Source organism: Aphelocoma coerulescens, chromosome 2, assembly GCF_041296385.1.
Source record: "Aphelocoma coerulescens isolate FSJ_1873_10779 chromosome 2, UR_Acoe_1.0, whole genome shotgun sequence".
Classification (NCBI taxonomy): Eukaryota; Metazoa; Chordata; class Aves; order Passeriformes; family Corvidae; genus Aphelocoma; species Aphelocoma coerulescens.
In genome coordinates, this window is record NC_091015.1 from 77,243,812 (window position 1) to 77,315,900 (window position 72,089).

General features: G+C 38.5%; 1 protein-coding gene across 2 annotated transcripts; it reads left to right on the top strand.

The window, feature by feature from the left end:
- The first annotated feature begins 756 nt into the window (after positions 1-756).
- On the top strand, positions 757-17,964 carry LOC138105783 (UPF0500 protein C1orf216 homolog). 2 transcript variants are annotated; one of them, XM_069005876.1, is made up of 3 exons: positions 757-818; positions 13,402-13,482; positions 14,068-17,964. In XM_069005876.1, exon 3 carries the CDS (start codon positions 14,093-14,095, stop codon positions 14,879-14,881), a length of 789 nt encoding a protein of 262 aa, XP_068861977.1. In that variant the 5' UTR covers positions 757-818; positions 13,402-13,482; positions 14,068-14,092; the 3' UTR covers positions 14,882-17,964. The 2 variants fall into 2 exon arrangements, with proteins under 2 accessions (XP_068861977.1, XP_068861976.1); XM_069005875.1 differs by lacking the exon at positions 757-818 and adding an exon at positions 10,888-10,972.
- Positions 17,965-72,089: the final 54,125 nt, after the last annotated feature.

The following is a 72,089-nucleotide window of genomic DNA, read 5'->3' on the forward strand; positions in this document are numbered from 1 at the left end:
TATCCTATTATGATCACAGCCTGTTTTGGCTTTTTTTTTTTTTTTTTCACAACTGAGACACATTGGGAGTATCTTGGACAAAACATTTGTCCCTGGAACAGCTGAGACTTGGCAGATTCCCAAACTATTATGGTGTTAAACCTATGCTTTTCAATAAAATGACATGAGTGTTTAAGCTGTATCGTACAATGTAATGCAAATATACCCAGGCTTAACTCATTCAAGCACTTCTCATTAAGCCAAATCTCCAAAACAACATTCACAATGAGAGAGAGTATAGAATGATTTTATGCATTAATAAATACATAAAAACAACAAGCTCCTACTAACTTGACAGGTATAGTGGGGATTTTACAATCAGAAGCATAGGATAAAGTCCATATTGGTACAATTTCTAATTTTTCTCTTGGATGACAGAAGACAGAATTGGCTGAAGGAAATCTGAACCCCATAGGGAGCCAATAACTTTCCAATGAGTCAGGATATCATCCATCATTTTCAAGCACAGGGCTGACTGAGAGATTCTTTGACTTGCTGAAATATGGGGTGAGATCCTAGGGTGAGTTCAATGGCATTTCTCCAGCTCTTCAGCATGTTCAGACTTCCACTGGTGAGATCAGTGCAAAATAAGGGTGGCACTACAGGTGTGCCTGAGCACACGTGTTGCATACATGTTGATGAGTAGAAGGAAAAAAGCACCAGGCCTGTTCTTATTTAACAAGACCATCTCAAAGGAAGTAAAGTCAGCCTGTCTCCATGTGCACTCGGTTGTATTTCAGACCAGAAATAAGGAGGAAAAAGCACAAACCCTACTCAAGGTACGTTTTTCCTTCAGAACAGGTTTGTTTTCTTAAAACCAAATAGCCACAGCCCTGTTATTAAAATCAATAATGAAATAGAGTCAGGTCACAGTTGTTCTTTGGTTTTTAGGCTGAACATTTCTGAGGAATAAATCTAGTGGACTTGTAGGTCACAATAACAGCAGTTTCACTTGTTTGTGTTTGCCTCCCAGTAAGGGTTGCATGTGTGCATTTTACTGCTTAAAAATATTACACGGGCCATCATGGAAACCGTGGGGTGAAGGATAAGAACTCTGTAGCCCTCAAGTTGTTTTGCAGTGGAGGGGATGTGGGCAGGGGTCCTGCACTGCCACATTCCTGCAGCAGTGTGATGATGCATGGGCGGGATGCACCAGTGTGGAGCTGGAGCCTGTTGTCACCCAGTGAGTCCATGCCTCTTGAATTTGGGTTTCTCTGCAGTGTCTACAGGAGGCAGTGAAAGAAAAAAATGGTAGGTGTAAAGGCCTTTTATTGAAACTTCATACTGCACCATATTTAATATGCCTTTCCCTGGATACTTGTTTGGAAGAAAGAAAGAACCTCTAGAGTCTCTCAAACTCCTATTTGAACTCAGTAATGTGCTAAAGTAAATGCATGAAACAGTATTTTTCTTATTTATTTATTTTTAAACACATATATGAGCAGGCCAGGAAATCTGTAGTGTATCACTCTGTACTCTGCACCTGCTTGATCACTCTTTGCTATGCTAATGAAAAACTAATAGTATTTGACTTTCCTGTTTGCAGGAGGCAAGAGTACTTTTTATAAGAATGAGCAGAATTTCTCAAAAATGTTTTAACTCCTCTTGGAGTCAAAACCATGCATCCCTGAGACCATGGCTTGAGACTTGGTAAGCCATGAGCTAACAGCATATGCATCCCTAAAACTGAGATAATGGGAGGTCTGTAACTGTTGTGGCATGAACACATTGGCTCTAAGTATCTAAATGAAGTTGATCTTTTACATACTAATGTTCCATTGCTGCTAATAAAAAAAAAGCATTTTTTTCAGAAGCAGGAGTAGAAAGAAATATTACTAATACTTTAGTAAGATCTATGGTATTCTCACTGCAATGAAATGAGAAAGGTCAAATTTTCTCTCCCATCCTTTTTTTTTTTTTTGTATTCTCTAACTTCTCACCCATCTTTGTTGTACTAATGAAATTAAGATATCCTTCATGATATAACTGTGAGCTAGGGGGATCTAAATTACCTTCATCTGGCATCATTCCAGTATACTATAAATGAAGTAATTGTCCTTGACTATAAAATTTGCATTTTCAAGACTTAATTGCTATCATTACATCTTTTTGTAATTCTATTAATTTAACTGAATGGAGCATTTGGTTTTATGGTAAAAAATTTGCATTAAAACATTGTACATCTAAATAGAATTTTAATATTTGTGTCAAAAGCTCAGTACAGTTGTCCCACAGGACCTAAACAATTTCACATGAAGAGACGAGGAAGCAGTCATACTTTAGGTCAACAAACAGGTTTCCCTTTGGTGAATATTAATATAACTTGCTGTAACAGGCATCGTGTGCTGAAAATCACTCCTGCCTGATCTCTACAAAAGTGTTATTAATCTATGAATTCCACACCTTAATTCTTAACAGGAAATGTATTTGCCCAGATATAGAGGAGGTAGTATGTATGTTTGTTCTGTCAGGAAACAAACTTTTTTATTCTTCTTCCTTTCCTTATTCTTTTCTCATAGAACAGGGTACTTTGGTCAAAGACTGTGGACAAATGCTTAAAGCAGTGTGAGGACTCTGAAGTGGCTGAATACATTGCAATTGCAATGATGTCATGTGCACTTTTTTATACATGGGGCCCAGTGGTAAGGTAAGAATGTGTTGCCAAGTGCACCTAATTTGAAACTGGGTCCATCTTCTTGCAGTGAATTTATGTGGTACTTGGGGGCTGTGACCTCTCATTAGGTCTTTGGAGGTATCTAAGCCACTGGAGCCCTTGGGAAGTAGGTACCCAGTGGGTCTGGGGTCCCATTCAGGCAGCACTATGGGCAGTCACTCCAGGCACTACAGGAAACCACTGACACATGGATGAGTAAACAGTGTTTCATGCTGGTCAGAAAAGTCTATGCTATTTTCCATTTTGTGTTAATAAATACTACTGAGTTGTATAACATATTATTTATGCAAGTAATCAAGATGGATTGGCTTTACATTGAATATGTGATTTTTTTTTGCGTTTTTTTGTTTGTTTTTTTTTTAACATATGAATAATATTTCACAAGAGGTAGAGTGCACTAGTGACAGAAATCTCATTAACTGCTCTTAATATATGTTGTATTTACTGGACTTCATAGTCATTGTGTAATTAAGCGTCACAACTGGCTTGTGAAGCAGAAAAGATGAAAGATGTCTCCATGAAAGAGATTTATGGGATGGCAAAATTAAAGACAGATTTCCAAAAGTGTATAGGTACCACTTTTTTGGTTTTGGTGGCTAAATATCTCTGAGGGCCCAAAACTCTTGCAAAGCTGTGTAGTGAGACACTGGTACCAGGCTAGACCCAAACCTGGGAGCACAGGGTGAAGCCTCTATTTGAGACCATGGCTTTTGGGCAATTGCAATAGTGAGTTTGCCTTCTGCCCTTGTCTCTTGAATGAGAATCACACTTACCTCACTGTGGGGATTTTGTGCTGGTTCAGGGTAGGCTGGAAATGCAATATAAAAGTCATAAGAGCAGGTAACCTGCTTCTTCTACAGCCATCTATATATGCAACATTTCTATGGGGGTATTGGCCTTTATTAGAAAAACTTCAGCATCACAGATGGGGGGTGAAGGGCTGACAAGAGTTTTATTTCAGTGCTGAATCTCCCAGACCTACAAATATCAGCTCTACTGTGCCACTGGAGTCTGCTCTGTTGTTCTAGGCATGTGCACAGGGTACAAAGGCTCACAGGGAATCTGCTGTACACAAAGACTGCATTTTTTCCACTTCAGGGAGGACTCTGAGTATGTTCTTTCTTAAAGGATGAATTTCGTTTGATGTGAACATTATGTTAAGGCTGAATTTCTAGGCAGATTATATGATAGCGCATTAGAAGAAAAAGAGCAACCCACCCCACCACCACCAAAAATCCCCAAATCCAAAACAAAACACATATTCTTTTGAAAAATCCAGGTCTAGCTGTTAGCGTCAATTATTTCAAACACCTACTGACTTTTCTGGCACATCTATCTCAGTGAATCTTGGAAGTGATTTTATGTGCTTTAAGCATTTGATCACATAATCAGCTTCTGCAAAGCAATGCAAAGGACCCTGAGCATTGTCCTGGCAGATAGTCAAGTCAAACCTGACACGGAAACAAACATAAGGGAACAATTGTTGTCAAAACACATTGCATCACTTTGCATGGTAAAGCATTTGCTCTGGTAATCCACCATGCTGACGTGTCCCTCTGCTGATGGCATCTGAACAGGGACTGTATCCTTAAAGTTGACATGTGCATCACATTACAGCAGTGATTTTGTTATATATCATCGGCATAATGGATATTCAGAAGAGATTCATAATCTTGAAGGGTGGCTTGAATCCACAGATCTCATCCATGTTCTGGTGACTCAGAGCATTTTGGAAACTCATTTTATAACATCTTACGCTGGCTTGGGCAAAGGCAAAGTAAACAGTCGCCTAGGGCAGCAGACCTGGGAGAGAGGCAGTCCAGGTCTCCTTTTCTACTCGCTCTCTGCTGACGACAACAGGAATACAATCCTTTCACCTGCCTCTCCACTGTCCCTCCCACTCCCCTTTTCAATTTAATTCTTATAGAAATCTAAAGACATCTTTCTGCCTTCTCCCAGTCTCTTTTTCTTATACACTCTCTCTCTAAAACTCCTGCTGGTTTCTCCCAGCTTTTCTCCTCCAGGGAGATTCCACTGCTTCCTACTTGGGCTGTTCCAGGACTGTGAGAGGATTCCTTGTCCCCTCTCAGCCTTGCATTTCTTTCTGCAAACAGCTGTTTATTACTTATTATTTGCCACCTTTGCTGAACAGCCTCAGCCATCCCCAGGTTTATGGAATTTATAGCTCATTTATAGAATGAGCTGCTATGTAATACAAACCTGTGAAAAAGCATACCAGATCATTTGCCTGTTGATAGCCATTACTTTAAAAGAGCTTTTTGGGGAAAAATACAGATAGCTGTAGAAAACTTTGTTGTACTGCTTATGATTCATGAGATTAAATGAGACAAAAGCAAGATGGTGTCAGCATGTTACTGAATCCCTGGAAAGGTGCGGTTTGCTCTGTTGGTAACGCTAGTCATGCAACATAAAATTAGATTGCAGAATTCATCGCCATGGGATGTTACAGAAGCCAAAAGGCATAATCGTCTTCAAAAGGAAATTAGGAAAATTGTTCCATCAACAACTGTCAAATGCAGTTATCTAGATGCAGCACCAAGCTCAGGAAACCCCTAAAACACAGGCTGCTGGAAGCTATTTGGCTGTAGCAGTGCAAGGATCACCCTCTCCATGGGTGAGAACAGTTCCTGTTCTAACTGTGTTAAGGCTGAACTTTCAGTCTCTCTCATTAATACATGCCTCATGGTTAAGGTGAACTGCTCTGGACTTAGTCATCTGAAAGTTAGCATCATTTGAAAGTGAAGTTAAAGGAAGCTTTTTCCAAGAGGGAGTTACTCCTGTCTGTGTTGAAAACACTAAAGGATGAGATAAATTACCTAGATTAAGTGTCCTGTACTTATGACTTGTACTTTTGTCCATTAAGTTTGATGGCTTTGTCTGTAAAAATGAATAGAGTTCAGAAAGGAGTTTGTTTTTCCAAGCAAGAAAGCAAGACCTCAGGTAGTCTGTGTGGGTGTTGTTTATGCCTGTACTGTGTCCTTCCACACGGATTTATTTTTCCCCTGTCTCAAAGCTTTGGATTGCCTTAACTTGCTCAACTTGGCCAATTCCACCTCCTTCTGGCATACATAATATGCATTCATTCCCTCAACCTACACTGAAAGAAGCTCAGAGGTGTGCCACCTCTCTAAAATGACAAAACAGCAACCTTCATTTGGGAGTAGTGCAAGTTTCTGAAATCAGTAATTTGACAAGCTGTGGCAATTTGACAAGATATGACAGAAGTCTCTGGGAGCTTCTTGCACAGCAGTGTATGCACAACTGCCATACATAAGAGAGCAGCAGATCCTTCACTCATTTGACTCATTATTTTTGCCTAAGGAAGTGGAGCTCACATATGTAGGCATGTATTTGTTAGGGGTTTTTGCTGCACTCATTGCCTCAGATCCCTACTGGCAATGGTTGTTATCAAGACAATCTTGTGAAGGGAAGCAAGGAACTGTGAGTAATTTGCCAAGTGTGAGGCCAGACATGATGTTTTTTGCTTACTGCTCTCAAAGTCTTAATTAGTACAGTACTTCCACTAAGTATTGAGCTCTCTTCAGGAGTCAAAAAGGTGCTGCTGCTGGTGCCTTGGCAGAGGGTCTAAAAAGGAAGGGGGAAAGCTTGCAAGGTGACAAATAATACACTGACAGTTGGCAATGACTATGTTAAATGTTCTTTTAATGCTCTTTAGGTAGATCTCAAGGAGGTCCAGTAAAAGCATGACTGAGGATAAAACTGTGCCCTGGTGTCACTGGAGTTAATAAGAGATTGCTAGTGTCTTCTAGGCATAAGGAGGATTTTGAACCACTCATGCCAGGGGGGTTCTAGCAGGATGTTTTCTTGGGGCTCAGGGAGGTTCAGCTGGGGTTCAAGGTTCAAGGTTCAAGCAGAGAAGGCTGCAGGCAACAAAAGTGGTACAAGGAAGCATTACCTCTTTTTGACATCCAGAAACTAACTGTGCTCACTGTTTCTAGGAGGAATGCATTATTTTTTTTGTTCAGTCTGAGACTTTAGTGGGATTGGTATCTCACATTCTTCTTTCTTAGCCTGTTCTCTACTCAATAAAGTAGAAATCGGACTCCGTATTTCTTCTTCCTTTAAAAAATAAGTATCTGTGGATACACATCTCTAAAATAAACCTCCAAACATTTAAAAGCTCATCTTTCATTAATTGTGTGTATATATATACGTGTGTGTGTGTGTGTGTGTTTGCGTCTATCTTTTTTCTGTTACTTTCTAATCCCTTAAAATTTTTTCTCATAGAAAAGTGATAGGGTTTTAGCTGATAATTCAACAGGTAATGAATTGGACTTTGACAGAGACTCAGAAAAAAGCCTCTGGATGTAAAAATGAAGCTGTTGATGTGAAAATACTATCTGTACTAACCACTTGAAGTAGGCTGCAAAAATCCAGGTTGCTGAGCAATGTCTATGTAGCAAAGTAAGAACATAGTCAAGTACAACACGCCCTGTGGTCCAAGTGCCTTCTCTCCCTCTTGGAGTCTGTTAACTGCTGTAGCTGAGATTTAGATCAATTACACTGCATATTGCTGAGATCATGTGTTTTGCTGACAGACAGGCTTGTATCCTACTCACTCTCATCCATCTCAGTCACATTAGCAGCTTCAAAGGTATTAAGGAGTGAGACAAGCCTGACCTTCTTCTCAGCCCCAAATGACCTTGGGGAATTTTTTGTGTGTGTGTGTGTTTGTGTGTGGACAACAGACAGCAGGTGAGTCTATGTAGACGCTATTAGTAAAGCTGTATGGCTCTGCAGCAAGGCATTCTGAATGAGAAAGAATTTCTGAGAAGGTGTTTGTAGGTGCACACTTTTCAGTGCTTGATACTGACCTGCAGAATTAAGCTTCTCATGAGTCAATTTAGTATTTGTGGAAATGGTTAGGCTCAAACAGCATGAATGCATCCATTTTTTATTGTCTTTTTAGGTGCTTCATCTGAAACTGTTTTTTAACAAAACTTTTTGTATTAAGTGTAATTTCTGTAATATTCTCTTTACACACCATTTTGGTTTAACAGCTAAGGCAGAAAATTAAGACACTTTTAAAAGCATTTAATGTTGTTTAGAAAAAAAATCTGCTTAGCTTCTGGAAATGCCTGTATGTTCATTTTAAGTTGTAGAAGCATTAAACAGTTATTTTTCTATCCATTTATGGCTTAGCTCCATTTCCTGAAGTTTTCCTCCCGTGTATGCTGGAGTTTTTTTCCATCTGTCACCGTGCTCTGTTTATTATTCTTACAGCTTAGAGTTTTCTTCTTCCTCAGCTGCCAGTTTGTCAGTTATGATCAAGTGTCAAAATGAAAGCAAGCATAAGCATCAATTACCAAAAATTACATAGCCTGTTTACATATTCATTAGAAGAAAGGATTTTTCTCTCAATGCATACCGGATGTGAACTGTAACTAGACACGTGAGTTCTCTACATACTCATTTTCGCATCTGAAGTCTAACAGCTAGGTTGGGTAATCCAGTATTCACCTGCCAGGCATGGAGTTCTTGCAGTACATGAGCAATACCTTTAAATCTTTTAATACTGGAGGTTATTCAAAATATTTCAAGTAGGAACAATCTTTTTGTCTCTTCTCCATAGGAAGACTGTAATTCAGGTTACATGATCTTCTGCTTTAAATTCTTTTGCGTCTTCTTCTCCCCCTCTCCATCACTTTATTTTTTCCTCAACAAAATGATGGGCATTCTACAAAATTAAGGTTAAAAAAAATAGAAACAGGAGCATCAAACTGTAGAGGGTTACTTTTAATTTTGCTACCATGAAACAAAAGCTTTTCTTTGTTATGGGGAAAAAAATAATGAAACCATTGATACATTAGAATTTCCTTTTCACCTAACAGTGACAGTTTTTTCCAATTCATAATTTTTTTCAGTGTATAGTCAGATTTTCCTTTTTGGTATGAAAATTAATTATAGACAAGCATATACTTTCAATTAGAAGCAGAAAAAGTAAATGGGGTAAACTGGCAGTTCTTAAGGTTTTTTAAGTCACTACAAAGATTTCTATCTGCCTCCCCACTAATTTGTAGGGTATATACTGCAGACGTCCTTGTTGCAAAGCATTCTTTAATCACTCTAGAAACATGAAGTTTCCTTCATGTTGAAATGTGCTGGAATTTTTAAGAACTATATTTAAAGTGCTTCTTCTGCAGTCTGTTTGGCCCATTTGATTCCAGTTGGGTCTGCCTAATATAAATTGGTTTGCCGAGATGGGAGAAAAATCAAGAAAAATCCCAGATTACCCACAGATGTCCATTCCCACCTTGGCCTCTATGACAATCTTCAGCTCCTTGTTGTGCAAGGTGAAGTAGATCCCTGAGTTCATAACAAGACTTTGGAAAGTTCTTTGTGGCTGCTTCAGCATAAAAACACAGCTCTGTGGAACTGATGGCAGGAATGTGCACTTAGACTGGTTTGGGCAATGATGCTGTTATTCTTTCACTTACTTGGTGAGCAGTGATTGAAATTGTAAACTAATGCTTTCTGCATAGATGATGGGGGAACAGCTGCTGCCTTGAGGAAAAAACAAAACATTTCAGTTCTAAAATATCTTTATAAAGCCATATAAATGTATTTTTCATTTTTTGTACCTGGGAATAGCTAAGCCCAAGCAGAGTTAGGGGTGGAGTTGCTGAAATATTGCAGTGAGAGTTGTCATCAACCCCTTCCTAATGTTTGGGTCACTTTGGCACCTGCAGTCTTAAGACTTCGAAGCTTGCACACTCGACTCAAACTCAGTCTGAAAGCAGTGTGAGTCTACTCCTTTAGAGATTTGCACCTCTGACAGGCAGCTCTGTTGAGGCTGGCAGCAAGCCTGCTAATTTTTACCAGTTGTGGCAGATTGTTTCAATGTCTTTTACCCTTAATATAAAGATGGTCTGCTCAAATGCCTGTATTTTTGTGTTTAAAGCCATTGAACCTTTCTTCACTGGTAAAGTCATGTATTCACTCTACTTTTCTTAAATGTTTCCAGAACACACAATTGGGCTGCAGCTCTGTACATGTTCCTAACTTCCTTCTGTCTGAAAGCCACGGAGACGTCCTGTGATGCTTTTCCCTGACTCTGAAATATCTAGAGCATTTCTTGATGTCATCGGTGGGATCCATTTTTTTTTTGTCTGTTTGTAGAAGGATTGGAGAAACTCCTGGGTGTGGATGAGCGTGAGAGCAGAACGATGGCAGTCCCTGGCTGGCCACTCGTCCCTTGGGATACTGTTACCATCCGGTGCAATGCAGAGCAGCCTGTAACTCCTGGCTGTTTTGGGTATGAAGACAGAAGAAAGGGAACATATGACTTCCTTCTATGACTTACTGCCCTGTAAAAGGATTTTAAAGAATCTTTGGGGAAAAATTTAGGCCTCAGATGCACACATGTGGATCTCATTGAGTTCTTACAAGGCCATGTGAGTGTGTACATTAACAGACAAAATATGGCTTTTGATCTTTAGGAGCAATTAATATAAAATATGTAATTACACTCCTGTGTAATAGGATACTTTTTAATACTTTGTTAAAAATACTCCCCAAACTGAAATACAAAACAACATAGCATCCCAGCCCATGGTCTTTTAATGGTCTATCTTCACCGATGCTGATCTCACCTTTAATGCTGTTTCTAAATGCATTTGGCTGTTATGCTTTGAAATTCAGTAAAAGATTTGCACGTAATGTAGTAACAAGCCCAAGCACCTTCCTGTCCTTGTATCTGTCCATGCTTGAGAATGGCATCATATTTGGAAGAGAAAGGAGAAATAGTTGTCCTGGCTATCTGCAGGGACTCCCCTGTGCCCAAGCCTTTTCTGCTACCACACAAAACCCACCCCACTGTGATGGCTCAGCTCTCATTCCATAAGCCTGCAAGCACAGAGACTTTCAGCACGTGCTTACATTTATGAGCCTGCAGGTAGCCCAGCACCTCTTGTAAATACTGCCTGAAAGAGTGTGATGGATTAAAAGGCTCTGCTGGCATAGACCTCTCAGGGGTGTGCAAGACTGACAGCTTGAAGGTGGCTCCCCAGGGTCTATCGGTACCTTGAAACTGCTGCAGTTGCATCAACCTGTGAGTGGGTGGTAATGAAAGGCAATGAACCTCAGCTGAAGGCATCTTGGCTTTCGTTTTACCTACCTGAAATTCTCAGTGCGTTGGTCTGACCTAAATGTTCACTGTGAAATCTGAAGCAGCTTCTGCCTGGAAAGGTTCCCACAAACAGGAAAACAAGTTCAGGGGTGAGCAAGTGGCATTAAGCAGAATCTGCTTGAGACAGGTTCTTAGGAGGAACAGCAAACTCTCCTCTTCTATTTCCTCACCAGAGAAATAGCACAATGCTCCTTTTGAAGAAGAAACTAACATAAGGTCTTTTCAGGTTTCTATTGTTCTGTCAAATTGCAAATAAAAGGGAGATAAACTGTAGGAGCCACTTCTTCAAGGTAACAGTCATAGGTGAATAGTATTGTTGTGTCATATCAGAACAAGAATTTACATGTTTCCATTGAAATGAGGTCTGCTCTTGTTCCCTGTTCACCATTCTGTCAGTTACAGAAAAGACCTTTCTCCTGAAAGGTTTCCTTAAATCTTCCCAGCGTAAGACTGGTTTTGCTCCCAGTTTTGTACTGGAGCATCTCTATTTTTTGGCTGAAGTGTTTAGTATGTATTCAGGCAGAAACTGAATCTAGAACCTTTCCATCTGATCCTTTAGCTGAGATTTTATGAAGTCATGAACAATAGAGGGAAGTGCTATAATAGAAACATGCATGCAGCCCTAGCCATAAATGATACTTGTATTTTAGCAATAGTAATTATGTATTTTTTGCATAATTTTGCATAAATGCCCATTTCTATTTTGCTGGTTCTTTAAGTCCAATGTATTGAATATTTTTTTTGCTATTAAGCTTCAATATTACAGATAAAGTCCTAATATTCTATGAAAAGCCATCTATATAAATGAGTTTAGATTGGAGCCTACTGTTTAGTTGATTGCATCAGATGCTATCTATTCCATTCAGATCCACACCTACAAAACATTTATTATTATTTTTGGTGACAGTAATTTGGTGTGCAAAATTACTTTTTTGTCCCCCTGCCCATCTCTTTAAGGAGTACTGACTGTAAAATTTTGCTGAAAAAGTTAGAGCAGCAGAGAAACAACAAAAAAACAAAACCCAGGACCTAAAACCAAACAAAAATACAAGAAACACCCCAGAAACTAAAACTCTGTTTTTTCATGCCTTGTTAGACTATTAGAAAATACTTATTTTGCAGCAAATTGCTACAAATGTAGAAGTGAGGAACAGAATACTATAGCTGATAGAAAAGTACTGACATAGCTGGGGATCAGGTACACTACCTAGCACCCATCCCCTGTCCTCTTTGGAGTGGGAGATATGCCTGCAGTGCTTTGGAGACAAGAGAAACTGAAACCAAGGGACTCTCTCCATAATGCTGTATTGCAATGAACCTTCTCAACATGTTAATACAGTAAATTCCCCATTATCTGAATTCCATATTCTTCAATTACCGTAGCTTGTGATTCAGATAAATGGGAATTACCAAGATATAAACTTGCACTGTATATTAACTCACTGGATATTAATCTCTTCTGAGTATTATTTATATAATCTACAGCATGATTTGGCACATAAACACAGCAGATTTAGTTTATTTTACAAATTCAGTGCAAATTATCTCTTGCACCAAAAAATGCATTCAAGTTATATCTTGGGGTACAAATCTGAATTGATGTTAACCAGGCTTTGTGTGTTCAAGTTTGTAAGCATATCCTAGCAGATTAATCAGAAAGAAGGCTAGTCAGTGCAGATGAAAAATAAAAAATTATTATCTGTGTTGCAGCACACGTAGAAGTGGAGATAGGATCTTCTTTCATTTTTTTCCAGCTGCAGAAAGATTTTAGATAGTGTTTTGGATTGCTTCTTTCTTCTATTTGTATTAGCAGAATGGAGTAGAGAAAGTCTTGGGGCAACTGAAGCCCTGTGGTAAATTGATTGAAGTAGATGCAGGTAGATCGTTTGTGAATTTTGTTCCTGGCATTACAACAAGAGATGATGCTGAAGGTAGCTTTTCTGAACATCAGAAGTGCAGATAAAGTTTACTGTTTTGTGGGATGGTTTATCTGGATGTAGTGCTGCTCTTTAAAGATTAGGCCAGCCTCATTAAACATGGTTGTACATTAACCACTTCGATCTACAGCTTCTGCCTGTCTTCATGTTTGGCATTTGGTTGGTGCTGAATGCTTGCTTCATTTTTAGGTTTAGCTTGTTCATGCAGCTGAAGTTTATCTAAGCTTGCTTTTTCTGAAGGAAAACATGCACACTGGAGTCTGGAATGCCTCACCCCCTTTTGGTGCTGTGCTACCTCCTTGCTGACTGTCAGGGATGGGAAGGGCCATAGGTATTGCCCCCTGCAGAATGGGTGAATGAGGTATGTTTGGTTTTGAGGTGGGGAAAAAAGTGCCATCCAATCCTGGTATTCATTTTGATGCTCAAAGATGACATAAAAGCTGCATGCCAGGGAGGAATGCCCACTGAGGAGTAAGAAAGCAGCCCTGCACTCCTCTGTGATTGGGACTGTGTTGTTGCTGGGTGGAACAGCGTAATGCTGTTGCTGCTCCTGCTCCAGCACCGTGATGTTTCTGTTCCAGATTGTGCTGACTCACATTCAAGAAAACATGATACACAGACACAATGCACTGTAACTCTTTTCCTTCCCCCCAGTAACCTCGGTAAGTGTTTCATTTCTTTTTCCTCTCTTTGGCTAGTGTGGTGCTAATATAGCTTTACTGTTAGAATTAATAGGAGGGGGAAAGGCAACCTTGTAAACAAACTGGTAGCAGACAAATTAATCTTGGAGAAGGCATTTAAATGCAACCTACTGTTTGTGGTACCTCCACCTCCCTTTAAAGCTGATCAATCCTGATAACTCGTCCATCTCTACAAACTACACTTGTTAGACCTGTGCTCTTAAATGGGAGAAGTGCTTACAATGCCCATTTACAACTGTATTCTGTTTAATTAGTCAGCACAGCCAGTGCTGCAGGGATAGATTACTTGCCTTTAAAGATTTGAGAATGTTAATAGTACAGTATATCATTTTAATTATTATTGGATTAATGTTGTGTCTTGAAGAACATCTAATGCAAATCACAAGAAATGGCCTGAAGTGACCCAAGGGTTGTGCTTTATTAGAAAAGTAATAGGTCCATTGCTTAAATATAAAAAGAGGTTCTTTGTTCAAATGTCACTCTGCACTGGGCTTCTCTCTGTGTGTATGTGGAAATGAAATCCTTTTACTTCCACTTTGTCCACAGAAAGTTTCTGTAGCTCATGCATTAAATGGCTGAGACAGCAACTGGAATATCAAGAGATGAAGAGGAGATCCAAAACAGCAGTGATGATGAAGACCGATTTCCGACTCATGGTGCTTTAACAGCATCCCCTGATTGCTCTGCCAGCCCTTTGCTAGATGGCCTTAATGAAGACGAGGGAAGCTCAGCGGTGCCAGAAAGACTGTCTGTCCTCTCCAGCAGGGCAGTGGCCCAGGTAAAAGCCCTGACCAGCCCAGAGACAGTTAGTGGTGGCCAGGCACAGAGGACAGCTGCTGGGCTGGCTGAGCATCCTCGGGCAGCTGTAGATGCATCGTTAGATGCCTCCTCGTGTCCTGAGGCAGCTGACAACCTGCTGCCTGTGGACATTGCCTCCCTGCACTCCAAAAGCCCCTGCTGTGATGGCGGATTGAGTTCAGAGGTGCTGCAGGCCCTAAGGGTGCCCGGTGAGGCCAGCAAGGCCCTGAAGGCTGGGACTGACCCCGGAGACTGCCACACGCAGCAGGCATGGAGCGGCACCAAGGGCAATATGGCCTCTTGCAGTTTGGGCCATGTGATTTGGATGAAGACCACAAAAGTAGCAGAGGCCTTAGAAAATAAGAAAAAGGAGGAAAAGGAAAAGTACCGTCTCCAGCTGGCTATGTACCGACGGCTCCTGCTGTTGCGCTCCATCAGGAGCTTGCATAGGCAGCTGGAGCAGCAGCAGGCCAGGCTGCAGGAATGCTATGGCACAGTGATAAATACAAAGAAAGAAGTGTTGAAACACATTTGCTCAATCTCACCCTCACCTTCACCATAATCATGTTGCTGCTTGCAGAAATGAGCTTGCAATGCCACCAGAGCTGCCAGTAAGCTTGCATGCCATAGGGGTGGTGTCCTCGTGTGTGCCAAGAGTGGAGAGGAAACAGCAGCAGCAGCAGAGCAAGAAAAGAGGAGAGAAGGTAAAGCACTGGCCTCTGAATTTATCTGGAGGAAAAAAGAGCAAGGGTGAACCTGTGCAAGAAGCTGACTCCTGATGCCCACTCAAAGCCTCAAGGTGAAAAAGGATTTTTTTGGCATATAGGTTTGTAAAAAGAAAAAAATCACCTCAAACTGGGAACCTAGTCTGTCACCTGATCCATAAAGGTGCCTGGATGCAAGGTTGCTGCCTGCTGAATATGTGATATGGCACATTTCCCTTCTAATTTCAGCGCCAACAAAATTTGAACAGAATTAGGGTTTATTTGTCTGCAAGAATACCTGAATCTAAAAAGCCAGGATATTTGAAACACTTATCTCAGGCTTGATTATATCTACCTAGCTGGCTGTTTTTCACAAAACTGCTAAGGACACTGTATGTTTGCAACCTCTACTTTCCTTTAAAATTTATTCAGATTAACCAGAAATTATTGTGGGAAGGTAGGCCAGCCAAACACACAGAGGAAAGGAGTGCAAATGCTTAGGCCTGATTTCCTCAGGAAAGTAAGCTAAAAACAAAGGCCTTGTAGTCTGACGTTGCACTGGAAACCCAGGCTGGCAGTGCCAGGGGAATGTTCAAGGTCTGCACAATTATGAATCTGCTGCTAATTCCCAGTGGCACTTGCATCTGCAAATCAAGCATATTTTGTGCCTTACTGCTGTCATTTAATGGAAGTTGGTGACAATTAGCACTTTTTATCCAGGTGTATTAGACATGTAGAAAACCCTGGAGCGCTGTTTCTCCAATTGCAAGGTTAGGATGCCTGCAGGGAATTTGATGTCAGTATGTAACAAACACGCAGGGAAAATGAAAACAAAAAGATGCAACTTTTTTGTATGCATTTTTAAGGCAATGTGAGTCACTATTATTGAACAGTAAATTGAATAGTTGAATGTGCTGTTTTAGAATCGGAAGCAAAATATGTTTCAAGAAGAAAAGGTACAAAAAAGTTTCCTTTTCTAGGATTTCAAGGGATAGGGAGAAATCACATTTTTTTTCAAATATTTATTTCTGATCATGCCAGCTTTCCTTTCCCCATTGTTTTTGTTTTGTTTTCTTTTATATAATTGATTAACTAGATAAACAATCAAACAGGTTTTGGTGTGGGTTTTTTCTGCATGAAAAGGCAGGTCTGCTTTTAATCATCCTATCTTTATGAGAATGTGTTATATATAGGAAAACTGTTATTCTCACCTTTCTTTTGGTGCATATAGAGAGAGGGGTATATGTGTATTCGTGTATGCGTGCACACGCACCTCCCTGTATTCAAGAGGTTGTGAAAGGCTGGTGCTTCTTTTTCTGTAGCAGAAGCAGGAATAATCTCTCAAAATAATCTCTGCTGTCTACGAGGAGTTTGGTTGATTAGATTCACATGCACACATCTGTGAACAAGGTATTGAAGTAATTCAACAAATGAAGTGCAGCACAACGTTGTCATTATTCCATCTTTGTATTTCTGTGCACCCAAAATTATGGAAGCCCCCTGGGTATGCACAACCTTAGATAGGTTCATTCATTTCCTTGGGCCCTTGTGCAGCCTCTCATGCAGCACGAACCAGTAACTTTGAATGCAGAATTACCATAGAAACATCCTTGGCATCAAGGAGATATTTGAAGGAGCATCCTCTACTGCCTCATTTGGGGAATTCAGGTTGCCAGAGGCCTTTAGTGGGCTACAGAAGAGAGCTGGTGGTCGCATGTGACTGGGAAGCATTACTCCTGAGCTCTGATCCCATCTAGCTCTCTGCTCAGCCGTGGGAAAGCTGTTCTCTCTCAGCAGTGCAGGATTCCCAAAGAATGCTTAAATACTAAACTCACCTCAGAGGTGACCTGTTCTTTCTTCACGTGCCTCTCAAGAAGGAATCAAGGAGTTGATCATGGCCAGTAGGGCTATGTAAAGATTTTAAAATTTTTTTCACCCCCATATTTCTTGAACTAGAAAAGCCTTTTTGTCACTAGTTAAGAGTAATTGTTTTGTGAACCAAGACAAGCAAACCACTGTGATGTCACCTCCTTTGGGGAAGGATATATTGGGGAAGGGTCACATCTCAAAAAATTGCTGAATTTTGAAACCAAATGTCAAATTGTTTCCATTAGGAAGACAGTCAAAATGAATATTGTTGTTAATGTTAGCCAACTTTTCTTTTGAACTGAAAAAGAATTATTTTTTAAAGTGTATTCAGGTTGACTAATACTATCATGTAACTTTCCACTGAATAAAATAGATCAATGAAAATATAACACCGCCCCCAAACTACAACAAACCCTGTTAAAACAGAGTAACTGTTTTGCCTCAGTAGCTGCTGAAGTACAACATTGTCCTATATTTGCTGCAAGAGTGCCCTACATTACTGCATAGAGTTACCTATAGTGTTATTTTTGTGTTAAGGAGTGACTAGAATAAGATCAAGAAATACTTATAACAGCCAGTGCAGAAATAGTTAGTCTGTCAATCTGTCCAACTGTAAATTCTTTGTGGCAGAACAGTGATAGTCTTTGTTTTGTACAACACCTCATAAAATTTCTTGATCCTAGCTGGGATCAGTAGATGTTCTGCATTGTGAATATTAAATACAGAAAGATTTGTGCATGAGCAACACTGTCTGATAGCTGGCAGGAAAATGAAGCCAGGAGTTATTGTGTGTGTGCACACTCTTTCCATGTAGTACTTCTATGGATACATGCAAAATAAATATTAACTGAGGAAATAACATCAGTCTTTGCAAGAATTTACTTTTTAGCTGGTGCTTCTAGTGTGGTTACTAATAAGTGGAGTTGGAAAAACCAGTTAAAAGCAATATGATTTTTAAAATGAGTTTATTTTAGAAGCTTGGAAAATGTGTTATGGTTTTTTTTTCCTTGTATGTTTTACTGTATTTTGGGAGTGGAAGGCCAGTGAGAAAGTTCCAGAATACCATGGGTAACTCATGGAGGTTTTTTCAGGCATATCAGACTGAGCAACAACCTCAGGTTGAATAAAAGTGGTTTGTCTCATATTGTTTGATTTCCTCATGTTCTTAAGAGGTTTGGTAGTTTGGGCGAGGTCCAATGAAATTTCTTAGAATTTGTATTTTTATCTGAATTCAACTCATGGCCCTCACAGGAACTGGGGTAATGATGACAAAACAAGCATTTTCAGTAGGGCCTTTCTCCCCATTACCTTACTGACGTCCAGAGCCTGCCAAACGAACAATCTCCGGGAGAAATCTTCCCTGTAAGCTTTCAACTTGTGCACTTTTACAGCAAAGGTTGAAGGCAAATGATGCTGCCTGAACCGTAAGGTCCTGCTGCTCACCTATTTCTGACATGGCAGAAAATAATCATGGGTTTACTATGAAAGAGTGGAATATTTAAAAGGTGTCAGCCCTCTTGGAATAGTTGCTAACACTAAAAAAGTTGTAGCTTGTGCCAACTTAAAATCAGAAATATTCAAGAACAGAATGGAGTTATATATACTTAAGAGACAAAATGCATTACTGAGATGTTCTTTAACACAAGTGCCTTTCTTCTGCATCTCCAGCATTTCAGTTAGCTAAACTGCTGCCCTGGAGACTGGTCAGAACCATGTTTTTGCTGTTTCGGTTGTTGATGGCCATGAGTCAGCCAAAATAAACAGCCCACCTTAACACGTTCACTTACTACCTTTTGTGATGTAGCTATGCAATGGATTTGTTCAGTTCCCCCTTCCTGAGATTTTCTTATGCGTGTATTATATTTTTTAATTAGGACAGTGAAGATTTGATGGGTTTGTAGTAAATTAATGATGTTGTGGTAAACTTACAAGCCATGTACTACTAAATGGAGATCACCCTGCCTTGTCCTTGGAACTGTGAAAGTTATGGACTCTGGTGATGACATAAGCATACAAAACATAGATTTAAAGATGAGGTTGTTTAGATCATCCCTGGATGCTGAGTAGACTTGGAGAAACTCTTTAGAGTCCTTGTCACCGTTTATTTCTATAAATGTTGTGAATCTAGAATATAAATGCTTTGGAGAGCCCATTCTGCTTATGACTGTTGAAAGCAGGACAGTAATGCAAAGATGGATTTTGGATATGCTCAAGTGAGACCATACTCCAAATGCACTGGGCAAGGAGTAAGTGTTCTTCATTTTTAAAGCTCAGAGATTCAAAGTGTGATAGCCAAATGCCTGGATGGTGGGTGGAGAATAGGACTGGAACTACAAGGACAAGATGTTTCAGGGTTTGATTTTAATGCGGCATGGAGAATGTCACACTGAACGGTTGCTTTTCTCAGTTAAGGATAACCTTTTACTTCTTCTCATTCCTGAAAAATCTCTTTTGGATCATTAGGCTAGATGCATACTAAGAGTTGTTTGTGCACTGTGGGAGCTGATACCCATCACTGAATTTGAATGATGGTAGTTATTTTTGCCAAAATTTATACACACAACTTAGTCCCTTAACCCTGGCTTCTACCTAAATTGTAATGTTTTGAAGGTGAGTGTCCTGCTGACCTTCAATGTCATTTGAATCCATGTCAGGACTTTGAAGTATGCCTTGTACATGTTCCTTCTCAATTTTGATACATTTCTCTCTCCTAGTGTCTTCAAACAATTACAAATGTCTTGTATGGTACTAATCTTTCTCTTTCTGCCTTTTCTACATTTTGAGAAGGCCTTCCCATAAATCCCTTGTGCTATTAAAGAAAGGGGAGTTAGTTGTTTGGTTTTTTTATAATTTAGTGAAAACTTGACACAGAGGAGAGGGTTCTGTGAAAACATTTTTAGAGGTTTTACTAAAATGTTTAGAAATAACAAAGGTTCTCACAGCTGCAAGTAAGTTTCCCTAATTGTATTTATCATCTTCTCACACAATTTTAGCCAAGTCTACAAAACAAATGAAAAAGTTGCCTCCATCTCTGACAAATGAAGTCTCCAAATCCACGGCCCAAAGTGACTTCTGTGTGCATGAGAGGCAAGGAATTCTTGAGAATCTCAATAAAAGTTCCATTCTCCCTTTGATGAGTGGGGGTTGGAAAGGAAAGGGAATGTGTGACCATTCATCACAGCACCAGGCTCGTTAGTACCCAGGAACTTTCTACTCTAAATGACAAAGAGTTTCACTGTCACCAAAGAGAAATTGCTGCTGACCTTAGACCTCTTTTTGGGAAGTAAAATAATGGAGCACAGGAGCAGAGTTTGATATTTGACCGAATTCTACACAATTATCATGCATGTGTATATAATAAAATTAATTCTGTGTCTCTGCATTGTAGCCTCAGGCAAGCAGCGTACAATCAGTTTTGTATGTATAATAGATCACAGAGTTGTTCATGAATAATACAAATGCATTGAGCAGATACTAGTGAGTGAGGATGTTTGTCTTTGCATGGAATCGAAGTGAACATGTAATATTGTGATAATATATATTTGATGAATTCAGGTCTGACTTGCCTTTGCCATAGCCTGCTAATTCCCCGACAAGGGTTGCCACAATAATTGAGTTTCCAATAATATTATGATTATTTCCACATGATAATTTAATTGTAGGTATTTTTTAATATTGTAATAATGTAGATTTGTGATTATTATGCATTTGCATGCAGATTTTCATGGTGTCTTGGAGCACATCCCTACATTTATAACTTAATTTCCTCTATTATTGCATATATATTTTGGGATGAACTCATTAATGCAAACTAAAAAAAAGTAGGTCTTTTTGGTCATTTTGCCTTTATTATGAATGGTTGAAAGCTTTGCTCATTTTTTTAGACTGGCCTAAACAAGTGAATAAACAAAAGACAACTGTAATTTATGGATGGATTAATTTAAAATAATAATGTAATTACAAATTATGGCAGATTTGTCTGAGGTAATTGGGATGTAGACTGGTACAAATTTTGCTTTACTGAAACAAAGCTTGTTTAAATGAATCACCAAGTTTAGTAGAGGCTGTTTTCCATTCTTCCAATTCCCCTATATAACGTGATGGCAAAGCAACGCTGGCTCCAAATTCATGGGTGCCTGTACAGATGGGTATAACAAAATACAACCTGGAACTTCTGTACCTACCTAAATATTATTTTGGCAAGCAAAGTGTCCAGTAAGAATAGAATTGTGTATACAGAGTCATGACAGCAGCAGGGGTTTTAATCAGTTAATTTGTCCACTCTGGAAAGAGGCTGGTTGCTTGCCTTATAACAACCTTCAAACTGTGTTAGAAAACCTGGCCTGAAACTGCATGGGACAAAGGGAGGTAGAAATAAACTCTGTTCCTATTATTGGAGGAGACATTTTTGTGATCCTGTGAGCATTCTGCTTCAAATAGGAGAGTTCTCTTCCAGACCTATCAAAAATTCAAAGAGAAGGAAATGCCTTTAGCTAAATACTTCTGTTTTGAAAAAACTTCCCAGGAAAAATGACATAGGCTTTGGGTGTTGTTCATTTTTCTGGTACAAGTAGTTGGAGGACTGTCCTCTTTTTATCCGTAAAATCTCAGGTCTGCAAATTGAACTAGGGTCACAACAGACTTCTTGGTATCTTTCAGGTTGTCCATAGCTGATATGTTCATTTTCCACTGCTTGCATGGCAGGAACATGCAACAGGAACTAGGAGAACTGGCCTGGTCCAAATCTTCAGAAATGAAAGTCCAAAACTAGGGGCTGGAATATCTAACTTCTTGCTCTCCTTCACGTTGTTCTTTAGCGCACATCAATGCTACTGTTTCCAGCGTGGTTTGGTATCTGCTTTCTACTTTCAAACATTTTCCTCTAAATTACCCACAGACAAGACACAGTGAGATTAAGTCCCTTCTCTTTCATCGTTTCTTGTTCTGTGGACCTAAGAGTTGAACAGAAAAGCTAAAGCCTGATTTAGGCAGTGAAGAGAACAGTCATGATTCTGGAGTATAAGATGGTCTCTCTAGGTTCTGCAGCAGAACAACTACTTGTATAGGTAAATTAGATTCTGTCCTGAAACCCATGAAGCCTTTTGTAAACTCCATATCTCACCAAGAAGTACTTTGGTAACTGGCTTTACTTGAAGCTGAAAGTATCAAAACATGAAGGTGGTCCCACTGACAGAAGTTTATAAATCTGTACTCGTGCTTTTGGGAGATCAAGAGATGGTACAACACAGGATCTGGAAGGTCAGTCTAACTGCTATTTTGTTTTATAATGGCCCACCAGCACAAAATTAAGGTTGTCTTTTACCCTGTGGCATTAGATCTAAAAATAATCTCAGGTGTTGTCATATATGAAGTACCATGGAATATAAATATATCATTCTTTCCATAAGTCTTGGATTCATTTTATAATTCTTGCCTGTTGTGAAGAAACTTGCGATTGTGTCACATAACAAATTATTTATAATCAGATGAGTGTTTCCATTACTTTATGTTTCTGATGTTACTTATACAGATATGATAGGTGGGTGTACATAAAATTAGAAGGAAGCCTGTTGAAAAGTACTGATTTGTGTCATATTCATGAGTAATTTTCTCTGATGAAGAAACTGCTTATGTGCAGAGTGCAGAGTACGTAGCTGGCCTGGCCTCTCAACCCTTTCAGCATCACAGAGTAAGTTAGGACTTGGAAGTGCTTAGTTCCTTTTCTACCTTTACCTGATGGGTTTTGAACTTAAGTCACATGTTGCAGTGCTAGGTTTGGTTTAGCAAGCTGCAGCTTTCCCTGAGAGCTCAGTGGAGCTGCTTAGGGCAGTGCGACCATTGTGCCCTCCCGTAGTCCATCTTGGACAGCTCCACTCTCTTGCTCTGGTAGCTGTCAGCTCTACAACCCAGTGATGGCAAAGGAGGCCAGGAGGGTCTCTCCATGGGGGTTTCAGAGGACCTTTAATGGTTACATCTTGTCCCGCTGGTTCCCAGAGGCAGAGAGACCTCGTAATCCGGGCGCAGGGGATTTTCCCAGATCGCAGGGGCGGTACATGGGCAGAGTTGGGGTACAGGAACCAATAGGGAGAACCGGAGGGAAAGGCCAGGGCTAGGGGCAAGGGAAAGCAGGGGGGAACAGTATGGGATAAGAGAAGCAGTGGGTAAACAGATCACCACAGTCAGCCATTTGCTCAGAGATTTCAGAATTACTCTAATGTTTTAAATTGGGGGAAGTGGAGTGGAGCCCCTCAGCCTTTCCTATTTGTACTGCTTCTCATTGTGTAAAAAAAGTTTAGTGCTCTTTAAGGTCCCTTCCAACCGAAACCATTCTATGATTTTGTGTCCCTTACTTTGCTCACAATATGTGACAAGGAAATGTTTAATTTCAGGTCACTTGGAAGGAAGGCTTCTTTTGACACAAAATAATTTTTTGTTGCTGCTTTGTTCCTTCAGTTGAATGGATAAAAACCCCAACAAAACACCTTCCGTTTTCTTGCAATAATTTTTTTCCATTTGTAGTTGTCTCTGAAGCAGTGGGACTACATCATTTCTGCACGAGGCAGGGATATGTTTTCTTGTGCACAGACCAACACTTCCCAGCTTATTCTTAAGGAAAGCATCCCTCAAAAATAAGGAGGTATTTATGTATTGCCCATCTTCTCTAGTGCTTGAAAAATGCATGATTCATGGCCACTGGTTGTTCTTCTCTTAGTGGGGAAGGTTTATTGGCCATAATCCTGGAAGTCTGGAAGTCCCCTGTGTGTCAAATGATCACTGATTGTATTGGAAAAGGATGCTTCAGTGACAGCAGGCAGCCCCTGGGCAGAAAGAGGTGTCCCTTGTCCCTGAGCAATAACCTGTATGGATGATTGAGACTTGTTGATAGACCTCCATGAGTCTTACCTACTAGTCAGGGCTTAGCAGTGTCTGGCTAGTGAAGGATCCCTCAGTACAGGATGCTTGAACTTGATTTGTTACTCTCATCAAGGAGGGCATAAAGGTAGGCAAGAACTGAACATGCCTTGAGGCCCAGGCAGATGCAGTTTTACCACAGCCTCTGTGTTACGGGAGAGAGAGAAAGAAAGAAACGGCTGCTCGAATTTACAAAATATAGTTATTGACTAATTTCTTCATCAACAAGAGCAGTAAGAAATCAGTGAGGTCTCTCCTGAGAGATCAGTGGTGTCACCTCACATGTCCTCAGGGTGCCAAATGGTATAAAACACTCACTTTGAAAGTACTGCACCGTGATAAGCTTCAACTCCCAAGGGATGCATTGTGTGTACATTTTGTTATATGTAATGACACAATGAAAGGGCAGTGAAGCTGTTAAGGGAACGCTGCATGTCTAAAAAGAACTTATTTTTCTTTCAACCAATAAAAGAAAGAAAGAGTCTTTCAAAAAAGCACTTTAAATAATATCATTTAAAGGCAAGAAGTGATAAAATACTAGAGAGAATTCACCTGTCAGATGAAGAAACTTAAAACATGAGGTCTTCTATGTAACATACACATTTCAAATTGAACCATTTTCCTGGTAAAGCAAGAGACCTCTGCAAAAACCTTTTAAAATAGCTGATATGTATACAAAATTTTAAGTCTGCCACAACCAGCATAATGGCAACAATTATTTAAAACAGTAGATTTGAAGAATAAAGAATAAATTGCGGTAATTTCACGTAGTCATTCTAGACAATATATGAGAGGCTGTGAGTTTCAACAAGACCAGAGTTGGATGTGAGACTCTGGGAGTTTCTCAGCAAAGGTGATTTTGTGGAAAAACAGTTCAGTGCATATAAAAAACACCCCTAGAGATGACTACAATGCTAACAACAACATTTTGAAATGAAGCTAAAAAAGACTCATATTCCCTTCAACATAATTCCACATGGACACATTCAAAAATTCTGTATGGCCCCAGTGTGCCAGGGCCCATTTTCCAGCAGAAATACTTCTGCCTACAAAATACATGGAAATGTATGTGAATGTTTTCATGTATTTCCAAGGCAAAAGTAGTTGCCTTCCTTAAACCTGACACAGAATGAAATCTGACTATATGAAATCCCCGTCAGCAAAGTGACAGAACAATTGGGCAAATGCATTTCTGATGAACTTTAAATGTGAAATTATAATTGGACGAATAATTCATTTGATATTATTCAGAAATAAACAAGGACTCGTAAAAAATAGAAAAGCGAATTGGATGGAATTGTGCAGTTGTATCTACTATTACTTCAGTACTAGCCATCAATCACTGTCAGTTAATTATCATTAAGATTGCATAAAAAAAGGCCCCTGTGGGAGTTGGATAGGCTGTGAGTTTCATTCTTTCATTAAAAACAAGATAAACAATATAAGCCTTGTTTTAATTTTTGGGTTTATTTATTTTGTTTTGGTTTGGTTTTATTCATTTGGATCTTTTTGTATTCAAAGAAATTATGTGAAAAGGTGAATCCTGAATAATTGTTGTGAGTTATCATATGGATTGCAGAGACAAGGAAATAGAACAAGGGATTCAAAATTAAAGTTTTTATTTGTCAGGAAAGGTTTAAAGATTTTTAATTCTTTCTTTTTTCTGTCCTTCCAATATCCAATTAAATAGTCTTGCTGAGTTGGAAAACTTGCTGGATTTTGGAAAAAAAAAAGTACTTGCTTTTTAATTAACTGTACAGTTTTTAATTCCCTAGGGTTTATACGCCCAGATCTGAAACCTACCTTTTAAAAAAAAGAATTTAAAGCTAAAGTTATATGACTCCAAAAATTGATTCTTCAGCAGAACACAAACCAGCATGAAACTCCATAAAGATATAACCCACAGAAAATTTTGGAGGTTATGAGCTGATCTGTGTGGCTCATGAGCACTTGGCTAAAGACAGAAACAGGAATGCAGTTGTGGGCAGGAGCAGCTACTGTTATTTCCATGGTGCATCCCTGCACTGCTGAGTAGCCATTCACACTCTTAAAAGTGTCAAGGTTTATCAATAGTGCTCACCAGCATCACAAACAGTGGCTGGTACCTGGGCTGTGTGTAATTTCTACCTTGGATATAAAATTGGTTCTGTCAGCTGGTGCTTGCTCAGCCTGAGGATCACAGAGCTCTCCTAGCCAAGCACTCTCCCTGCAGAAGCAGGCTGTAGAGATTAAACTAAGCTAAACTAACTATGATTTTATTTATTTATATAAATTTATATAACTGCAATCTTTAGATAACTTATTATAACTTACTATAGATTATAATTTATTAAAATTATAAATTATATATTTGTTTATAATGGTTTTATAAATTTATATAGTTATATAAATCTAGTCAATTATATATAAATTTATATAACTAAACTAACATGCATTTTTCACATCTTTGAGTAATTGCTTGTCATGGTAAAATATCTCTGTTATAGGAAGCATCTTTTGTTTGTTTTTTGGGATTTCAGTTTGCTTTTTTAAGTGAGGCTTCCTTGTTAACTTTTTTTTCCCTCAAATGACAGAAGGGCCTCATGAACAAGAAGAGTTTAAAATCTGAAGGGGTCAGGGCCAAAGGCCTCTCTGTTCAGCAAAATAATAATTAAAAAACCCGAACCCTTGCCCTTGGAATTAATCACATTTTGGTCAATTACTCAAATAAACCTCAGAGCTGGAGATGTAAATGCAAGTGTTCCCACACAGATGTCAAAGAAGCAAAAGGCCTGTAAATGACACAACTTCAAACTGAAATGAACTCTTTAACACTGCTGAGCAATGGTTTCTAATGAGGACAAATGACTGAAACTAGAGCAGAGCTGTCCCATTTAGGTCTCTTCAGGCTGAATGCAGCCCATCAGGACAATTCATCTGCTCCTTATCGACCTCCTCCTCTTGGGAAAGCCTCTTTGCCCACACCCAAACTACAGGCAGCACTTGGGGTGTGATGGTCAGCCAGATGGTCACAAGATAGAGACCTGTGATTGGATGAGGTCAGGTAACTCACATTGTCCATGCATCCATTTTATTTTATTGGGTATATTCTGATGTATCAGGAGAGGTTATACTTTGAATAAAACCTCATCAAGTAAGCTCATTTCCATTCTTCTATCTTTGCTCTATCATGTGTGGAGTTTCATCCTTCTTATTTAGCTATTGGAGAAGGAAGATACTCCAGTGCCAATTTTATTTTGCAAGGTTGGATCAATGTTAACATGTCTGTAAACTAGTAGAAAGGGGAATTAGGCCATAGCAGAAAGGGACAGTGCATCTTGAAAGAAAACTAAGACGGAAACCCTAACCTCTTCTAATTTACATATGGTGACATTTTGCAGAAATATTGTAACATTAGCAGTGGCATAATGAAATTCTGCCTATCAGCCGTGGAAGGAATAATGTTACTGTAAAGGTAACCTGTCCACAGTTTGTTATCAAGAAAATATTCATGGCAAGAAACATACATTTACCAATGAGTGTTAAGAATAGTAGTTTTCCCTTATAGTTTTTCCTCATGGGCTATCCATCTTCCCCTCCAGATTTACTGCATGATCACTCCCTTTACATGCTAATTATGTGCTGCTCTGGTGAATTTGTTAGTAGTGACACTTCGGGCACCCAGTGGGACTGCAACTCATTATGTGGCAATGTCCAGATATATCAGATATTATTAGCTGTCATTAATCTGCTGTGGAAGCATTGAGAGCACAGCCAGGAGAGAGACCAGGAAATAGAGTAAAAATGAAGTCTGCAGCCACCCTGGCCCCCAGAAGGTCAGAGGGCAAATCAGCAGGGGAGAAGAATACACCTTAAAATGGCCAGTGCTTAGCAGCAGATTTTTAACCCATTATAAACCAGCGTTTCTTAGAAGAGGAAAGATAAAAAGAAACTATACTGCTTATATTTACTGACTGACTACACCTTACTGGAGGAAACAGGAATACAGCATCTCAAGCTAACTTTTTATGAACTGTTTTGTAAACTGAATCAAAGCAATAAAAGTGTATGAATATGAAGAGTGAGCAACATGCAGTGTCCATCTGAATGTGGATAGCACTCAGGCATAAAGCTTTGAAATTAGGCACATGTAACTTGGAATAGGATTAGTCCCCCCTCCCTTTGAAGGTCGTATTTTATGGAACTGGACCTGGCAGTAGAGAAAATCCTGCAGAAACGAAGAGGTAGCATCCTATTTCTGTCCATCCAGTCCGTAATTTGCCTGTGTAAGGGGTTTGCCTCTAGACTGTGAATGCCCTGCTGATCAGCCTTTGCTATGCAGCTTTAAAAACACAAATCACAATAGGTTGTATTTTTGCTGTTGATTCTGAAAACTAGTCACTTGTAAGAGTTGTGCATATCTGTGTGTATGCAGAATTAATGACATCTGTTTGGAGTGAGCAAATAAAAGCTGAGGAAAGATTCTTCCCAGAAAGCTTCACAGTCTTTCCAATCTCCAAGATGACTTGCAGAGCACTGTCCAGAACTGTAAGAAAAAGCATTTTCTTTCTTTACATCAACTACTAAGGCTGGAAGAAACCAGTCAGGCTTTAAGGCAAGCAGGGTCTTCTCTTGTCTGCAATTAAACAAAAACCAGCAAAGTAGAGGTTAGAAATCTTTGAGTTTGGTGGTTATGTATTACATAGACAATTTTCAGACCAGGGGAAAGGCAATAGGTTGGTTAGTCTGTGTGCATTGGCAACTTACAGTTGCCTTTTGCTACTGTCAAAGAGCAACCTGAAAACTCAGTGACCTTAAAATAAAAGGATGAGATAGGCAGATTTAAGATAAGAAAAACTTCATTGTATCAAGGAAAGTAAAAATAATCTTTTGTTTCCAAGGTTGCAGGGACCTATGCTCCCTTATTTAGAATTTTCAGTGCTTTAGTTAGAAGATTTATACAAAGACTAGAGGAAAGAAATCATCCTAAAATTCTTCAACAAATGACAAATACATGTTTGGGAAGTTGGAGTGAAGTTCTTCATCTAGTTACTTAAATATTTCCCAGTGAGACACCCATCTGAGTTTCCTGAAGGAACTTGGGAAGTACTGGTTTTATTCCTGTGTAAGGGATCTAATTTAATGCTTCACAATTTTTCACATACTATGACCTTTCTGTGCTCTTATCCTATCTTAATGAGGGTAATAACAGGAAGAATAAAAAAGGCCTGATGTTTTATTTATAGAACTGTCTTTAATTAGACAGACTGATAAACCCATGCAAAAACAACCACCATGGGATAAGTCTTAGGTTGTCTTGAATTCTGCACAATCCCATGAAATAGAAAGCAATGTTAGTATTTGGTGAAATAGCTCCCATTAAGACTTCCTAAACTAACAGCTGTTCATCAACTCAGGTTCTAGGAAATGATTTAAAAGTGATTTTGGTGTAATTGTGGGGTTTGCAGAAATATCTTGAAATATTGGGGAGTGTTAGCAATGGGACAGGTGGTGAGTACCCAGGGAAATAATGAACATGTCTTATCATTGGTCTTGAACCTTTGCAATTTTGGTGTTCAGGAGGATTGGTTTACATTTATGTGAGAACAATGAAATATGAATATAGAGTTACCATCCAATGGTGTTAATGTGGACTAAAAAATTATGAAATCCAGGTGCTATATGAATACATTCAATAATTCATTCATAGTTTCTTTGTTAATCTTTTTCTAGTGTTTATGAAATTTTACACATACGGCATGGCTTGCCTTTTTTCCAAGGAAGTGGAATAAAACTTCGTTCCAGTTTTCTTTTCCTTTGAGTTCTTCGAATAACTGAATATGAGGTGAATACTGTTTTAGTGGGAGGTTAATGAGTTACAGGTCAGGCTTACAGTGGAAAAACTGCAGTCAACCTCCATGGTTCTGTTTGCCAAATTTGCACTGACGAAGCTATTACAGCAGGCTCACTTTTTTTTTTTTTTTTTTTTTTTTTTTTTTGGTAGAGGAATATTCCTGTGATTTGCCCATCAAGATTATGCTGTCTTTTCAGTGCCTGTGTTGCTCCTTAAAATCCTGCAGGCACTTATTTTCACATTTAACATGATACGCATGAGTAACCCTCTCTCAACTGGTGGAACTAGTCAGGTGTAAAACTCTGATGAATGTACTCTTTAGGGCTGGGGCCTGAGCAAATTCCACAGAACACAAAAGTGTGTTACATTTTACAGCTCCCTGCATCATTTCATGTTCCATCGTCTATAATAAGATGAACAGTTAGGTCTTATCTAGAGAAACGTGTATCAGCAATGCTAACAGATATCTGCACAGCTGTCTTTGATATTTATTGTACTGAAAGTGATGGTTAGTCATTAAGTACAGTCTTTAAAAAGCTGATTAATATTTGTACTCTTTCATATACATACACAGAATTGTTTTCAAAGTAAAATCCTAGGGGTAGGTTTAAAAAGATTGTAAGTTGTAACATAATGGCAGGAGAAGGCCATAATCTTGAATATGGATTGTGGAGAGTGCTGGAATGCTCTTTTGCTTGTGGCTCAGACCCCTACCAGCAATTTTACCTTCCTGGACAACCATGAATACCTTTAGGAATACCCCACTGCATTTGATTTTTTTGCATTATCTGCTTTGTAAAAACTAATAATGTTAGAGATTTATAGTGTTTAAAGTGTGCACAGTTAGTTGAAACTAAGACTACATTCATCTTTCTGAAAGTTAAAAGCAGTATCAACTCTGAACTCGTATATTTTATTTGCCCAGGAATTTCTTTGGCCTGTGAGCTGTTAGATCAGTGGGAAATACTCTCAGAAGCTGTGGGAGGACATTTCCTCCTGAATTTTAGGATCATGACATGAGCATCTGATTCTGCAACTCCTCTGCCAATGTCTGCAAGTGGCAGGGCTCTGTCACAATTCTGCTCTTCTGACCTCCTGCAGCTTTTTATAGAATGCAACACCTGCACAGTAAGTGGTAAGTGTCATAAATTACCCCACCTCAAGTAAAGGGCAATCAATACTTGGGGTGACTCACTGTTTTTGCAATGTTTGCTAGGAAAAAATGAAAGGAGAAATGAGTTAAAGTTTATAGTCACTGCAGTTTTCTGATATATATTTACTCATTATCATCATAATCACTCATTTAGGTGACTCAGCCTCTTGCAGAATGAGATAGTGGTTAGCCTGAGTGAAGGGGGGAGGATCTGACCTGATATTACTGGGCTGTGAATTGTCATTAGCATTTTATTTTAAAGAATTTTGGTACAACTGAGACAGCAGCAAGAAAATACAACCAGAAAGTGCAACCACCAAAGCTCATGGAAATGTTTCAAGATTATTTCTTGAAAAATCTAAAGATTTTTACTATATTTTCCAAAGTCACAGATGTTTTTTATAATTGCCAGTACTTTCATTTTGTTAGCACTAAAAGAATGGAAATCAGAGCCCTCTTGCTGTTCTTCTATCTAGAAAAAAGGTAGGAGTGTTTTGAACCACAGAAAATAAAATTTAAATGGATAAAACAGATTAAAGAGAGACTTTTAAAAGTGTTTGGAATGACGAACATTTAAGAATTCATGTTTTCCTGCCACAAATCATTGCAGAAATTGTGTTGCACGTGTCCGTGCACGTGTCTGTGTGTTTATATGTGCTGAAAATACATATCGCTGTATCAAGAGTGAATAACAATTTCATAAGCCTCCACCAGACAGTTGTAACTGTTCCTTTCAGATAAAAACAAATGATTTCACAACCAAATATGGAAAAACACTCCTTAAATTCACTTGAATTTCTTTTAGTGAGGAGTTACATTATGCAGTACAAAAACATAATAATTTCCTAGATTTATTGCAATATGTTTCTAAACACATCAGGTGTTTACTGAGGTTTTGTTTCCTTAGAAGCATTGTGGCTGTGCATTCAACTTTTGAACCTTATTCTGCAATGTTGTAGAATTAACTGCCTCTGGAAAAAAAAAAAACAAAGAAACAAACAAAATCCCCCAAAGCAACAATAGAGAAACAAACACAAACCAGAAACTCCAAAACAAACAAACAAAAACCACTGCTGAAATTTTGTCAGGAGAAAAAGATCCAGAGGTTTGCAGGTATTTTTCTATTCACCTTAACAAAGCCAAGGTTCTGCCCTGGTGGTCTGGACCTGGATCTAGCATAACGCTGCATTAGGTAGATGCCTCCTCTGGATGTGTTAAAGATCCTAATGATCTCCCTCACTTTCTTCCTCCTCTATGCACCCAAACCTCCCCTTATTTTGATGGCATCCCCTTTTGAACAGCTTTATATGATTGCTTCCATCCACAGGTTACTTTATTCAAGTTGATTTGTCACAGAGCACTCGCCCATTAGCAATCTCGTCTGTAGCCTGCTTTAAAATCTGCTTATGGTTATGGCCAGATAAAAGCATCTGAGGTCAGTTTGGTAGAGCAGAGACAAAATACTTTAACATAAGGTTTTCTATTCTGTGCAGGCAGCTAATAAAAGTGCCCGCAGGTGTTGAGAATTATCCTTCTCTCGGAGATTTCTTTACAATCTGAACCTAATCTTGGTGAAAGCTTTGGCAAGGATATCTGGCACATTAATTAAATTACTTTCCCTCCCCCACAGGTCTTATGCTGTAACTTTGATTAACCACCTCTGTGCCCAGGAAACAAACTGCTGGATAGGCACTATCAGTTTTGCAGGTGTATGGATGTTAGAGATAACATGGGATTCCTCCTCTATCTGGATAGATTCTCCTTACTCTTTCAACACTACACAGCTTTTCCCTTAGCTACAGTTACAGGGATCCTGCAGGCGTATTTTGAGATTTTAGTATGAAGACCTTCTTATTCAATGTGTATCTCTGGATAGCCACTGCTGAGAAGTTTCAGATCCTTAGGGGAAAATGCCTAACTCCTCCAAAGCTCCCCCTCTATTTAAATGACTTTTCCTTGCTGCAGTATCACACCCGTGACACATCAAAGCTAGTAGCTGGTGTGGCAGGACATGCATTCCCAAATCAGCCTCAGTGACAAAAGCTGATGTGCAGTGACAGGTTTCATCTTACGGTGTCATTTTTATGAATGGCTTTGTTAATTAAATTTAATGTGGAACAAGAGCTTGCGTACATTCTGCCAGGCTTAAGATGTTCTTACTCACACCTTACTTAAAGAACAATTCCTACTGTTGAATAAGGGCTCCAGGATTTAGCCCTCTGTTAGCAGTCTTCCATAAACCCTTTGTTTTCCTAACATGTTAAAAACCAAGGCTTAATGGGTTCATGATGACATCAGTTATCAAGATTTGTGTGGTGTTGGCAGATGTTGAATTTTCAGTGGAAAACCATTAAACAGATTTGAGTCAGGGCAAGTTTCACAACATGCACGTATTATACCGGTGGTTACATGTGTTGACTTCAGCTTTATTTATTACAAAGGAAAACAGGCCTGTACTTATACAACAACAGCAATGAGAAATTAATCTTCCCAATAGGAAAATCAGTCTTGTCTTGTTAAAGGTACTCAAAGTTACTTGTTGAGCATGCTGAGCTTGCAAAAACTATGTCTGCAACTTTCAGATTTAATAAATCTAAAATTAAATATTAAAAATAAATATAAGAAAAAAAGATTTTTGGTTACCTGGGCCTTTTTTTGGTATCAAGTGTAAAGAAGGTAGTATTTCAGAAAGTGTTGAATGTCCATTTTTTGATAACCTTTCTTTCCAAAATGTCTCAAGTTAAATATGTTTATTTTCCTCTCTGATTAGATTTGTTACTTTTGAATGCTCATTGCCTGTCAGCTCAGAACACAGCAATTCTGTACTAGTTCTAATATTCTTCAACATTGAAAAGTTGCTTTTTGTCATATGAGTAAAAAGTTTGCCATATGTCAAACTTTGCCAAAGTTTCTCATATGAGTACAAAGTGTTATTGTCTAGACCAATGATGGTGTCCAGGCTTACACATGGTGCAATATGTGCATAAGAAACATATGCCAAACACTGAAACCAAATACATGGGGAGAAATGATTCTTCAAATAAAAGCAAGGTACAATGTAGGAAAAAAAAAAAAAAAAAAAGAAATCCCACAAAAAACCAAGGTGATAACAGCAACAAAAATCAAAGGAGAGCACTCTCCATTTTGTGTATGTAGTAATTTGAAAGGAGACGGATTTAGTTGCTGCGATGTTTCGTGCATACATCAATTAGGACTTCAGTTTGGAGATTTACTAGTGCAGTGTACTGAAACAAAAATGTATTGTGTCTCCCTTTCTGTTCAACTGTAAATGTGTTGGAGACTGTATTTTCTTGGAAACTAAAGTTCACACGGTTGTTACAAATGACTTCAAATTCTGCTTATGCATCAGGAGGCGTCTAATCTTAGTCCTTTCGTTTTACCAGTAAAATTCCTCTTATAACACACCTTTTTCACACCCGAAGTTTTTCTTGAGTCTCTTAACTGTTGATACTGCTAAGGCATGAAGTTTTCTGAATGTCAAAATTCATATTGACAGCACCTAGATTTCAAGGGGTACATCAATTTTTTTTCAGTCTTATGGCACACTGCATAGAGAATCATTAGAACATTAAAGGGATATATTTCACTTCTGTGTGTTTAAAAATAAAAGGAAAACCTAACATTCTGTCTTATGAAGAAAGACTTAATTTTCTATTTTTTTTAGACACTTTGAGGAAACTTTGCTTTTCAATATGCTGATTTATAAAAATTGAAACTCTTTCCAATATGGCTTTTATTCAGAAAATCCTAAAAATAATTTCATATTGAAATACTGCTTTGATATTGTGTGATTCAAAAAGATTTTTAATTTTTGTCAGCTTTTCAGTTTATTTTCTTCCCATTTGTCTTATTTAACATTATAGCTGCACAAAATAAGATCAATGTGTTTTGAACAAGTAATGGAATTTTCCTTCACTATTCTTTCCACTATTTTAGGTTTAGCTCCAGGTTGGAACCGAGTCAATTTTTTCTATCTTGCAGTCCTGTGTAAAACAAAACTTTGTCTTCAGTGGAGGGCTATTTTTTATCAGGCAAACAAACAAACAAAAAAGACCTTTATTGGGTCCATGTAAAACCATAGTTTCTTCATTAGCATGATTTTTCCAGTACGTGAAACCAGTCACCTGATAAAAATGTTATCGCAGATGATAAGCTTTGAATTAGGACCTCAGTTTTCACCAGCTAGAGAACAAATGATCATCCACAGATGCGAGTGTGCAAAAGGAAAACATTCTTTCCCAAACTTTTCAAGTAAAAAACAAATGATTAAATGTTGGATAATTATAATTTCATGAGTTACATGATCTCCTACTTACTACAAATGGGTAAATAGAAAGACTCTGATTATTTACACTGCTGACCTGCCCCAGGTTTATGGCATTTATTATAGTCAGTACTGTTTATAGCAAAATTTTTCTTAACAATAACATTTATAATATTTTAATGTGTGTGTACGGATGGAAATAGTACATGAAAGAATTTCAGCGCAAACAAACCTAGACCTTTTTGCATTTGGAACTCCTCTGTATTATTTTAGGACCCCAATACTCAAAACAGTTATGGTTAACTTTATTCACACAATTCCAATGGGACAACTCATATGTAGAAAGCTAAATCTTCTCTTAAGTGTTTTCTTCCTGATGTGCATGGGGTGGGGTAGGTATGTCTAAACATATTCCTGAACACACTGAACTGTCTCTTCATTCTCTGCAGCATATAATTTTAATTAAATAAATATATAGGGGTTTGTGTATGGATGAATGTACAGATATTTGCACAAGTATTAATTAATTTATTCCATGAGTATCAAGTAATTATCTCTTTCGCTGTAAGGGTAATTTGCTACCACACTAAGCAGAAGGCATTCTTTTCCCAAACAAAACAAGCATAGCACCACTTTCAGCTATGTGCTGAAATGTTAGATCAGTATTATAATGTGTTAAGCATGGCTCCATTATTCTAAAACCAGCCACAAAGATATAAAATGCACTGTGAGACTGCAAACTGAGCACAGTTTGATTGCAGGACACCCGGGTAGAGGAGTTTTGTATTAGAATATACATCGCATTTATAATGGCTTCTTCTCTGAAATGTAATTAGGTTTTTTTATGAACTGGCAAAATATAGTAAATAAAGGACTCAGGGGATTTCCATATAGCCATATTTATTCCCACACGTCTTTCCAAATCTTAAATGGTTGTCTTCCTTAGAAATGGATTAGGACAAATTGCATTAGGACACGATCGTGAATCTGATTAAGGTGGAACCATGATCAGGTTTTTCTTTTGGGCAACCATGTTTTCTTATAACAACCAGAAGACAAAAAAGCCTTTGGCAAGATGTTTCAAAAGGCCTTTCTCATATGCACATAAAAGCAGTTTTCATGCTAATTCAAAAATTGGTCCACACCTATAATTTTGTTATATAGCCAAGACAAAGCTTTGGGCAAAATTTTTCGGTAGTATACATTTCAGCTACAGACTTGTGGTTTCAGTGAAAGCTCCTAAAAAAGAATTTCCATGCATAATTTCCTTAAGGAGAACACTCTGAAAGCAAGCTGCAAGAGAGGCAGAAGATCAGGCATTGATTCCAAATTGGTTCAGGGAGAGGAATGCTGAGAACAAAACCATCCCCAGTGGAAAACTGATGTAATATACAGAATAAACACCTTTTCGAATGAACACACTCTCAGAAAGACCCAGCCATTCTCTTTCTGTATTAGCAAGTGACCCAAACCGAGAACAGTATGTGACATTATTTGACAAAGAGGGAAACTACATGGGTGTGTCTGTTGATATACAGAAATGCAAATGTTTGGAAAATTCCTATCTCAGCAAAAAAAAAAAGCTGTTTCTTTCTTCTCCACTCCTGCCTATTTATCTTTTTTTTAAACAGTAGTTTCAACTCCACATAGCTAAGGGGAACTTAATTGAAGTGTTGTTACCTCTGTGTCATTGTCAACTCTGTCGGTGACTGGAAGGGTCTGGGAAGGACATCTTTGTTCACCTCCTTGGGGTTCCATGGCATATGAGTGTTTTGCTCTCTCAAACTAACATGTAGGATTCAGCTGACAAGAAGAACTCCACTATAAGTCTATAGAAGTCTATATAAATAAATAAGTTCCCTGTCTGCAAGGACTAGTGTTTGGCATATGAAAATAAAGAGAATTGGTGGGTCTAATGAATAAATTCTGGAAACTAAAGGAGCTCCATAATCTTTGTGATTAGTATTGTAAGTATCAGTGACATTACACTGCTCAAGTAACTCTATCCATCTGCTTTATGGCTAGTCTTACTGGTTTTTACTTGTTTGGGGTTTTTTTTCCAGTTTAGACCAAGATTCAGTGATGTTTATTTTAAATTGTTCATGTTTGACTTGATATTAGCATTGTTTTGGCAAATGTAAAAGTCTGAATTCTTCACATGTTTCACGCAGGCAGAGACCAGGAAAAAAAGGAACAGATCTACACTGTGGTCCAAATTTCAGAGTGTACCCATCTGAACTAGATTTTTCCTGAGGCTGGAAAACATCTAGCTATCTCTCATGTGTTGTTCTTGGCAACTTGCTCTGATTTCATCCAGAAGCTGAGGGCCTGACATGAATGTGGGTGGAAGCTGGAATTAGTGACCCAGAGAGTGAATCCTCACTATTTTTCCAGGCTGACAATCCTTAGGTACTCCACCAGACTTTGCATGTTTATATAAACTGTCAGAAAGCATTTTGAATCAGTAACATTAGTTCATAGTCTAGTGAAATAATGACCAGACAAATGCAGAAACCCTTTTTGTCTTTTACTTCCCCTGGTATTTCTAAATGGATTTGCTCACAGCTGGGACTTTCAACACAGCTAGAGGAGGATCCTGTTCAGAGAGAACAGAACCAGCAGTGATGGGGCACACTTCAGGATTTCTTGGCCAAGCTGGGACGGAGCTCTGAAATAAAAATTTGCATGCTCTCCCTTGGGCTCTTCAAAGCAGACGTTCAGCTACATTTCACAATAATAATTTTCAGCTGAAAAAGGAAAGGTGCAAAAACTCTACCCTGATGTTTCCCAAACCTTCTGCTTGACGACACCCTGTAAAATAGAACATGCTCATGTTCATAGAGTCATGACTTGTACAGTTCAGACCTTTCCAAAATTGTTAGAAAACAGAGGGTCAAAAATAATTATAGTGAATTGAGAAATAATTATGTTAATCAAAAATAAAACAAGCTAAAATGGGAGAAAGAAAAGGTCAGTCAAAACTGCCACATCAAGTTTTCTTATCTGTTGAAGTTTGTCTCAGGTATGTTCCTCTGTTTTACAGAAATATATGAAAAGAGAGTGAGCAAGACACAAATACACATACTTATGCTCATATAAAGAAAAATTGTTGACATCAAAAATCCAAAATCAAAAATTAAATTATTACAGAGGATGTAAGAGACAGAACAGCTTTGCTAAATTATTTAGATGGATAATGAGTCCATAATAACAGGTTATTATTTTCAGAAAATGTAGTCCTCTTTTTCTCAGTAATATTTAGCCTCTTCAGTGCAAATTTTACTTTGTAAAATTTCTACTTTGTAGAAACTTAAACATTTCTGTGAAATGTAGAGCTGGTTGGGAAGTCAGATAAATTTCCATGAAAACAGTTTCTTTACTTGTATTTAAAAGTATATCCAGACATTTTCAGAATCTTCCCAGCTCTAAAGCTGACTGAGCTATGTACTAAAATGGGGAAAAATTTTACATTGTCTTTGTTCCATTTATTTTTCTTGACCATTTTAGCTTTTGTTTTAAATTGACAACAGACCGTTCCAATAGAACTGATCATTTTTTTTCTAAAATGGAATTTTATGTCTAAAATGTTAAATGAAAAAATTTCAATTACATGTCATGTAAACAATGTTCATAGTTGATTTTCCCACGGATTCTCTGCTTTGAAAGTTCCTTTGAAAATTAAATAGTTCATACAATCTATCAGAACAGTTATCTCAATCATGCAGTTTTCTTATTTTCTCTGATTGGCTAAGGTTTTATAAGCTGCTTTCACTTCTGCCTGAAGAAAGGTTTATTTGTTTCACAAAATTATTTTCATTTCATGAATGAATTAATCTCAGCTGCGGACATAAAAATTCATTCTCTTGACACTGTGTTCACACTAATACTTGTGAGAAGTAACAAAGATGAAGCAAAATTCAATGTTTCTTAAAAGTGTCATTTATTTTATTTTTCCTGTTAATTAACTGGTACCTTGCAGCTTGACCATCACGGCAAATCTGTTCTTTAATTTCTCTACAAAAAGAGGTAAATTAGTCACCAGAAGGCCCTGCAATTCAAAGTATGTATGGAAAGTGATTGGAAAACCTGGGCTCCTGGTTGTAATTATTCATATGATTTACCTGCAGTCATGTCACTTTTATGGCACTAAAAGATATGTTATATCTATTTATTCAGCTAATTGTTCCAATCAATTTCTGTGACAAATGTACTTAAATCCAATAGGGTTGGGTGCTACATTCTTAGCTATCTTAAAGCTTTATGGAGTTATGTCAGATGGAAAATCTGGCTAAGGAAAAGGTGGAAATGGAATAGACCAGAATAATCCCTGGGACCTTTTTATCTCTTTAATTATTCCTGTTACATTTCAAATAATTTCTAATGAAGAGATGTTCTGGAAAGACTATCACAGTAATAGAATAATGGTGGCTGGAATGAACTTGTGGAGGCATCCAGTCCAACTCCTATGTAGAGCTCCAATCTTTAGCCCATGCAAATGCTCTTCAGCAAGACTCTCTCCAGTTTGGCCCTGTCTTTCTTGTACTGAAGGGTCAAAAATTAGAGACAGTAAGAGACCTGCTTTTTCAAAGTTGTTATTTGCCATCTCTGACAGCTACTGTAACATAAAGTTATTTTGGCTAGATTTGTTCCATACTGCTGACTTTAGAGCATCTGAATATTTAGCAATTGGAAAAATTTCCAAAGCTTTCTCCAATTTCTAGCTGAACATCAATTATCTGTAATATTGGAGAGCTCTTTCTCTGTAGATAAGTATTTATATAAACAAATACAGTTGTCATATGCCCTCTAGATATGTTGTACATGCACAATCCTGCCTCTTTGAGTCAAAGAGATCACAGGTGTCACTGAGGGAAAACAAAACTCTCTTAAAGGAGGCTGTGAAAAACATCTTGGAGCAAGGCAATTAGGGCAGCAGTGTCTCTTCTGCTCAGAACGAGTGATGGGTATGGCCTGTCTGACCTGATGCACAATCCAACGCATAAGTTCATGAATGCATCACCCACCATTCCCTCCTGCTACCACATCAGCCTCGCTGTTAAGGAATTCTTACACTCTCAGGATCTAAAGATCTCATTTAGTTCTGTGCAACGTCTAGCATGCATGTCTGCACAACAGCAGATCTAGCACAAATTAGGAATAGACCTCATGGCAGAAGAGCCTCAGACAGTTGATCGACAGACTTTGAAAGTGACTGGGAAGAAGTCATTCTGCTAAATGACTGAGTGAAGACACACCACAAGTATGTATTAAAGTGTGTGTATACATGTGGATGCATACACGTGCATGCACAAATAAAGTTGATTTGTTTCTTCCCTATTTCAGCAGTTTGTTTCAAAAACCACAGCAATTTAGATTATCAAGTACACTTTATTTAATCATCTTGCAATTACAAAGTCATATATATATTAAAATGTAAGAGTCATTAATGTGGGTCAGGTTGCTAATATGAATAAGAATTTAACTGAAGGGGTTTACATGATGTCTTACAGCTATATATGGTTAGAAACTGGAGTTTTCTGACAAAACTGTTACAGAATAATTATGGGATTTAAAAGCTGGAATAAGGTTATTTAAAAAAATGGTGTAAGGTAATGTGAGCCAGAACTCTCAAAGTCCCTTAATAAGAGTTCTTAACTCAGTGTTAATACTTTATTTAACATAATGCGCTGTGCACTCTTTAAATTGTTAGCCTGGAACAGATGATTTATGTTGCTCTTGCATCCAAACAAGAATTAATGCCCTGATCCTATTTGACTGGAATTGTTAAGCACTTTTGTTCTCAGGGTTGTATCAGAATGATAACAAAAACATAAAATCAGCAAGCTTTTTAACGAATGTGGGGTTAATTTGAGGTGCCCTGATTTACAGATATTGGAGTAATGCTCTCTCTCAAGTATTTACTGAGGTGTTAAAAAGTTTGTGTTCGCATTCATCTCAAACAGTGAGTGTACTGCAGTTTCTTTGTTTCCAAAATATTAGAAGGTTGCAGTTAAGAAAGCTATTGGAATCAGGTACCTTTTTGTTTTTTTTTTTAACAAACAGTGACATCTTTCATCATATTTTGAGGGAATCTCAAGTGAATACCACAGGTAGTTCTTTTGATCCTATTAATATCTTGGTTTTGTTGGTTCCTGTTATTTTCCAGGTGTTGTTTTTTTCCCCCCTCCAATGTTTTAGTTTAATTTTATGTATTTTGTGCCTGCATCATGGTTTACTCATCTGCTTTAATTACTTTTATTGGCTAATCTTGGTACAACTGGATTTTTCCAGTGTAAAAGGCAGTGAAAGCACAGTGACTGATGCAGTTACTTGCCAGTATTTCACTACAGGTGTGCAATATTATAGTCAGCTGTACAGAGGACTTTAACTGCAGATCTTTTTGGTTTAACGACTGAAACAAATGTGTGCACTTTCCTTTCTTTGCTGATTATTGTCCCCGTGGAGTTCTGCTGGTAAGAGTGGCAGACAGTCCCCTGTCCTGCTGCTGGTGGTTAGAGCTGTTCAAAGGAACTAAAGCATAGGTTCATCAGAAGTTTGGTACCATTTCCAACTTTTATGAGAAAACCTTCAGTCCAGAATATTCAGAAAAGCTAAGATGTTTTTATGATCTGGCATATAAAGCAAGGTATATTTTCACCTTGACATAGTTTTAACTTAATAGAACCTCTAACAAGAACTATGTAGAGCATTTAAGTGATAACATGCTTACATATATTCCTGAAAAAAAAGAAAATAAGTAGAAGAGAAAAAATGTTAGCTAGTGAATGCTTGATGTGCACACAAATGAAAGGAAGAAAGTGGAAATAAAAGTTCAAGCCATGGCAATGAGAAATGACATTTCCTGTGGGCACAGTAAAATGAAGTTCAGTGAGAACCCTAAGTGGCATCAATGGAACTGTCCTGAGATAAGAGTAAGAGAATTTCTAAAACTAGTGGGATGAACACCAGAAGAGAGAGTTTGATGTTTTCCCAAGCCCTGTTAGGGCACTTCAACTTCCTGTGCTCAGCCAGACTTGCCTGAATATTCACCAAAATGTGATTTCTGATGATTGTGAAGGTTGGTAGCCCACCTCAGCTTGAACATGAGCAGGAGAGTGATTGGTGACAATAAAGAGGACATACACACTATACTTAAATATCCTACAATAGTTAATTAGGCAGATTAGCAGAACTTCGGTCTGTGTGTATTTATAATCTGATATAGTCCTTCCTTTCTGATTGATTCCTTCAGTCCTAAAGTATGTACTATTTATTTAACCCTGCAGGAGAGTGAGATTGCAGTTGCCAATTTAACCTTAATACCTGGGTTTGAGAGGATGTTTCTTATGAATCAATGCAAGTTTCTAGCAAATATACAAAGTCCTTCATGTATAAAGCATATGCATAAAACATATCCCTTCACTTCCTCCAACTATGAAGGTCTTCAACTTATTCAGTGGTTGTCTCCTTTCTTCTGCCTCAACCATTCAAAAATAGCTAGAGCCCTGATTTGAGAGCTGAGAAATAAGGGAGGGATGAACACTTACTTTTCATTTTTGTGTCCTTCAGTCATTAAATTCTTCATGACATGTGGTAGGAAGAAATTAGTTGGAAAAAGGTATGATACTTTAGAACCACTATGCCTCTCACTGACTTAATCTGGCTAATTTAGCTGTCTCAAACTGGGCTTCGAAAACTCTGGCAGTCCATAAACCCAAAGTTTTGTGGGAGTGGTCCTGGAACAGCTAACAAATCATGCTATATGTGTGTTACATCAAACAGCTCTGAAGCCCTGAAAGGATCAAGATCCAGAGACTCCATAAAGTCCCTTGAGACTTTTACTTTTGCTATTGGTTGTACATGCAAAACAGTCATATACTCTGGAGATGAGAAGGAGAATGAAAGCCTGAGGAAATAGCATCCATTTCTGAAAATGTTACAATAAGTGACTTTGCCAAGGTCATGTGGGAAATGGGAGTCAGACTATATAAATCTAAAGTTTTTAGTCATGCCCCCCCGAAAGCAGCCTTTCTTTTTTTCTTTTTTCTCTTTCAACTGGAGCTGCCACAACCCACATTTATGATCTAGATGTTGTCCGAAAGAAAGGAGAAATGAATTTTCAAATTTTCTTTCTGTTACATTGTCTGTTTATTACACACAGTGTTGTTGCACATAATGCCAGGATGTAAAATGATTCAGGGACTAATGTCTTCAGTCATAACAGGGGAAAACAGAGAAGCAGTTGGATAGTAATTTCTCACACTGTTCTGCCATGGCTGTTCTTTCTGCTGTGATTTAAGAAAGTGCAGGCAGTGGAAAAGGTTCCCTTTGAAAGTGTTTTAAATGTCAAATATAAGATTCATTTCTATACTGCTTTAATCCAAATGCCACAGGTCTGAGCTAATCTATCAATCTGACCAGGACTTCATGTGTTTTACCTATCCAAACAGCCATTTCTTGAACTGGAAGTCCTGCTAACACCCATGCATAATATCAGTGTATTTTTTAAGAAAAGACAACGCCCATTTCTTTGTGAATGTGTGCTGTGGCATCCTTAGGCTCGTTTAGTAAGGTTGTTTGTGACAGGGCCTTGGATATGTCCTAGCTGCATTGTGCCTGGTTGTTATACACTGGAACAATAGGCTGGGGAGCCAAGAATATGGGAGGGAAGAAACCCCAGAATTATTCAGGCAGTGGAAGAAAATCTGTAGTGTTAAGGATATTTCATATAGAGATGCTATGTCTAGATCTGATCTCTGCTGTCATCAGATATGGCCTCTGCCACAGGGACCCTGGAGCTGGCTCTGGTGCATTATCATTTGCTGATGCTCTGCTTGAAAAGAGCAAGTCTCTCAGAAAACTGGTCAGCTCTGCCTGTGAGAGTGGATCAGCTGTTATTGAACAGTCTCTGTTCAGTCATTGCAAAGGAATATATACCCTCCTGAAAAATATATGCCCTCCTTCAGCTCAAAGTACAACTATTCCCAGTTTTTAGCTGGAAGGTCCTAGTTTCCCTTTTGATACTAGATCTTTTCCTCCAGGAGAAATTTACAGTCTTCTCCCATTTTTTTGTCTTGTTTTTCAGTCCTTTATTTGTGTGATTCTTCTGAATTTTTCCGATTACTTGACCCATTTTTTAATGTATGGACATCAAAGTATATTCCAGTAGCACTTTTCTCATTACCAGATGTAGCGTTAGTATCACCTATTTGCTTCTCCACAATGCCATCCTGTCTGGGACATCAAGGTAGGACAGTTAGCCACTGCAGTACACTGAGTTTCCCCTCTCCAGGGTGTTCAGCATCTTTTTTTCTGGGCTATTGTTTTCCTACATCATGTAAGGTCTACCTTCTTTGATAGAAATTTCCTTACAGATATTTCTGTGAAGTTTTTTACTGACTAGGAATGACTTGGAATATATATATATATATATATATATATATATATATATATATATGTATTTTTTTTTTTCAATAGAGATAGTTGTGTACTTTTTAAATTTCAGTAGAGTGGAAATTTCCACAAGAGGACAATACCACTCTGACATTTGAGGAGTTCTGGGTCGAAGAACTCAACAACATGGAGTTGCTAAAACACAGAAATTGCTGTCGGACACTTAATTCCACTAAAGCATAAAGGCTGTCCTACAGATAGTCCATGTTTTCTAATGTAAAATAGAAGGAAATAGAAGGATCTCAAATCCCTGGATAAGATGTTCAGACAAACAGGGATTACTTACCTGAATTTTTATTTTTTTTTTAAACCAAAAATCTACATTACCTTATGATTTACCTAAATCATAATGAGCAGATTATGGTTATTCAGCCCCTCTCCTTCCAGGAAGAGCTGCTCACTGGTTTTGTGTTGCAGGAAGGTAATTATGTTCTGTGGGAACCAAATTTTGAGTCATCAGCATGGCGATGGTAAGGAAATATCTCAGCCGCATCTCCCTGCACCAGTCTGTCTCAATGCCCTTACTGTGTCTTCTGTTTCTTAGCACCCATCTTCAGGCATGAATATCCAGGTGTGATTGTTTCCAGAAATGCTGCCAGGTAACAGATATTCCCTAAGGTTACATTGGTTAGAGCAGGTTGTGTAAAGCAAGCACTGACACTGGTTTCAGGGGCGACCTTGACAGTGCTCACTTTCTCCCATTTACTTCACAGAAATGTTCTGTCTTCCAAACCTCTTTTTCATCAACCCCACAGCTCTTGCAGTTGGTGTGGGGATTATTTCCATACAGGCCCATTTGCTTCAGGTAAGCCAAGCTGTTAAGGTACTGGCTAAGGAAAACTAAGGTGAGTCACTGAGACTGAAATTGCGTTGACCACTTATGGGTTATGCGTTAGTTAAATTAAAATATCTAAACCCAAATTAGTGAAGTTAAAGTCGGTACAGTCTAAAATGGAGTCTACAGGAACTTCCATCCAAATACCAAGATTGGGTTCTCTTTTTGAAGAAGGGACCAAACAACACTCTAGTCGGGAGCAGACGTGCTTTGTATGAACCTGTGGAGGTAAAATGAAAGTACTTTTGTTTTTCTTGAACAGGACCATGCATGTAAAGCTACTCTTGGTCAACTAACACCATAGGTATTTGTTATTTTTCTCTAGTGAAATAAAATAAAAAATTAATTAAAGGTTCCCATCATCTTCAAGTTTTTTTAATAAGCAAACCAAGTGCTTCTGCAAAAGCTCTATGTAGGCATGGTTAGAAGAGGAAGGGAGGGATCAGATTATTGCACAAGCTGTTTGAAGTTTTCTTTTGACCACAATTAAAGTCAAAGAGCCAATCTGAGTTTTATGTAGCAATTTCTTTTCTTGGAAGATGTGTCATCCTTAAAAATTAGGATGTGAAATACTGATTCTGTAAAATAACCTGGAACACTTCAGATGACTCAGGAAGGTTGAATATCCATCCTGAGCACCTAGATTCATATTGTAATGTCTCTAGAACAAAATCCAAGATTAGACATTTGTTAAAGTTTTTATTTTTTGCTGATTTAGGTTTAGCATTTGATTTTGGAAGGGAATGTTAAGACAGAGACCGATTTTTATGTGGGTTTAGGAGTAGGAATAGGAGATCTGGGAGTTGTTTTCTTTTCGTTGTCCTTGTTATTTTTTAATCAATGTCGAAAAAGAGAACAGAGAGTTTTTAGAGTTCTGCATTCATTTTTCCTTGCTACTAAGAATGATGTGTAATAGAAATGCTCCCCCAGGTTTGAAACAAAATCACTGATAATCCAAAGGTTGTCACTGTTGAGCAAGTATGATAGTACATTTATGTTGCATTAAGATTTGTCTACTATCCTGGCTAGTTTTCTAGTTTGAAAAGTTTTTTCTTTTTTTTTTTTTCCTTTTCTTTTTTTAACCTTTTTTAAACAGGGAGTTCTGTAAAACTGAATAATAAGTGTAATTCTTGTGGTCAACAGCAATTAAGACTTGAAGCATGTGAAATCTGGCAAGATGCAGACGTTTGAGTTTGGTTTGTTTCGTTTTTTTTTATGTTCTTGTTTTATCTTAATGTGTAGCTGAAATGCAATATGACATTTAGAGAGCCAGCTCTTCCTCTGGGAAATCCATTCAAATAGTAAGCACAGCCATGTCTAGAATGGGACTTTTGGAAAAAAAAAAGATTATCTTATTCATGACTTTGGAAAGGAATCAAAGCAATCAGAAGTACTTGATTTTTTTTTAACAGAGAAATTCTCTCAATCAAAAGCTAAACAAAATATAATGGGCGGGTTAAAGGGCTCGGGCCCTACCTTGTTGATTTTACTCACATAAATACTTCCATTGAGTAGGGCAAATATACTGTGTCCAAATGGGCTCCTTTAGGGGGAGTGGTCCTATTAGAAATCAGTGTAATCTTTGGCAATGGCAGAAGGAGTCCAAATTTCCTTTTTAACAGACAGGCTAATCAGTAGCAATTAAGAAGCAAAGTAGCAGACTAATAAAGTATACTTGTCACCAGTTGTCATCTTAGTGATCAATTCACACCTCCACGACAATAACATCGGCCCTTCAATGCTCTAATGACCCTGAATCCCCAAAGTGACAGAAGGATTAGGGCAAAGATAATGTGCTGGAGAGGTGCTAATGAAGTGGTGGGGTTACAAGATGAGTTTCATCCTTGACAGACAGCAAAAGGGAGTGTTCCGTCCCACTCCAGCTATGAGATTCACATGGATAAACTCTAATTGACTTCCATTTCCAGTCAGGATCAGGACCTTAATTTAATTAATTAGGGTTTTTATTTTCTTAGTTAAATCCAAAACATGCATCTTGGTGTTTTCTGAAAGTAGTAGATATTTCTTAGGTAATTAAGTTTACTCTCTTGTGTTGTTTTTTACTTATCTCTGCAAGTTGTATGCTGCAGATATTTGTGTTTGCATAATTTTAATTTTGTGCAATTAGTTTTACAGAGATTTAATTTTTTATGTCTTTAGAATGTACACAACTGCTTTTCCATGCACTGATTGTTTTAAAAAATGAGAAACAGAGTATGTAATCAGAGTGTAATGTCATGTGTTCAGCAAAAAAATGGTGTCACCTTCTTGCTCCTCATTACAAGTGGATAGACAGACAGACAGACAGACAGATAGATAGATAGATAGATAGATAAATAGATAGATACTGTATGGCAGCAGCATTTTGAGATGAAATGGTGTTCTAGTAGACGTTGCTGGAAATACATATTTTAAAATGTCTGCTATGTTTCACGTATAATCAAAATAATCCTGTTCATTAAATGCCACCTGCCTCTTGTTAAATTATACTTGAACTATATCTGTAACCCATTTCGAAAGAATATGTTGATATTAAAGATGGGGAAAAGGGTACAACAGGCAAATTCTGGTATTTTAAACCCCGGTCTTCATTAGATGTTACTCTGCTGCTTCGTTGTAGCTAATTAACTTGTATATTGAAAACCCTTTAGAATGATTTGATACAGGGAGATGTGGGAATACATCGTGCTGGGATTAGCACATTTATATTGCTGTTGCTGTGTCCCTGCTGTTTGGGTGCAGGGGGAGGTAACCATTTGAAAATTTAGCTGTATTAGGATCATTTTCAAGTGGTATAAATTCTACTGCTAGCAATTTAAACAAAATCTGCTTGACTTCAGTGGGAGATGCATGGATAGATTGCTGCTGCACATTCTAGTGCCAGATTTTGTCTTGAAAGATTAGTCTTGAGAAGATTTATTTGTTTAAGTTATTTTGTGATGTGGGGGGGGGGGGGGGGGGGAATAAAGAGGTTTCAAAATTCTAACATTAAAAAGTTGTATTTTGAAACAAGGTATTGTAACTTCTTTGATAATTAAAATAAAATTTTAAATATATCTGTGTCATGCCCTCTCTTTCCCTCAAGATTTTGAATTTCCTGGTTTCTAATTTTACAGTTAAGCACTCAAAAAACTAGCTGATCATGCTGTACATATTTTTCCTATTGTGTACTTTACACCATACAGTACTATTTATAAGACTGTAAAATATTGCACGTGTGCTAATTAATTAACTCTTCCTAGAAAGCTTAGCTTTCTGTGGAAAATTTGCTCAAAACTGGTTTCTTCCCCAATTTTAGGAGTAAAAAATGAAAATTGATTATAATACAGAGCACAGGTGTGAACTTCCCTATGCTGAGCAGAAGCCAAGGAACATGGCTCAGGCATTTATGAGAAAAGTCATGACTGACACATTTCAGCACCAGTAGTACATCCATGAATGAATGAGATCTTCTAGCATGTCATATGACATTTCTTTTTAATTACCTAAATTACTTTATAATACATTTAGGGTTATTCATAAAACCAAAAAAGTCATTTCTGTTCCAGACCTTAGCCTAAGCTTGTAGTAGTAATTTTGAGGCAGTTGCTATGATGTGTCACTTCTTTATACCTTGGGAGAGAAAGGGAGCCACAAGACCTGTTTTGTACAAGCTGCAAAAGAGTTTCTGAAGAGAATTGACTTTTCGCCATTAACAGTCAGGGATGAAAGATAGCTGACGGTCCAGCCTAGGAGATTAAGGCAGTGTCTCCTTGCCAATTCCTATCCACTGTCAACACACCCTTATGAGAGGTAAATACTGAACTGCAGGAGTTTACTGTGGGCTTTTTTGTTCAAAGATGGGATCAGATCATATAATTTATAAGGCTGTTCAGTTCACTACATGCGGAATGTGAGATAGGCAGTATATAAAGGTGAATATCTTTATTACAAAAATGTGGTCTGTATTTAATATTCTATATCCATACATGTGAACCCTGTAATCTTCTGTTACAAACCAGAGTTGATCTTTCTTTACAGTTGCAGTACATTGGGGTAGAGGTACTTTTAATTTCACTTTGATATAGCACAGTGAGCCATTTTTCAAACAATATGTTCAGCCAGTCTTTTATTTATTATTTCCTTTTATGCTTAACAGATTGCCCATTCAAAATGGAAGAGCACGAGCACTGTTGCCTCGTCGGTCACCTTGCTGTGAAGTTGCAATGTAGCAAATGGCTAATGTATGCATACATGTGGGCACTGTTTTAACCCACATTTCACACCGCCATAATCGATTCGTTGGTTTTGAAGAACAAAACAAAAACAACCACCCTTGTCCAGCTGCAGCAGGCAAGAGTTAGGACATATGCTGGTGTGAAAGAGGGAGTAGAGCCGGACACCCCTGCCGAAAACATCAGAACAAAGGGAGCGCAATCGCCTTGGCAAGGCTTGGGATGACTTAAATACCCTATTGTATGAAATATGAATAGGTTGGCATTGTGAATTGCGGCGTGGGGGGCTCCTCCGCGTCGCCGATTAGCCACACGATTACCCAGATTACACGGGGAAACGGCTAAGGTAAATAAGGCCAGCCTTCTGCCACCTCCTCTCTGGGGCCAGGAGCGGGCTGGCCCAACCTCCCCTGCTACTGGGAGCTGGAAGGGAAGGGGATGGAGGAGAAAGGGAGTGAAGTCATAAGCCCTGTGGATAACAAAATAAGGATTTCAAGGGCAATAGTGTAAAAACTTCTTTCTGGTCAAGTAATCTATGGGCATTGCTCCCTGCTACCACACAATGTGCAAGCAAACTGCCTAGTCAAAAATAGACAAAAATATCCTCTCCATTTTCTCTCTCTCCTCCCAGGTTAAGGGACAGCCACTGGATGACGATCACAAAGAGTGTGGTAGGTGCAATCTGTGTCCTGGGATCTTCTCTCCCCTCCATAATCCTGTGCAATCTTGCAAGATTGGTTCGTCCCTCCCTCCTCACCATGCAGCTCTTACAGTCAGGGGGTAACAATGCCAAAACCATGTTTATCCAACCTAGGGCAGCTCAAGGAGAGATTATTTCCCTGTGCTGGGGTTTTAAGGCACATATAATCAGCTGTGATCCAAAATAAATTCATGTCTATATTATCTCAGTCTCAAATGAGATTCAATATATACAGGTTCACTGTATGAACTGTATAATGTGAAATATGTATGTATATGTTATGGATTTCTGGGTGTCCAGCAGTCCCACTTGTTTCTGAATCACTGAATCACAGAATCAAAGAATATGCTGAGTTGGAAGGGATCCACAAGGATCATCAAATCCAGTTCCTGACCCTGCATAGCACTGTCCCCAAGAGCCATACCACATGCCCCAAATCTTTTTGAACTCTGTCAGGCTTGGTGCTGTGACCACTGCCCTGGGGAGCCTGTTTCAGTGTCCAACCACCCTCTGGGGGAAGAACCTTTTTCTAATATCCAACCTAAGCCTCCCCTGACACAACTTCAGGCCATTCCCTCAGGGCCTGTCACTGGTCACTAGAGAAAAGAGATCCATGTCTGCCCCTCCTCTTCCCCTCATAAGGAAGTCATAGACCACAATGAGGTCTCCCCTCAGTTTCCTCTTCTCCAAGCTGAGCAAGCCAAGTGACCTCAGCTGCTCCTCATATGGCTTTCCTTCAAGGCCCTTCACCATCTTTGTAGCCCTCCTTTGGATGCCCTCTAATAGCCTAATGTCTTTGTCATATTGTGGCACCCAAAACTGCCCCCAGCACTCGAGGTGAGGCCGCCCCAGTGCAGAGCAGAGTGGGACAATCCCCTCCCTTGCCTGGCTGGCGATGCTGTGCCTGATGCCCCCCAGGACACGGCTGCCCCTCCTGGCTGCCAGGGCTCTGCTGGCTCACGTTCAACTTGCCATCAACCAGGACCCCCAGGTCCCTCTCCATGGGGCTGCTCTCCAGCCTCTCATTCCCTGGTCTGTCCTGGGGACATCCAGGGTTGTCCTGTCCCAGGTGCAGAATCCAGGACTTGCCCTTGTTGATCTTTCCTGTTGGTGATTGTCCATCTCTAGTTTGTCAAAGCCTCTGAGCAGGGCCTCTCTGCCTTCAAGGGAGTCAACAGCTTCTCCCAGTTTTGTATCATCTGTAAACTTGCTCAGTGTCCCTTTCAGTCCTGCACCCAAGTCATTTGAAGAGCACAGGGCTGAGGATGGGGCTTAATGGGAACCCCCCTAGTGACAGTTCACCAGTCTGATGTCACCCCATTCACCATAACACGTTGTGGCTGACTTGTGAGCCAGTTGCTATAGATGTAGACTTAAGTGGTCTCAAAAGTGAAGATATTTTTGTCTCAAAGAAGCTGTATCTTATTCTAGCTTTTCAGTTGAAAAGGCTTCTAATGTTTTTATGTTTTGTGGCATCTTTTACAACAGTAATCTCCATCTCTTTTCCAGAATCATAGAATTGCTAAAGTTGGAAAAGATTGTCAAGTCTAACATTAACCCAGCACCCAGCATGTTCACTACTAAACCATATCTCCAAGTGCCACATCCACGCATCTTTTGAATGCTTCTAAGGATGGTGATACCACCACTTCCCTGGGCAGCCTGTTTCAGTGCCTGACCACCCCTTCAGTGAAAAAATGTCTGTAATATCCAATCTAAGCTTCCCTTGGTGAAGCTTGAAGCCATTTCCTCTCATTCTGTCACTTTTTACCAGAGAGAAGAGACCAGGCCCCACCTTGCTACAACCTCCCGTTGCGTAGTGTGGAGAGCAATAAGGTCCCTCCTATCCTCCAGAGAGTTTAACTGGAGGTGCTGTGGGATCTCCCATCTCATTGCACAGGTACTGTCAGTACGTAAATGAAGACACAACATCCTTGCAGGGAGGAGTCTTTGCACCAGGAGCTCTTTGACGCAAATGATGTTCCCTGCAAGGCACTCAAAAAACAGCTGGGCTCCCAAAGGAGACCACAGTTCCCTGGGTGTTTTTAGGGAAATTTTGGTGTCTATAACTTACAGTTGCTCAGAAAATATTTAAGTGGGTTAAACTGAGACCTGGTTTTCCCTAGAATAGAAAAGAATAATTTTGAGTCAATAACTGGAAACACTGTTTAAAATGAGGGGAAAGGGGAGGTTTGACTTTTGTGATTTTCTTTCTATTTAGTTTCAGGTGACCTACTAACAAAATTCAGCACAAGTTTATGAATAGTTTTTCTTGTCCCAAATTTGCATTCTTCCCTAAATAAAACATTCAGCTGGAAATTTTTGCCCAAGACTAACTTGGACTACTATGTTGAGATTATCAGTTAATGGCAAAACAGATTAAGAAACCAGCTATTGAATGAGAACGGTAACTCTTTAGTATTTAATGTATTTTTATTCATAATATTCAAATAGTGCTCTAATTATGAAAATATTCACAAATCTTAATAGATCTCAGAGAAAAAGGTGCAACTTTCACTTTTGCTTTGATACACAGTTGGAAGTATAAAAAAAATTCCATATCCTGTCTCACTGCTACAGAGATTGAACAATTGAAGTAGGAAGAAAAACCTCAAACCCAAAGTAAAAAAACACTCAGCAGAACTTAAAAAAAATTAAATGAATACCCATTGCTTTTAGCAGTGCATATTTTAAATCTTTATCTTTCTAAATGTTGGAGAGACTCCCCAAAATATAATCTCACAAAAGTATTCCCTGATCTTTAAATAGAGTGCTTGTTGTACTTTGCCAAAAGTTCTGGTGTCTGTGAGCTCCTTGCCCTTTCTGTGCTGCAAGTACTGATACCAGCATCATAACCAATTTAGCTAATTGCATCATTTTATGTAATCTAAATGTCTCATACTTTTCTCTTCACGCCATAATCTGCTGTGCATTGTGACTTTGTCTAGTTATATGGTATTTGTGTTTCACTCAGGGCTGAGTTTGTACCTGTGTATGTGCTTTGTATTGAAGGTGCAACCTCTTGGAGAAGTTGTGTTTTTCTAATGACATATTTCCTTACATTTTGGATTAGAAAACACATCTTGAATGTACTGAACTTTAATGATAATTTCTGGTGCAGTCAAATGAAATTGCCTGGTTTACAGCCATTCTTTATTTTGAGACAATTTTTTTTTCTTTCTGCATAGCTGTCTTTATTTGCAGTCTCTTGATGTCTAGAGCTTTGGTTATGGACACTTCTTATTGTTACATTTATCAAATTCAATCAGAATAGTTCAGTGGGATAGAATGATTTGTAAAAGCTTTATATTGCCTAAAAGGGGTGCAGTTTTTTATTACATCCTTAATTTTTAATTTGATTTTTATATTGTGAAATTTTGCATGCACTTCTGGTTTAACATATAATTCCACTGGTTATCCAAAGAGCTGCACTGTTATTGGGCATATAAGCTCAGTTCAGATCTTTCTGTTGTCTTAAAATCCAATACCCTACAGTATTGTTTTGAGTGTTTGCCACATTTGTGTGCTCAGGAAGGGCCTGGCAAGCCAACCATATGTAGGTAGCATGCCAAATAATAGCAGAGAAACTTCCTAGGCAGGTTTCTTTCCAGTGACCTGTTTGTTGTTTAGAACATGCAGAGATTATCGACTGAGCAGCGAGAAGGAAGGGTAAATTGATCTGATAGTGAAATGATGCATTTTTTGCTGAGCAGGGGATTTTTCTGATGGAGAAGAAACAAATTGACTTATTGGTTAATTGAAGGGGAGAATTGACTGGGAGAGGCAGTGAGAATTTGATGAATGTCATCTGCAGGAAAGTAGGGTTCTTCAAATATATGCATGCATAAACATTATTTATTTTCTCATTTGTCTGCCTCTTAATGTGTAATAGAGATGGGTGGCTTTGCTTTGATTCTTTTTGGCAAGATGGGTAGGCTGACTTTGTGTGAAACCTTTTCTCTTTTAAAAGATGACTGGAAATGTTCCTTCATTGAAGTCTGCAAAAGTTTGTTGCTGCTGTTTTTTCCTAAAGCTGTGCCTTCTGATTCAGTTTATTAAGTCTGCCAGTGTATGTGTATGTTCTTTGTCACTAGCTGCAGTTGTCTAATCCTGGCCTGGGTTTTAATGCACATAGGGCACCTAACTTCCATGGGAAACAACAAGAATGAATAAGTTTTTTCTTTAAGTAATCTTCCAGATTTCACTAGGCAACTCTCTGTATTGGAAGGACCAGAACTGCTCCCATAAGTACAGCCACTTGCACCCTTTGAAGAGCAGACCATGACTTGTTCTGTTTCACAGGTACAACAGCAGTCTTATCTGTGGTGACGGCTTCTAAGTGCTACAGCGATAAAAAAAAATAGTAAAAGTGATACCAACAACACTCATACTAGTAGTAATAAATAGTTACATATTGGTGCCACATACATATTAATTACCCCAATGCTTAATTTAAAATCTAATTAATTTAGAATTAATTTCCTAATTTCTGTCTGGATGAGGTTGCCATAACCTTCATATGGTGCCTTTAGGAGACCAGAACTGTTTTCATTCCCATTTTACAGGAATGGCATTGAAGGCATCCAAAACTGTTTTCTGAGGACTCTTAACTCTTAGAGTGTCCCCAAAGAAGTTTCTGTTCTCTCTTGGAAAGACTGTGTTTTTAATGGGGTTAAGGAAGAAGCCTATTTAGGAAATATTCCATGTTGTGGGGCAGCAAATGGCTGAGTCCCCAGGGACCAGTGTGGTTATTGGAGCTCAGTGTTGCAATGTTACAATAATTTCCCTCTTGCAATGCCATTACCATGGGGATTGTGGGGAAACTGAATGCTAGGGACTGATCTGACTTGTGAAGAAACTGTGTCTGTCCTCCTTCTCTGTGTACCCTTCCAGACTGCTCAGATGTGCAATGGCCTTATTTTTATAATCATTAGGAAGGAGTCAGCTGCATTTACAGCAGGGATATTGTAGGAGTGAGCTCTATGAAGAAATAATAGTAGAGATTTTAAACTCCCAAGAGGAGAAAGAAGGACCTTTAATTAGCAAATAATAGGTTTAGCCCATAAACTACTCACAAAAAAAAAAGTCACCAGGCATCAGAAAGGAAAGGGATAAGCAAAAATCTTCAAATAATTTATACATTAAAAGAATTCTTGTTTGTGTCTGGGGCATTGCTTTATTTTGAAATACATTTGTTATTTTAAAAATAATGGAACAGCTTCTCTTGAAGACACTCATCCAGGACAGTGACACTTAACACTTGTATGTTGTTGAAGCAACACCAGAGATAGGTGACTTGGGGGGAAAGGGTGTTTGGGGAAGTTTGTGCAGCTGGAAAATATCTTCAAATTTGAATTCTTAATGGGAAACTTATAAACATACCAGAGCTGAAAAAATATTTCAGTGTGAATAATTTATATGACAATATCCCTCATAATATCAGGCTGCTGGAGTTCTGTGGGATGGCTGGCACTGTTTGACTGACAGAGGAGGAGAGGTGTCACCATCACATGATAACCTTTGCTCTGTCTTGCACCGACTGGGATATCACCTTGAACTGAGCCAATCCATCATACTGCTAAAGAAAAGATAACAGCTGGCTTTTTCCATAAAACAAAATAGTTTGATTGAAGGAAGCATTTCTCCATTTACCTCCCTAATAATTTAACAAGTTTTCCCTAGTAGAAAGTGGAACTTTAGAAAGTTTCCTGCAAAATCAAAAGCTTGCCCACAGATTGACTGTTAAATGTGCGCTGTTTGTTTGTCAGGGATGCTCTAAGTGATACTGAAGCTGACAGAATACAAGCAGGAGCTGACAACTTCACTCCAGTTTCATCTGATTAAAGGCTGCAGGGGCCTGGGGGCCCCATCTCGGAAAGAGGACCTCTGCAAATGCACCAGAGCACTTCCAGTCTGCACGTGTTCATTGGCTGGCTCAGAGTACTACAGGTATTGCACTCAGTAATCAATTTCTGCCTCAAATTTTGGAGTATTTGAAAACCGATAGAGAAAATAAGTTAAAAATGCAAATGAGGATCACCTTATTTTATGTATGCATATTATATTATGTGCAACAAATGACAGTGTAAAATGCAAGAATTGCATATGTGTGTACATTTAGAGCCATTTGTGGCTCTAAAGCACAACTTAAATCTTGAGGTTGGGTCCTCTCATAGCCTTCTCCCCATTCCCATGCCTATCATGCATATTGAGCTCTTGCAGGCTGAGCATGCTGGCTGCTCAGTTTCAGAGCTCTTCCCAAGGCCCTGTAGCTAAGGTGTTCACGTTTAACAAGGGATCCAGCATGACCTAATCAGAGCCATTAAAAAAAAAAAAAAAAGAAATTATCAGGATCAAAGAGTGCTTGGCACTGCCTGGAAACAAGAGATGGATCACAGGTCCTGCTTTTCTGAATGTTTTCCCTTATAATTTCCAACTCCTAGCAAGTCTGCAGTGCTTGTGTATGCTGTATGTACCTTGTGCTTTAGCCTATGCTGAATGAACACCTAATTGGGGAAATCTTTTCCTCTCTGTTCTTTCACAGGTCAGTTTTGTATGGTGGTGGTTTTTTTTTCCTTCATTCCGTCGCTAATGCAAAGAGAACATCCCAAACAAATATCCTCTCCCAAACATGGATAATAAAATACCACTTTTTAAAATATTTTATTTTACCAAAATAAATAGTGAATTTTTCCTTGCATTATTTCTTCCAGGACCTTTCTGTTAAACAAGACAACTGCATTTCCCCTTTCTTCCCTAAATTTAAATTTCAGTCTTGCTTTATTAGTACCAGAAGTCAAATTCATAAAACTGCGGATTAAAAAATTCATTCAATCTTTAGAACACTTTGGCAAGGTACTTTTTAAAACACTTGAAAATAAATCAGAACTTGTGGCTTAATAATCAGAACTGCAAGCACAAAATATAGTAAGTCAAGTAACAGACATTTGTTAGCTTTTTTTATATTAATCCATTAATATATTTTTAGAAATGCTAAATATTTAAAGCTCCAGACCAAGAGCTATTCTTAGGGTGATTTCTTCCCTTAAGTTGAGCTCAGGTAATGCTTTTGATCTCCATTTCCATTCACCTAACTGAAAATTAATTTTTCAAAAGTGGATATTTGCTGAGAGGAAGACACAGAAGATATGCCTCCAAATAAAAGGAATTAAGGAAATATATTTGTCTTGATCCCTTAGTTGTTTATAATCATTTAGACAAATTTTTGAACAGTGTATCAGTATATCAACAGAGCCTTTCCATAGTCTGAGTCATCTTGTATTGATTTTTAAATGGGAGCCAGAAAGACCTGGGGGCTCTTAAACTTCAGAACTCGAGGAATTTGTTAATTTCCCCGCACTGAGCAATAAGAACCCTATACAGGCATATTTCAGTGTGTATGTATCTGGCTGTATGTATGTGTCTGCATGGTTTTTTGCACACATACATACACTTATTATTTAAGTGTATACACATACATGTGTGTGTGTGTATATATATATTTATATATATGCTCAGGCATGTATAAAATACATGCCATACATGCAAACATGCATACACATACATGCATTCTTTTAGTCTACTTTTCTCCCAGTCTCCGTTGAGCTTTTCTTTTTTTGTTTTAAATCACTTTTTGACTCATTTAAGGCTCTTCTGGACCCATTAAATTCTGCCTCAGATGGTATATCAAACTTGCTTTAAATTAAAAAATACAAAAAATAATTTTGAGGTAACAGAGAAGACAGTAATATAAAGATAATACAAAGCAATAACAAGAGAATATAATTTCTGTTACTGGAATAGTTTATTAAAAAAACCAAAATAAAACGCAAACAAGAGATATAAATTAGAATCCTCACATTAAAAATGTGTCCACTTTTGAAGGGTGGTTCTGATGTTTTGCATAGGATTTGGACTGCCAAAAAAAGAGGATGAAGACGCTTGTGAGAGAGACCAAGAAAGAGAGCTTAGGAAAGAAAATATGCTCTGCAGAAGTAGTTCAGTTTGCATAATTTATTTTAAATATGAATCCTCTCTGGTGTGTGAGCACTCCCTCCCTCACCACCCCCACCCCCCTCTTTCTTTTAAAAATAGGAATTTCTGTCCTGCTTGCGTTCCAATATTCCAGTTCAAATAGGGTGCCTGGTGGTAGCTCAGCACTTGTGTACTTGACTACTTACAGCTGAGGAGCCTTGCTTGCTGGTAATCTAGATTTATGGTAAGTCTACCCTTTCCCTTCATCTACAAGGTCCAGGGACATTTGGGTAGCCAATCTGCCCTTAAATATGTCTCTGAGGAAATGGTGCTAATTAGTATTGGAATTTACAGCCTTTCATTTTATTGACTTGTCCTACTTTCTTCGATAATTAACTAATGAGTAAAGTAATGAGCTATGTTAGTCAGTCATGATGTTCAATTAAACAGCAAATCAATTATTGAAAATAGTTTCGGACAGCTCTGGTGTCGTCACGGGGAGAGTGTGTGCGTGTGCGTGTGTGTGTGTGCACACATGTGCTTTAAATGTGTGCCCTAGATGTGGCAGTGTCCCTCCCTGGAGGGCACCTGGCTCCTGGAGGGCTTTGTGATCACAGCCAAACCAGACCAGTGGTCCCCCTTGCTTGCCTTGCCCATGCTCTGCTCAGCTGTGCTACAGAGCACCCTGACACTGCCCCTTCACGGGCTGAGCTTATCTGTAGGGGGTTCCCAAAGCCAGAGAAAGATTGCTGTGAATTAGGGAGCACTTTTCCCGATGGGGAGATTGGATGCTACAAAGCAGGTGTTTCTGTTCACTGGTGTGACCCCTCTGCTCTTTCTTGGCACATGCAAACTTTCCCACTGGTGAGCAGGGTCACCTGTCCCAGAGCTCAACATTGAAGCAGCAGGGACTGACACACAAATGTGTGTCCTCAGAGCCTTATCTCTCTTCTGGCCACAGCAATACCCACAAACAACAGAGAGGCTGGCAGAGAGCTTAGGGTTTTTCCCCTTTGAAGGCTTTGCATAGCAGCCTGAGCAGCAGCTGTCCATGGGAAGAGGCTTCTAGGACCATCATGTCACGAGTCCCCTGCACCAAACCTGGGGAAGCACTGCAAACACAGTCTTGTGTGGCCAGTGGCGGGTCAGGTCACAATTTGCTGGGGCAAAGCCATGACATTGGGCCTGGTACAGGCGTCTGTCCATACAGCGCAGGCAACTTCTTTTGGCATGGGCCAGGCAAAGACCTTTGTTGGCAGGATGAGAAACAGGCAATAATCATCTCCCTAATCTGGTGAGTTCAGTTTTGTGTAGGAAATGTAGAGGGCAGTTCCAGAAAAGAAAGGTGTAGCTGACATCATCATTCACTAACTTGCTGGCTATTTAGGTTTAATTATTCTTCTTTTGGAAGTTTTTACCCTTCCTGTTTCCTTCAGGTCTTTTGCTTCATCTTGTCTTCTGCAGGAGCTGGTAGCACGGTTGCACCTGCTGTTCATGACTCTTCAGGATTTCACACTCACCTTTCTGGCACCCACCTTAGCTCTGTTTGGTGTTGGAGTGTACCACAGCATCATTCCCTCATCCAGCAAGCAAACCTGTCCTGAAGCTTCAGAAGTCTGTGAACAACTTTAACTGTGCTGTGCTCTACTCACACAAATAAATTTTGACTTGCCCTGTCAAAAGACCGCTTTGTTTTGGACAGCAGCGGCTTTTAGAAAGGACTGTAATATCGCATTAGGCAAAAAAAATTTAAAAAATTTAAAAAATAAGGTTACTAGATAGAAAGTTTGGGTTGGGATTAAAATTTTAACCTAATATCATTCAGACATGCTACCAGAAAGAACATTCCGACACAGCTCTGTTTGAGTAGCAAAGCAGCACAAATAGTACCATGTCATGCTTGTAGGTTCTCTAGTCATAAAAAATATTATTTAGTAATAACAATAACCACCTTATGATGTTTTTTTTCAAAGATGGTGAGCATGCAGAAAGCTCCCCCTTGCCTTCCAAATTTAGAAGGAAAAGCAGGCCGGTGAGCAAGCTGCACAAATACAGAGAGAGGAGACTAAATGCACTGGCCTTAGCCATCCAATTGAATCATGATTCATTAGAGAAAAAGCAAGCCAAAAGAAATCAAAGACAGTTCAAAAAAGGCAACATAAAGTTTTCATTTCCAAACAGTTTTAATTCACTGTTTGTGCTCTTTACTGAGAATATGCAAGGAGCACAAACATTCCCATATGATTTAAATTACAATTTACATATGAATTACATTAGAAATATGAGCTACACTAAAGAGATAATTAGTGCTGTCCTGGGTTATGTGAGCACAAACAAAATTAAATAAGAACAATTTCAAAGCCAAGTTTTGTTTTGCCTTTTCAACTAAGCTGGTTTAATCAGTGATAATGACTGAAATAAATCCACTACATACAAAAAAATGCACAACGTATCATACTGTGTGAAATGTCATTACTACATCCTGTGCTTTGGTAAATCTCACAGTCAAAAAGGAATACAACATCCCCAGTAGGATGATAACAAAATTTGCCACTGCTGGGTGCTCAGCACTGGAGGTGATGGTCCCTAGGGCTTGCAAGGAAGCAGGACCCACAGCAGGCCAGCATTGCTGCACCACTTCAGAGAGAGTAACAGAGAGGGGAGGGCTGTGAGGGTGTGCGACAGGGATTTTTTTTAACATGACATATGAATGAGAAAGAGCTGCCACAGGAAAAAAAGGTCAATGTTAGCAGAGAGCAATGAGAGGGAGGGGAGATGGAGAATCAGTGAGCAGAGGAGGGGGGCAAGGGAAGAAGAGGAGAAAGTGAGAAGGATAAAAAATACCACGTAGAAGCCAGCTACCTGAACATCAGTGCCTCAGCCCCTAAATAGAGCTATGGTTTATGACTACCTTGCCTAATGAGCTAAACTCTGGTGACCATAAAACTGAAATATAATTATGACATTAAAGATGCCTATATTTGAACTTAATTATTAATTAATTTAATGAGAGAATAGGAGGTTGTAAAATTGCTAATTAAACGGCTCTGTAAAACTGCAGACGGCAGAGGATTTACCAAATGATGAATCCCACAACAGTATTTGGGCTATATCAATATTCTATTAATATACAGTATGCCAGAGGTACTGGCTAGTACGCTACTCACAGTTAAGCCGATGTGACAGGCATACAGATTGAAAGAAAATGAAGGACATAAAATTCCAGGTGACAACAACCTTGAAGACGATCTCTGCCCCCACCTCTGTGGCAATTTCTGAAATCAGTTAAATAAACTCTGAAATGCAGGATAAAAATCAATCTTACCATCGCAAATGTGAATAAATTGGCTTGAAGCAAAGGACCCACCTATGGCCTTTGGGCACTGTGGTGCTGTGTCGCTCTCTGCTTGTGAGCGGGAATGGTCAGAGCGAATCTGGACTTAAGTGCAACAGAAAGGGAGGGATGCAGCATGAGTGAGTGTGTGTGTGTGTGTGTGTGTACGTGCTCGCAAGTGAAAGAGAAGCTGAGCAAGAGCAAAAAATAACTGTCCCTGTGTGATTAGTGAAATTAAACTCAAGTGAACCTTCAGGGGCTGAATTCGAACCTACGGGAGACAATTTTAGAGATTCCCACATTGCACTATCAGCATGTGAGGAATTTTGTTGTAAGATTTGAGTGGCAATGCCATTTGGATGACATTAATTTAAAAATACAGGGGAGGGGTGCAGGGAAATGTTTTCTTTTAGCACTAAGTCTAATTCAAGGAACAACAAAAGAAAATGCATTGGGGTATCCAGCCCTGCATATCTCTAAATGTCAGTCATGACTAATTACTGAGATAAAAGAAAAAGAATAAATTCAAATATCTCTTTTGTAGGAAACAATGAAACACCTTGGGCAGTGTAACAGAAAACATGAATAACACTAGGTTAACTGTAGGAGGTACATTTTAATATTTGCATGAATCCTTAGAACTGTTGCTTTTTATACCTGCCATGTGGCATAGCTTTTCCTTTATACATTTTGGTTTTTAAATGCCCTGTTGAAACCCACAAGAAGGAATTTAACAAATAATATCAACAAAATCATGTGGGAGGGGACTTGCCTTTCACTCTAAGGGATACAATATAGTCATTATAGTAACATCTCCCACTTCTGAAAAATGAATGGAGGATCTTGAGAGCAAGGACAGGAGTTGTATTCCCAAATCCTTTTTCAGTTCTGAAGAAACTACATAAATTTTCAGTGCCTCAGTTTCTGCCTTCTAAGCTAGGAATAAGGGTGATTTTGTGCCATTTATCATTCACGTTTCAGAACAGTAAATGGAAACTTGCACGTAATTTCTGAGGAAGTGATCTCTAGAAGTTGCTTTTTATTGACAGGTTTGGGAAAAGACTTTAGAAGTGTCACTTCTTACCTTTTTTTTTTTTAAATGTCCATCTTTGTTTATATAAGCAAGATAATTTAAAGCAGCTATGCACTTCACATGATGGTCTTGTTACCTTGTCTCAAACACACAGTTTTCAATCTCTTAATGCTCAGAAACTTCACTGGTGGGTTTTGTATGAGGATCTGCAGCTGAAAGAGCTGCTGCTTTAAAAACCTTGATCCCAATTTAGAAAACTACTCTGGCTGGTTTCTATCTTATTATATGTGCAATTAATAAATATGAAAGCTTCCATGCATTTATCATCGTTGTATCATGCCCTGCAGTTTCACAGATCCAGTTTCTCAAAAAGTGACTTCATCTACCAGAAATAAAACCAGACAGACTTCTTCTATTGTATAGTCAGCTATCAAACCTGCCCCTTGACTGGAGGCTTTTATGAGATCTGAATTGTGTTCTTTCTCAGTTTTCAAGTGTAGCAAGACAGGCAATGAGTTAAAATTGGTGGGTTTATAGTAAAAAGGAAATTGCAAACAGCTCGTCATCAGCACATTGCAGGTTAGACATCTAGAGCATCAAAGAAATTGCTTTATCTTCACTAGAACTACCCCATCGTTAACTTTATTACAACAAGGTCTCACTCTTTGCTAGAGAAATTCAACCTGCAGTGGAGTGGCTGGCTTGAAACAGAAAAGAAAGTAAGGCACAAAATCAGGGGATGCCATTGCCTCCAAGTTCCCTCGATGCAGCCATTGTAGCAACCCCTTACGAGAATAGAAATATTCGAGAAAGGCTAAATACTGGTTACTTATTGTCCAATCAAAATCCAGTCATGTTTTCTGTGATACTTGCTGCCTTCCAGTTATGAGGAGATCCTGGGTGAGGAGTGTGAGAAGTCCAGCCAATAGCTCTAAACCTGAAGTTCATGGTCATCTTTGTAAGAGTGGTCACTACAGACCCTGGGAGAAACTTCTTTTGTCTCATTTCTCTGCTCTGAGGGCTGGGGGCTGGTCACTGTCACCTGTCAGTTATTTTAGGGCTGAGCAGGGGCAGGCATCTCTCTGGGCGCCAGCAGCAATGGTAGTAGTGCTGCTCCCAGCCTTGTGTCACCTATCACCCCAAAGTGGGTCACAGCTTGAAAACCTCTAGGATTGCACATTCCTTAAACTCTGTGGGTGCCTGTCAAGCTTGAATACCAGGAGAGAGCTCCAAAGTGAGAGCAGTTGTGATGAACCATCACTGGTACTGCAGGCGTTCGTTAGGGTCTCACTGTGATACTTGCGAAAAGTTTACAAACCCAAAGCTTTCACTGATCTGATTTAATTTGAGGATTTAAATTTTAATCTGAGGATTTAAATTGTTTGTTTTAATCATTATTTAAATCTTCAAGGAGGTTAACTTGGTTTAAGTTATCTTGTGCTTTTGTTTGCATTTGTCATTTTTGTGCCCTTTAGAAAGCTTTCCCTTTTTCAATTGGTTGGTAAACTGTAAAATATGTGACTAAATGCATCCTACTAAGTAAGCTGCTCACTTTGTGTATTTGTTGCTAATCAGAAAGATATTTTATATATTTGCCCATTCAATTAGCCAGGGTTTTAGTTTAATATAATTTAACTTCTTCTTTTTTTACATTACAGAATATGGTGAGTGGTGTAAGTCTTTTTCATTAGACGAATACTATTTTAGTTTTGGTATTTGTGTTAGAAAATATTTATAAACACCTCACAACATCTTTACAATTGAAGGAAAAAAACACTTTAAAATAGCTCTCCCTAAGTAAATAAATCTGTCCTAAACCCAATGGATGTGTAGAAGGAAAAAATATATTTACTTAAACAGATATTGTTGTCACTTAATTTCATATCTGCTGTATGCATTATAACATAAGACAAAGCCAAGATTTTTTGAAGCTTCTAATTCTTTTTGAATGCCGATTTAATTTTTCACTGAGAACTAATTGAATACATTGAAATCAAGATAAAAACTTTTATAATTCCTGCAAACAAAATTTCTGCAGTCAAAAATTCTAAACTGAAGTAAAAAATTGCTGAATTTATTTTTTATTTCTTTATTAGTGATTTTGCATGATAGTGTTTTGAATTTTTTTAAAACCTCAGTGTGAGACTGACACTGCTTCCAGTCTTCACAACCTTGCAGAGATAAAAAAAATGGGGAAAATACATATGCAAAAGTAATAAAAAAATAAGTTTCTTACTCAAGCGTAAAGTCTGCAGATCTGAAAATTGTAGTCTGAAAATAGAGGACTACTGTATTTATCAAAATGCAAAAGAATTTTCATTAGTTCCTGTCACTGCTGACTTTCTTTAAATCAAAAGAAATGGCACAGAATGAATAACATAGGAAATATATGCATTCAGCTTTTCCATATCAGGAAAACAGGTCATTTGTTGTGAAATCTGAAAGGTAAAAGGTGTTCTCCCATGTATGCACATTACCATATGGCAAAAGTTTGGAGTGGAATTAAATTAACAACTTTGTTGTTCCACAAGGCGAATAATCCAGCTGGCTCCCCAAACTAGCTGAAAGAGGCTAGCAGCAGTAAAATACATAAGCATTTTAAAGACACAGGGATCAAGTAGATCTGTGCAGCATTGAGGTGACAGGCACCTTAAGATTACAGGATGTTGAAAGAAAGAACTGTTAATTTTTTATTACTTTTCCACAAGATCAGAAGTTCTTCTGGAAGAAAGATAAAGGAGAACTTTGGGATCCACAATCTATACAAAACTCTTGCCTTTCATTTTGCCACCAGATCACACCTTTGTATTAATCTCTGTACCCAGCTGTCCTCACTGTTTATCTATGAACAACCTGTGAATTGTCCATACCTCATTTAGATAACTATCAAAACCCCTCCTCCAATGTAAAACTGTTTAGAGGACAGCAAGCAGGTTTCAGCTGATGAAAAACTGCTGTGACTTCTATAAATATTTTTCTTCAAAGAATTACACAGAGTTTCATATAATGCCATGAGGAAGGCTGAAGCCTGGAAACACTTCATGCTTGGCATGTCCTTGAAAAATTTGGCTGGGTACCTCTCTTGTGCTCCAAATCACAAACCAGACAGCACCATAAACAAGAATGAGTCAATCTTTCTGCTCCCAAGCTCCAAACATGTAAATCTTTTCCTGACTCTGTGAGTTTTGATTTAAGTCTGGAGGAAAAGGAAGGTGAGGAAGCAACCTGACTGATGGCTGCACCAAGTTCTCAAGCTGGGTGCCCAACAAGGTGTCTCACAGTGTCCTTCTGCTGCAGTAGTGTGTTTTGACTACAGCTTGTCCAACTGAGAGAAGGCATCAGGAATAAAATCACTCTACTGACGACCAGGATAGCTCTTTAGTCCACTTTTTTTCCCTATCCATGGTTGTTAGTCATGTTATGCGTGAATGCCAAACTATTTATAACCCCAGTTGGTCAGAACAGTGCTTAAAAACTGTTCTAAATACAGCTTCCCTGTCCTAGATTTAAGTGGTACTATTCATACAGTTAAAACTATGTATCTGTGTAAGTGCTATTCTGCATCTGTAGGGAAATTTTAGACTTTGGGCCCACCTTAATCTTTTGGGTTTTTATCCCTTCTGTTTTGTGAAATTAGCTAATTCTTGTTTGTTGTAAAACAACCTTCCTTTATATATTAAAAGCTTACAGAGGAAGCTACAGTCATGTATGAAAAATATGTTAAAAACTTAATAAAAAGAAACTGAATTATATAACAAAATGTGGAAAGATATAAGTACTAGCTATAGAAAAAAAATCTAAATGCAAAGACACCTTACCTACATATAGGTGCAGACTGAGCAATATTTTCTTCTGAAAGAAAAATCTAAATGTAGACTATATGTAGATTTATAATTTAAGTAAATATTGCCTGAAAAAATAACAGCTGTCTGTTTTCATCAAATCCACTTGAGAAATTAAGGATAAAAAGGAAAAGGTTAGCAAAGCATCTCAGAAATGCAAGTGTTGCAGCATATAAAAAAAGTAATTCTGAAGAACTAGAGGAAAGGATCATAATACCACCTTTTTTTTCTAAAATGTAGAGATGCCTTGAAGGAGGATGGGAAGGTAAAGGCATGCATGTCATCTGTGAAAGACTTCTAATGCCCAGAATACGACTGATCTGTGGCTTTATCTTTGTGCTTGTGAAAGAAATTATAAGAACTGGGAGGAAATCCAGTCTGTGTTCTGGGATGGGTGATAAACCTCCAAATTCTTTAGTTCCTACCATTAGCAACAGAAGAGATGCCTGACACAGTAAATCAATTTGGAAGGATTAAATAACAATTTGGTCTTTGCATTATGAAAATTAAGATCCCATCTGGTCTGAGTTTGCTTCTTGTTTACAAATGCCTTATTTTGAATGAAGAATAGAAAAAAAAAAAAGAGTTATTGCTCATTCTCCCAAGCAAATAGGAAATCCATCTGATGATGGTCCCCCATCACAGGCAGGTCAGCAGGATGTCATTTACAGGCGGCCATGGACATTTCTTCAGGTAGCTCCCTGTAAATACATGCACTTGGCCATGCCTAAGCTTTTCTGGTGACATCATCTCCCTGAACACATATTTCTCTTCCTTTTGATATATCCTGCCACAGTAACATGTTCTTTCACTGCATCATCAAATTATATTAGGACACATGAGAGCAGCCACCCAAGTGGATGACCTCGCTCTCGCCCAAATTTGATCTAGCTCAGTCATTTCTGGTGACTCAGGTATGTAAACAATTCCCAGGAGTTGGCTGAAAAAACCTGCTGCTCCCATGGGCTGCCTGTGCATTTGGGAATACCAACTGCAGTGAACAACTGGTAACTTGATTGGTAACTTGTACAGTGAACAATTGTGTAACTTGAACAAGTTCAAGTTACACAAAGGATTTAAGTAATATGCTGGAAAATACCCCAACCACAAGTGGAAAGGCCTCCCTTTTTTCCATGCTTTCTTCTTAGGGGGTCAAATTTGAAAATGCAACACACAGTGAGAAGGTTAAAGATAATAATGGGTCAATCTAACACCCTTCTTGTTGTAATCAAGGGGAAGGAAAGCCTCATGTGTACACGTGATGAACAAACACAAATACCTTACAGCAATGTTAACAGATTGTCCTGGTCCACCTGTGCACCTGTGATGTCAATACATTTACACATGTTTATACTCATACATGAGAGGAAAATTTATTAAAGGAGAGGGTAAATGAGTAGCATCAGTTTCACATTTGAGTCTCTAAGCCACCTTCAGGAGTAGTTTAAGAGCAAAAGGTCTGATTCTTTCTTACACTGATAACATTGCAATGTAAAATAAACTTGGACAAAGGTGAAAATTACATTTAATCTGCCCAGCCTGATGCAAGATGGGGAGTAGTATAAATGATAAAATGTCTTAGAAATTCTCTCTCTGCCAATTGTTCAATATATCAGTGTTAGCTGCAGTTTAGTTATCCTCTAAACAGAAATGGCCTGGTGTTGTACGGGAATGAAAGTTTTTATTAAATGGCTTGACTTGAATACAAGGAAAACGAGAACATCTTTGTTTCCTCTTTGTTTTTTTCCCACTTGTATCAGTTGCACTAATGAGAGACATTGCCTTTCTCAACATGCTTTCTCTTCTGTCTCTTTACACCAGCATGGCAACAAGAACATCATTACCATAAAAGTATGTGTTACATTTCAAAAATACAGCAGGAGAGAAAATTGTAAAATTCATTTTTCCTCCCCCTCTCTCCCCATGCTCCTCAAGCTCTTTTGTATTGACACTTTTTCCTGCCCTGCTTATAGTGAGGTTTATTTCTTCTCCAGCAATGCATTTTAGAGGGGAGTGGATCACAGTTGTGTGTTAAATCATGAACAAAACCAATCTCTCTCCCTCTCCCTCTCTCCCCCTTTCTTGTTGTCTGTTCTTTTTACTTAAACATAGCTTCTAGGTTAATGATTCATTCTTCTAAATGGCTGCTGTGCCTAACAGATTATACTGTAAAATCTGCCATTCTGTTTATGTTTAAAATACGAGATTAAAGCAGTGGTCATGCTGAGGGAAATGCTTCTCACACAGAACAAGAAAGGATCAATCCACATCTGCCGAATCCAGGCTGTTTTAGCAGAGTCTGCCGTTTTGGTGTGCTGCCAGACCCCAAAGAAACGCTGGTGAGCTTTGAAACTTCGTAGCCATTGTTAGACTGAGCACAGCAAGGACCTAAAATAAGGCTTATCACACACTAATGTACCTCTGAAAGTTACAGCAGCCTAGCTGTCTCTAAATTGCAGGGAAAGCACTTGAGAAATAAACTATTGAGTCCTAATCAGAAATGAAAAGGTGAAAGTTTTCCATAAAAAGTAGCCTGTAGGGTACCTTTAAAAGTATATGGGGCTAGAATTTGCCCCCGGTACTGTAGAATCAATATCCAGGTCATATATAGTTAAACTATCACTGGCAGAAATGCTCTTTTTTTATCATGTCATGCATTAGCATAAAGGCAAATCAGAGCCAAAGTTACTTTTTTTTTTTTTTTTGTTCCTACAGTGTGACTTACTCACCAGATCAAATAGGTTGATCCATAAAAGTTAGTTGGGCATGTAATGCCAGCCAGATATTAGACTGGAGACTTGTATACACTTGAAATTTACAAAAATAGCTCATTTGAAATAATTGCTCTGAAACAGCTATTTGGGCAGAAAAGCTGTAGGGATATTTCTCAACCATTTCAGATTAGTTATCTCAGTAAATTTCTAAGTATAGACAAGCCCTCGTGATGCGTCCTGCCAAATGCAGATTGTTCTATTCAATTAGCTCTCATTAAGGAAGGCAGAGAGGGGTAAAAGTAGATTCTCATTAAATATAAATTTTCATATTTATTAAGAAGAAGTGAGAATGCACAAATTCAAATTCACATAGATTTTTTACTCATTAAGTGAAGCAGGCCTTCTAAAGAAGCCATGAGCCTACTCACTGGAGACTTAAAACGTGTCTGGAAAAGGTTGTTTGGTGTTTGAGGGACCTAGGCTTATGGGGACACTGCCTTTTGGGTGAGGGCCTGAATCATGATTATGAATCATGATTACAAATTACAGTTATTTCAAGGAACGGTCATTCTGGAAACATGGTTTTTTTAGATTTTTTTTCTCCACGAAATTTTGGCTCTATTTTTAACCAGGATGGGGAACAGTTTTAAATAAAAGGCAGTGCTTTCAGGGGCAGGGAGTAAAAACACTGTATGTCAGGTGTCAGCTTCTCCATAAAAGCCAAAGCCGTCCATAAAAAGACAACACCATTTCTAACTGTGGTGTTTAAAGCAGAAGTGAATGTAAGCACTGTGGAAGCAGGGTTTGAATGGGGAATCCAGACTTTGACCCACTATGTCTGTGAGTAGAAAGTGCTGCTGCTATTTGGTACTCAGAGTGGTCCTTGGCAGTGCTGTGCTGAAGCTCATTCCCATCCTTGCAGTGCTGGCCATGACCCTCCCCTGTTCTAGAAAACATCTTAGAGAAAAAACACCTAAATTCTTTCTAAAACCTCGTGACTAAAGAAATTACTACATGCATATGGATTAAAAGCTAGACTGTTTATTATACATATTTAGATCTGAATTGGACATAGATTACTATTCAGGCCAGACTAAACACTTTTAATTTAACAAACCAATGCTAGCTATAAAGAGGGGGTGAAATAAATGTTTAATATATCCTATATCATCTTTCCCCAAATGGTTTCTATTTATCATCCAAGTACCTAATCAATGTAACTACATATAAAATCCACAGATTTTATAGTCCAGTAATAAGTACATGCAAATTATGTTGTCATATAAACATACTGGCACAAAAAGATGTATAATACCTATCAGACTAGTTAGCCATTATCTTAATTACGAAAGGATTATCACTGTAAAGGCAAGGCCATAATATAATAGGAGTTCTGAAATATGAACAATCTCTAGCTATATTTGCCATTAATTCAGACTGCACTTATATTTCCATTTCCCTTTTTCTACTGTTTATTTTTGTTAATGTTTATGTGTCCCTTTGTAAGCAGCAATATGGTACAGCATCCCATCAAATTCACCGTGAAAGCTCCAAAGAGCCATCCCAAGTATATTAATCCTCCATAAAAATAAATAAGCTATATGAGAGAGAGCATTTCTATAAGGCTCAAGTGTTAGTACTAGCAGCTGGACCATGAGGCGGTGAGAATGTGTGTGCCAACTTTGAGATTCATGCCCAAAAAAGCTTTTTGCATTTTTTTTCTGAGATGGGTTTTGTTAGTGATTTTTTTTTCCCTCTTAGTAAAGATTTTTCTGTAATAATGACACTGCCTTTATCCCTCTTTCTATTGAAGTCAAAAATGCTTTCGGAAGGGCAGGCAAAAGGGGAGTCTGAAAGAGATCAGGTCACACAAGAAAGATGTTTCACAGTTGGGACTTTGCAAATACAATATAGGAAAAACAACAAATATAAGTAAAACTTCATCTCTTTCTAACATTACATTTGCTCTGATGTATTTTCTGAAAGCCGCCCAAGTATAACTATTTATTTTAACTAAAGTAATCAAGATTAATGTCAGCAGTTATGACACACGCTGTTTGCTAAAGAACACATAGAACAATTGCTCAAGGCAAGCTTCATTAAGAAATCAGATAAAATTAGTAAAACTGATTATATTTCAAAACTCAGCAGCGGCAGCAGCTCAAATTGCCATTCAGGAGCCTCCAATTAACACAATTGGTCTTGTTCACAATCAGCTTTGTAATCTCATTAGCCTATTATATTTTAATCATTGGGATAACTGCACAACAAAACTTATTTTATTTTTGCACTGACTACTGATGGCATAAGTGAACGTGCAACATACTTTTTCTCTCTCTTTTTCTTTCCTTCTTTTTTTTCTCCCCATTCAGAGAACAATGCAGACTCCTTAGAGCATTATCCTGGTTACAGATTATTACCATACACTCTGTCAGAGCTAGGGATCGCTGACAGCAGGCATTTTATTTGGCATTAATTGGCAGGGGACTAATTGCATAACTGACATTGCTAGTGAAACTTAGAAAATGTAAGCTAGGGACAGTGCAAAGTACCAGAAGAGAGAGAAAGAGAGGGGAGAAAGAGCAAACAAACGCCTGCAGACAGCTCTGTGGACACACGCATATAACTCATTTGCCTCCTTGGTGTGCTGCCTTGTTTCATAAATGTGTTCCAGAGATATTGGCCCTTGTAAAAACACAAAGTCTTTCTGTCCTTTAGGTACTGGCAGTCTGCAAATGCCTACAATACCAGTGTTTCATTGATATTGAGTATTGCCTGCTGCAATGAGATTATGTTCTATTGATGGGAACTGGGGTGTAACATAGCCATCTACAGAAAGCAATAGGTTGCCCTATTTTCAAGCTGAAAATGCTATGTATTTTATGAACTGCCTCTATCTTGCACACCAGGGATGT

What these genes read in the sequence shown, in the direction of transcription:
- LOC138105783 (XM_069005876.1), top strand. Translation starts at nt 14,093, where the DNA reads ATGGCTGAGACAGCAACTGGAATATCAAGAGATGAAGAGGAGATCCAA.